Here is a 71,805-nt window from a genome sequence, read left to right on the forward strand (position 1 = left end):
TACTGATGTGAAATTATCTGTACACAGTATGCGAAACAAAGTTTTTCACTTCAAATTGGTCCATGTGACAGCATTTCCCACATTCCCCTGAGATGACTCTTTTTCTGCTCTTCCTCTGGTGATGAGATCTTTAATCCACATCTCCCTTAACTGGAACAATTATCTCTGGGATTCCTTCTGCACAGTTCTCCCTCCCCAATGGGGACATGATCTTCAGCTAACCCAGCTAATTTGCAGCCTAAAGAAAATTCCATTGCAAATTCTGCACGTTCTGTTGTTCCTGCAGTCTGCAATCTAGTGGCTGTAACAGGAATATCTTTATCCATTTTCAGGTTCTCTCATTGCCTCCATGTCTATATTCCCTCATGGATGCTGCCTGACCTGCTGAGTTTCTCCAGCATTTTGTGTGCGTTGCCCAAGATTTTCTGCATCTGCAGAATCTTGTGCCTCTCCTTGCATTGTTCCATCTTTGACCTGTCCCCCCATTGCACAACCCAGTCCACACCCTTTGTCCTGTTCACCTTGTCTTCTTCACACCGCCTTTGGGAAGCACGTACCCTCACTCTTCGGAATCGCTACTCTCCCTCCTTTCTTGCAAAGCTTCAGCTTCCAATAGAAGTTGAATTCCGCTGTCCACTCTGATGTCCTCTGTCAGACTGAAGGTCACTCTATGATGGTGAGGGCTGGGAGTTGTACTTTCAACGTAAGTGTCTGCAGTGGTGGGGTCAGTGAGTGCGAATTTGGTCAACACCAGCAGCTTCTGACCTTTATCACTGCTATGGTTCCATGCCAAAGCCTCAGGGTCAACTCAGGTGGCTAGGGACCAAGCTCGATCATAAACATACCTATTCCTCCGATCAGGGATCACAGAGCTTGGCATGAGCCCTACTACATCCAACAAACTCTTGGCTCTGTTCCAGCTTACTGAATGCTCTGGAAAGTTAATTGCATTAGATGCCTGTTTTCTAAATCACCCCAGATCAGATCCAGACAATTAAAAAGATTTTTACCCATTTATGCTGTGTTTAGCTAGTTACTAGTGGTCAGTGTCCTTAACTCACTGGTAACCAACCACCAGACAAAACATTTCTGAGGTATCTTTATAAAAACTTTCATGTATCGATGAATGAGAATTTTACCTCTGATTTTCTGTAGTGTGAAGCTGTGAAAATTACACATTAGCCCAGAACCTTGAAATTCAATCCTCTATCACATGTTCTTCTTTGCCGAATGATTCTGAATTGCTGTTTCTTACTAGCCAGGTTGCTATAGCATCTGCAGTGCACAGGGTGGCACCAAACATCTGAAGATGCTTAAATGACATCAACTGAATTAGGACCCTGGGGGAACCATGAAAAGTGAGCTGATCCAAGGAACAGGGAGAAGCCTGGAACCTGGGCTATCTAAAGGGATCAGCAATTGTGTGTACATTTGTGAGAGTTGGCTGGAACAGAACTAAGTGAGATTAGCCACAGTGAAGTTAGGAACTGAAGTTCCTTTAGACGTGTAAGAGCATTTTGCAGGTTAGACCTTAAATTCATGCTTCAGCTGTGGTTCTGTATAATTGAGGGACCAGGAAGAAATGGACTTCATGGTAGAAGTAAGATAATTGAAGAAGCAGTGTAAAGTGATTAAGCTGAGGACCCTGTTCTTAGGAGCTCCTGCAGTGATGTCCCGGGACTGGAATGAATTCAACTCCAAAAGCCACAGCCAGCTTCATGACTTCAGCTCTTTTGCTTTGCTGACATTGAGAGAGAGAGAGATGTTGTTCTTATGACACCATGCTGTGAAGATTTCTATCCCTTTCCTGTACTCCGATTCATCGTTATTTGAGATATGATCCACTCTGGTGTCATCTTGTAGGTGGAGTTAGTGCAGAATCTGACTACCTAGTTGTGTGTGTGCACGGAGCAGAGTGAGAGCTGAGGACACAACATAATAAAGTACCGTTGTTGGGAATAAACGTGGCTGAGGTGTTGCTGCCTGTCCTTACTGACTACAGTCTGTTAGACAGGAAGTCGAGGACACATTTGCGGAGAAAAGTGTTGAGTCCCAGGTCTCGGAGTTTGGTGATGAATTTTCTTGGAATTATACAAACGTTGCCAGTGTAATTTCAGTACTGGAGTACCACAGCTGGTTCCATTGTGCAAATCGACATTTCTAATCCGGAACATTTTCTCTTTCTTTAGCTTTTACTACATCCAGTGTTCAGATGTTCCTTGGTAATATATGGAGCAAATTACATTGGCTGCAGACGTGTTCCTGTGATGGATGGGACTTTAGGAGGAAGCTGAGTTGGATCATTCACCTGGCACTGGTGGCCCCTTCAACCTTGTCTGAAGGTCACTGAGGAGGGGTTGTCCTTGGAAGGAACCTTCTTTAGAATTACCCAAGCTCAACTTGTGTAACTTTTTTTAAGGGGAAAAAAACATTTTATTCTACACTTCTCACATAAAATGATCTGACTAAAATTCTAGATACAACTTTAGAAGACAGTACAGAAACATATCATTCAGTCTGAGGAATGATCAATTAAATTGAGCTGAAAGTACATTGCAACAGGTCTTTCTGCTGTTTGGAACAAGACCTTCAATTGCAGTTTTTGTAACTTTTGCCTCTTGTTCAGATGATTCAATCCTTATTTCTTCCTGATGTTTTTTATTCTTTGCTCATCCAGCTTGTGGAGCTCTTCAGTTGTCAGATGCTCAAACTGCTTCTTCAGAGCAATAAAAGCACACTTCGATGAGTGATTTTGATGTTCAACTAAAGGTTCATCTTCAGGTCCCCAACCTTCCAGTTCTTTGTAACAAAAGAAGCACTGAGCAATGTCAGGACCATTCTCGCTTGGGGTGTGAATAAATCCTTCTGCAGCCATATTCTCAGGCGTACACGCACAGTCGGTGATGGAAGGCCAGTTCTTGAAGGTGCCTAGCCACTCTTCAAAGGAGCAGTACTTGCGGTGCAGTTTTCTTGACTGCATCTGATTTCATTACCTCATGGAGACTCCAGGGTTCTCCCTCTCATTCAAATGCCCCTGAGCTGCCTTTGAGACAGGATTGTGACACTGGCTGTAAAGAATACTGGTTCATTAGTAACAAATATAAAATGCTGGAGGAACTCAGCAGGTCAGGAATAAACAGGTGACAGTTTGGGCCAAGACCCTTCATCAGGACTGGAAGGGAAGGGCGAAGAAGTCAGAATAAGAAGGTGGGGTGATAGGAAGGAGCATAAGCTAGAAGGTGATAGGTGAAGCCAGCAGGGTGGGGGAGAGAGGATGAAGTGAGAAGCTGGGAGGTGATAGGTGGAAAAGGCAAAGGGCTGAAGAAGAAGGAATCTGATAGGAGAGGAGAGTGGACCATGGAAAAAAGGGAAGGAAGAGGGGCACTAAGGGGAGGTGATAGAAAGGTGAGGGGAAGAGAAGAGGTAAGAGGGAAGGCGGAGGGGGGACTGGAAGAAGAGTGAAGGCGGAGGGGGAAAATACTGGAAGTTAGAGAAATCGATGTACATGCCAATAGGCTACCCAGACTGAATGTGAGGTGTTGCTCCTCTAACCTGTGAGTAGCCTCATTGTGGCAGTAGAGGAGACCATGGACTGACATGTTGGAATGGGAATGAGGATTGGAATTAAAGTAGTTAGTTACCAGGAAATCATGCCTGTTGTGGACGGAGCAAAGGTGCTTGACAAAGATTTGTCGGGCCTCAGTGATGGTTACCCCAGGAGCACCGGATGCCGCGATCCCTTCACTGATCTCCAACTCTCCTCCTCCACTCTTTCTCTGTCTGCTCTGGTTATTTTTATCTCTAATTGTTGAGGAGACATCAACTGGCTCAATCTCTGCACTCCTCCTTGAAACTTCCTCCATCTGAGTGCATGCCCCTCCACTCTCTGCACCAATCAAAATCTTACTATCACACCCATATGGTAAAGGAAATGCCATTGTTGTCTGACAGACTGACCTCTACCATGCTGAGGCTGGGTGGCAGCTCTCAGACACCTCCTCTTACTTACCCCTTGAAAAAGACCCTATTCAGAACCATCAGGCTACTGTCTCAAACATCATCACCAACCTCATCAACTCTGGAGAACTCCCATTCACTGCCACCAAACTCATAGTTCCCTTATCCCACACTGCTCCCTTCTACCTCCTACCCAAGATCAACAGACCTGACTGTCTGCATAGGCCCTTTGCCTCTGCTTACTCTTGCCCCACTGAAATTATGGTCTGCATACCTCAACTCCATTCCATCTCCTTTGGTTCAGTCCCTTCCCACCTACATACACGACACTTCAAATACTCTCAATTACTTCCACAACTTCCAATTCTCTGGCTCTGATCACCTCATTTTCACCATGGATGCCCAGTGTCTATACACTCCTCTCAAGATGGTCTTAAAGCTCTCTGTCCCTTGCTCGACAACAGATCGAACCAGATCCCAAACCCACCACCACCCTCCTCTGTCTGGCCACACTGCTCCTCGTACTCAACAATTTCTCTTTCAGCTCCTCCCACTTTTTCTGAACTGGAAGTATAGCCATATTGGCCTCAGCTATGCCTTCCTTTTCAGTGGCTACATGGAACATTCCATGTTCCAAGCCTTCCCCCCCAACTCTTTCTGCGCCACATTGACAACTGCGTTGGTGTAGCTTCATGCACCCATGATGAGCTCATCAATTTCATTAACTTTGCTTCCAACTTCCACCCTGTTCATTAATTCTGTCCACTTTTGACACCTCTCTCCCCTTTCTTGATCTCTCTGTCTCTATTAACTCTCACTACTATCTTGATGATAGTTCCTCCCACCTTGTCCCCTTTAAAGATGCTGTTCCCTTTTCTCAGCTCCTTCATCTCCACCATGTCTGTTCCCAGGATGAGGCTTTCCTTTCCAGAACATCTAAGATGTCCTCCTTCGTCCAGGTGGATCGGAGGAGGATATTAGTGGGGATGACAGCAGAGCAGAGGTGGCTGTAGGCTTCTGGGAATACTTCACAAGACACAGGATAGATATGTCCCACAGAAGAAATTCTCAAATGGCAGGGGTAGGCACTGTGGCTAACAAGGGAAGTTAAGAATTGCATTAAAGCCAAGGATAGGCCATATAAGGCACAAAAGTGAGTAGGAAGTTGGATGACTGGGAAGCTTTTAAAATCCAACAAAAGGCAGCTAAAAAAGCTATAAGAAAGGAAAAGATGAAATATGACAGCAAACTAGCTAATAATAGAAAACAGGATATAAAAAGTTTTTTCAGTTATATAAAGAGTAAGAGAGAGGTGAGAGTTGATATTGGACTGCTGGAAAATGATGTTGGTGGGGCAGGAATGGGGGACAAAGAAATGGCAGAATTAATGCGTACTTTGCATTAGTCTTCACTGTGGAAAACACTAGCTGAGTGTCAGAGGTCCGTGAGTGTCAGGAGTGAGTTCCATTGCAATTACAAAGGAAAAATTAAGGTCTTAAGGGGGATAAGTCACCTGGACCAGATGGACTACATCCCCATGGTCTCAGGGGACTGGAAAATTACAAATGTCACCCCACACTTTAAGAAGGGAGCAAGGCAAAAGTAAGGCGATTATAGGCCAGTTAGCCTAACCTCAGTGGTTAGGAAAGTGTTGGAGTCTATCATTAAGGATGAGGTTTCAGGGTACTTGGAGACTAATGATAAAATAAGTCAAAAACAGCATGGTTTCTGTGAAGGGAAATCTTGCCTGACAGATCTGTTAGAGTTCTTCAAGGAAGTAACAAGCAGGGTGGATAAAGGAGAGGTAGTGGATGTCATTTATTTAGATCATCAGAAGGCATTTGATAAGGTGACACACAGGAGGCTGCTTACAAAGTAAAATATTGTGATGTTACAGGAAATATACTGTCAAAGGAAAGAACTTTGAATGGATAACGGAATGGCTTACAGGCAGGAGGCAGTGAGTGGGAATAAATGGAGCCTTTTCTGGTTGGCTGCCAGTGACTAATGGTGTTCCTTAGGGGTCAATGTTAGGACTGCTACTTTTCACATTGTCAGTGATTTAGATAATGGAATTGATGGCTTTGTGACAAAGTTTGCTGATAATACGAAGGTAGATGGAGGGGTGGGTAGTGCTGAGGAAGCAATGCGATTGCAGCAGGACTTAGAAAAATTGGAAGAATGGGCAAAAAAGTGGCAGATGGAATACAATATTGGGAAATGTATGATAATGCATTTTCATAAAAGGAATAATAGTGCAGACTATTAACAAATGGGGAGAAGGTTCAAACATCAGAGGTGCAGCAGGACTTAGTCCTTGTTCAAGACTTCCAGAAGGTTAATTTATAAGGAGGCAAATGCAATGTTGGCATTTATTTCAAGGGAAATAGAATATAAAAACAAGGAGATAATGTTGAGCCTTCATAAGACACTAGTCAGGTTCCATATCTCATAAAGCATTGGAGAGAGTCTAGAGGAGGCTTACAAGAATGATTCTGGGAATGAAAGGGTTAACATATGAGGACCCTTTTGCAGCTTTGGGCCTGCATTCACTGGAAGAATGTGGGGGGATCTCATTGAAACCTACTGAATGTCGAAAGGACTAGATAGGGTGGATGTGGAGAAGGTGTTTCCTGTGTTGGGGGTATCCAGAACTAGAAGGCACAGCCACAAAATTGAGTGGCGACCTTTTAGAACAGAGGTAAGGAGGAATTTTTTCTCCAGAGAGTAGTGAATCTGTGGAGTGCTCTGCCACAGGCTGTTGTGGAAGCCAAGTCCATGGGTATATTTAAGGTGGAAGTTGATCGTTTCCTGATCAGTCAGGGCATCAAAGGATATGGCGAGAAGGCAGGTGTATGGAGTCCGGGATCAGCCATGATGGAATAGTGGAGCAGACTTGATGGGCTGAATGGCCTAATTCTGCTCCTATGTCTTAAGGTCTTCAAAGAATGTGGTTTCCCTTCCCCCATCATTGATGCTGCACTCAGCTGCATTTCCCAGACATCTGCCCTCACTCCACCTCTCCACTGCCTTAACAGGGATAGGGTTCCCTTTGTCTTTACCTATCACCCATGAGCTTTTGCATCCAACACAACATTCTCTTCAATGGCTCCTACCACCTGTGATAGGCAAACCGAGTTTGTGATGGGGTCCAGAATTGACCCCATGAACTGTGCTGCTATTGAGAGAGAGGGGGGAAGCGTCCAGCACAGATGTGTGAGAGAGAGAGAGAGAGAGAGAGAGAGAAGATTTAATGTTATGGTTCCTTAGCTGATTGTTTACCTCTTCTCCAAGGACACTTTTACCTGCTTGTTAAGATTCTGCAGAGACAGCAGGGTGGAGCTGGTTGACGGACAGCTGGTGTCCAGCATGTAGAGATAAAAAGCAGGTCTGCTAAGACACACCTCGGGACACTGAATGAGCTTTGTGCACCCACTTGAAGGTGGGGTTTGGAGGATCGATTCGGGAAAATCGATCAGTGGCTCACAGTGTGTAAAGGTGCGACTGGTGGGGAACTGTTTGTGTGTCCACCCTCGCCTGGGTGACAGGTCCACCACTGAAGAACGGTTGTACGTGGTATGGTCACAGTCGGTGACCACAACAGGAAGACAACGGGAAGATTGATGGCAACGGCATCGCCTCTCATCACCTCTCTCTCTCCAACGATACTCCAACAACTACCTCGACCTGAACTGAACTGAACTCTGTGTAATATCGCAAGACTGTATCCATTCACCCCTAGCTCTGAAAGAGCCTGGTTTTGGTTCCTATCTCCACACTTCTGTATATATCATTGCTAACCTGTTTCATATATTTGCATTTTATAGTACTGTATTGCTTAGTTTACTAATAAACACTATTAGTTTACAGTAATACCATACAGACTCCAAAGTGTTTTCCATTTCTGCTGGTTCTTAACCCAGTCACGGGGTACGTTTCACTCCTGACACAACTTTACCCTCTGCTCCACCCCCCCCCCCCCACACTCTTCGCTTTCTGCAGGGATTGTTGTCTTTGTGATTCCCGTGTTATTCATCCCTCCCATTAATCTCCCTTCCAGCACTTATTCCTACAGGTGGAAGAAGGGTAACACCTGCCCATTCACCTCGTCCCTCACCTGTGTTCAGTCATTGGTAACACTGCATCTGCAAGTCTGTTTGAGTTGCCTGCTGTATCCGGCACTCCCAACCTGACCTCTTCTATCCTGATATAGATTGGTGGACCACTTTATTGACCATATTCACTTTGTCTGCAACAAGTAGGGTTTTCTAGTGGCCAGCCATTTTTAATTCCAATCCCCAATGCCATTTCGACAGTCAGTCCATGGCCTCATCTACTGCCACAATAAGGCTGCTCTCAGGTTGGAGGAACAACACCTCATATTCCATCTGGGTAGCCTCCAATCTGATGGCCTGAACACTGGTTTCTTTAACTTCTGGTACTTTCCCCTCTCCCCCTTCCCACTTCTTCCGTCTCCTACTCTGGCACCCCTCCTACCTCTTCTCTTCTCCTCACCTGTCCATCACCACCACCTGGTGCCTCTTCTTCTTCCCTTTCTCCCATGGTCCTTTCTCCTCACCTATCAGATTCCTTTTTCTTCACCCCTTTACCTTTTCCACCTATCACCTCCCAGCTTCTTACATCATCCTCCCTCCCCCACCCTGCTGGCTTCATCTATCACCTATCTGTACTCCATATTCTTACTCTATTGCTTCCTTTCCAGTCCTGATGGGTGGTCTCAGCAGACATGTCAACCGTTTATTCCTTTCTGTGGATGCTGCCCGACCTGCTGAGTTCCTCCAGCATTACATATGTATTACTCTGGATTTCCTGCATCTGCAGATTCTTGTGTGTTTATGATGTGCTAGTCTGTGGGCAAAAATACCTTGTTAATGAGAGGTCCAAGATGAATGGTCAGACTGGTACAAGCTGACGGGAAGGCAACAGTAGCTCAGATAATTATGCATTACAACAACAGAAGAGCATCTCTGAACGCACATCACATTGAACCCCTTGATGAGCTACTGCAGCGGAAAACCACGGACATACACTCAGGGGCCACTTTATTAGGTACAAGAGGTATCTAATATTTAAGCCACGAGTGTCTGACTTTGCTCTTTGATCTACCCTGCACTTGACGCTGCTCTGTCCTTTAACAACAACGTGTCAGGTTCCCCTTTAATTGTGGGATGAGTTGCACAAATATCGTGGAAAAATAGCACCATTAGCTGGGGTGGTTACAAAGGTCAATAGACATTCAGGGAGTGGTATGGTGGAAGAAACAGCTGAAAGTACATAAACCATACTTAAAGCATTTGATTCACAGCTTTGAATTATCTCAAAGGAGTCTTTGCCTTGTTAAAAATCTGTTATCTCTCAACACAAACTCCTTATGCATTGGAGTTCATTCTCCAATCCTGGGATGTGATTGGTCTGGGGTCTGGGACTAGGCAGGGAGAAGACAAGCCTCATGAGTGCTCAAGAGGGAAGCCAGAGTGTGGCTGACCATCAGGCATCCATTTACACCAATCTCAATTTTCCCTTCCTCACCTTCTTTGTGTTTCCAGCAATAATGGCCATTTTATTTGATCACAATGTGTGTTGGTCCTTGGGTTATTTCTCCATGTGTGGTACATTAAAAATGCAAGCTTTGTAGGAATTTAGCATAATCAAGTCCACCCTTCTGATGTTAAATATTTACCATTTGACAAATTGTGATGTGGGATCACTAATATTTTTCAATGATGATAATCTATATCATATATTTTGTTCTATGCATACTCAATGGTTCCATTTAATATCAGAGAATGTATATGATATATACAGAGATAGAGAGAGGGAGAGGGAGGGAGAGAGAGGGGAGAGAGAGAGAAAGAGAGAGAGGGGAGAGAGAGAGAGAGGGGGAGAGGGAGGGAGAGAGAGAGGGAGAGAGGGAGGGGGAGAGAGAGAAAGAACTTCTGTTGTCCATGATGTTCTGTTTCTTCTGCAATGTCTCAGTTGGCAACACCAGCATGGAACTAGCACATCTTTTCTTCAATAACCAACAGAAGGCAACTAAAAAAGCCCTAAGGAGGGAAAAGGTGAAATATTGTATGAAGGTAAGCTAGCCAATAATATCAAAGAGGATACCAAAAGCTTTTTTTCAGATATATAGAGTAAAAGAGAGGGGGAAGTGGATATCGGACCACTGGAAAATGACACTGGAGAGGTAGTAATGGGGGACAAGGAAATAGCTGATGAACTGAATAAGTATTTTGCATTTGTCTTCACTGTGGAAGACACTAGCAGAATGCCAGAAGTTTGAGAGTGTCAGGAGGCAGAAGCAAGTGTAGTTGCTACTACCAGAGAGAAGTTGCTTAGGAAGCTGAAAGGTCCGAAGTTAGATAAGTCACCGATACCAGACAGATTACACCCCAGGGTTCTGAAGCAGGTGGCTGAGGTGACTACGTAAGCATTAGTAATTACCTTTCAAGAATCACTTGATTCTGGCATGATTCCAGAGGATTGATCATCCACTCTTCAAGAAGGGAGGGAGGCAGAAGAAAGAAAATTATAGACCAGTTAGCCAGACTTCAGTGATTAGGAATACATTGGAGTTGATTGTTAAGGATGAGGTTTTGTGGTACTTGGAAGCACATGATAAAACAGGCCAAAGCATCATGGTTTCCTTATGTGAAAATCATGCCTGACAAACCTGTTGGAATTCTTTGAGGAAATAACAAGCAGGCTAGACAAAGGAAAATTGGTGGATGTTGTGTACTTGAATTTTTAAAAGGCTTTTGGCAAAATGCCAGATGTGAAACTGCTTAGCAAGATAAGAGCCCGTGGTATTACAGGAAAGATACTGATGCACCATCAATAACTCTCGGAGATGGGAGGTGAATGATAGGCTTTTATTAGCTGCAAGAGACCACGATTAGCAGCAAGAGACCACCACACAACATCCTGGAGACTGAGGGAGGAGCAGTGCCTCCAATCGCCTTTATACCGGGGTCTGTGGGAGGAGCCACAGGAGCACTCAGCATAGGGGCGTGTCCAGACAGGTATATGGAGTTCACCACAGATACTAGGATGGATAAAGCTTTGGCTGATTGGCAGGAGGCAAAGAGTGGGAATAAAAGGATCCTTTTCTGATTGACTGCTGGCTCCACAATGTTAGGACTGCTTTTTTTAAGTAATATATCAATGACTTGGATGACAGAATTGATGGTTTTGTAGCCTGGTTTGCAGATGTTGCAAAGATAGGTGGAGGGGCAGGTAGTGTGGAGGAAGCAGGGACTCTGCAGAAGGACTTAGACAGATTAGGAGAATGGGCAAAGAAGTGGCAAGCAGAATACAGTGTTGGGAAGTGCATGGTCAAGCACTTTGGTAGAAGGAATAGACTATTTTCTAAAAGGGGTGAAAATTCAAAAATCCTAGGTGCAAAGGGACTTGGGAGTGCTCATGCAGGATTACCTGTAACTTTCAGGATGAGTTGGTGGTTGATGATAGCAAATGCGATACTGGCGTTCATTTCGAGAGGGCTCAAATATAAAAGCAAGGATATAATGGTGAGCCTTTATAAGGTACTGGTGAGGCCTCACGTGGAGTATTGTGAACAGTCGTGGGCTTCTTATCAAGAGACATTGGAGAGGGTTCAGAGGAGGTTCACAAAAATAATTCGGGGATTGAAAGGCTTGTCATAGGAGGAGTGTTTGATGGCTCTGGGCCTGTTCTCATTGGAATTTAGAAGAATGAGGGCAGATTTCATTGAAACCTACTGAATATTGAAAAGCCTAGACAGAATGGATGTGGAAAGCATGTTTCCGATAGTGGGGAAATCTAGGATCAGAGGGGACAATCTCAGAACAGAGGGACGTCCATTTAGAATAGAGATGAGGAGGAATTTCTTTAGGCAGAGGGTGGTGAATCTGTGGAACTTGTTGCCACAGGTCATTCAGAGTATTAAGGCAGTGGTCGATGGATTCTTGATGTCAAGGTGTGACATGTTACTGGGAGAAGGCAGGAGAATGGTGTTGAGAGGGAAATAGATCAGCCATGATCCAATGGTGGAGCAGATTTGATGGGCTGAATGGCCTAATACTGCTCCAGTGTCTTATGGTCTTATAGCCTTCTCAGAGGCCAAAATAATGAATATAGTGTGGTCTGACAAGTACATTATAAAGCCTCAGCATTACATCCTTGCTTTTATATTCTAGTCCTCTTGAAATGAATGCTAACATTGTATTTGCCTTCCTTACTACTGAAATACCAATGCCCTTGAACAGAAAATCCTACAAAAAGTAGCGGCTATCAGCCCAGTGCATCATGGGTAAAGCCTTCCCCACCTCTGAGCACATCTACATGGAGCGTTGTTGCAGGAAAACAGCTTCCATCAGGGACCCCTGGCTCTCTCTGCTTGCTGCTGCCATCAGGAAGAAGGTACAGGAGCCCCAGGACTCACACCATCAGGTTCAGTAACAGTTATTACCCCTCAACCATCAGGCTTTTGTACCAACTTCACTTACCCCATCAATGAAATGATCCCACAACCTGTGGACTCACATTCAAGGACTCTTCACCTCATGTTCATCTTTTTGTATTTGCACGGTTTGTTGTCTTTTGCACACTGGTTGAACGCCCAAGTTAGTGTGGTCTTTCATTAATTCTATTAAGGATTTATTAAGTATGCCTACAAGAAAATAAATCTCAGGGCTGTATGTGGTGGCAGAGGGTGGTGAATCTGTGGAACTTGTTGCCACAGGTCTTTGAAGTCTGAACTTTGACTCAACCTGCAAGTTAACTCCCAAGTCCCTTTGCACCTCTGATTTTTGGATTTCCCCCCATTTAAACAATAGTCTATGCCTTTCTTTCCTCTACCAAAGTGCATGACCATATACATCCCATTCTGTCTGCCACTCCTTGCCCATTGTCCTAATCTGTCCAAGTCTTCTGCAGACTCCCTGCTTCCTGCCCTTCCACTTAGCTTCATATTGTCCGCAAACTTGGCCACAAAGTCATCAATTCCTTCATCCAAATCATTGACATCTAAGGTGAAAAGAAGCAGCTGTAACACTGACCCCTGTGGAACACCACTAGTTACCAGCAGCCAACTGGAAAAGGCCTCTTTTATTTTCACTCCGCCTCCTGCCAATCAACCAATGCTCTATCCATATTGGTATAATTTCCTGTAATACCAAGGGTTCGTATTTTGTTTAACAACTTCATGTGCAAATGTCAAAGGCCTTCTGCAAATCCAAGTAAACAACACCCACTGACCCTTTGTCTATCCTGCCTGTTATTTCCTCAAAGAATTCCAACTGACCTGTCAGGCAAGAATTCCCATTAAGGAAATTATACAGACATTGGCCTTTTTTATCATGTATCTCAAAGTACCCTGAAGCCTTGTTCTTTTTAAAAAAAAATTTAATTTTATTTTTATTTGGATAAGGTGTTCCTAGATATTACATAAACTTTTTAGCATATTTTTATATATTCCATTTTTTATATATGTATAAATCTATATATATTTATACAGTCTCAAGTACACACTGAGATGGTATTTAAAGAAAAAAATAATTAGGCACTTAAATAGCTATTTATGTGCAATTGTAATTCCACACCATTAAACTAAATAATAATAATTGTTAAAAAGTTAGTAATAATAGTGGTTGAATAACAATTTCCATATATCTCTTCTTGTCCATTTCTTTCTTGTCCAAAATAATGTGTGTAACCCTATGTAAGTTCCATCGTAGGTGTTTGTATCTTAACACATTCATGTCTGCTCCTACCCATAAACATACTTATCCAATTCCTGTGTACTTATTTACTTCAAATGATCATTTTCCCACCCATATCTTTTCCTTTACTTGTGTTAATTTCACGTTTTCCAGAAATAAAACAGTGAATGTTCAAACTAAGGGAGCTGACATTAACACTATTACTATGTTGATGAGAAAAGCAGTATGAACCGTTAGAATTATCTAAAGTCTGCTCGCATTGGGGTTATAAATTCAATCCATTTATTCCAAATTTGATAAAACTTTTCTTCTTGAATTCTCAGGGAGTAGGTCATCTTTTCCATTTTAAATATTTCCAAAATAATTTCATGCCAATCTTCTAAAGTAGGTGATACTGGATTTAGCCACTTTCTGGTGGTTGATTTCTTACTTGCCACTAAAAGGGCCTGCAGCAACTTTATATTCTTCTTCTGTTCTGAAAACAATACATGCCCCAAATAGAGAGTCACAAAGTCCAGAGGTATCTGTATCTTAAATACCTTAACTAATGTTCTGTGAATACCTTTCCAATATAAACTTAATTTAGGGCAATCACAGAAAATATGGAAATGGTTTGCCTCCTTGGAGCCACATCTTCTCCAACGCGTCATGTTTGTGTCTTTATATTTTTCCTGGTATGGGGTCTTGAAGTATCTTATAATATTTTTCCAGCAATGTTCTCTCCAAACCAAAGAGTTAGTTGAAGACCACTGAAAGTTGCATCTTTTCGCCCAAACCTCCTCTAAAAGTACTAACCCCGCTTCTTTTCCCACTTCTCTTTTATATACAATGTGTTTTCATTTTTGACATGAGAGAGGGCATTATATAATCGAGAAATTGATTTACTTGGCATTGAGCTGTAAGCTGAATTCAAAATCTTGAAAATTTCTAATTCTGCTGTTGATAAGTCTGTACATCTACAATTCTGGTTAAAGTAGAGTTGTACTTGAAGGTACCTAACAAAGATCGTTGTGTTCTAGGCCGTGTTTGTCCTGCACGGATTGAAAACTTTGTAATGTACTTTTATGTGTGAATGAGAGGTAGGTTGTAAGACCTTTCTTTATCCATAGTTCAAATCTTTTATCTCCTCTGCTTGGAAAGAATTCGGTATCATAAGCAGACCAACCAAAAAGTTTTAATATGTTGCAAATTCCACATAAATTAATCACCTTCTGTCATACTTTTAATGTGAGATTTATCCAGCTGTTTTTAATCTTTTCCAATTGCACCATCAATCCTTTGTCCGCAATTGAGGCCTGCAGAGGAAAACTGTTAATCAATCCAAATTCTATTTCCTTCCATCTAGCCTTATATTCCTTATTACACCAGGATAACAGAGGGGTTATCAGTGAAACATAAGAATAATTTCTCAAGCAAGGAAGTGCCATACCTCCTCCTTCCTTTCCTAACTGTAAGGTGTTAAATTGGATTCTAGGTTTCTTTCCTTGCCAGGTACAACGGGAAATCCATTTGTCCCCATCCCCAAGTTGATTATCATCCACCTCCACAGGTAAATTCTGTAAAAAGTAAAGTAGCCGAAGGAGAATATTCATTTTTATGATATTTATCCTTGAATTTAAACTTAAAAAGGGGATAAGATTCCATCTATGTATATCTGCTTTTACCTCTGAAACTAATGGCCAATAATTTGCCTGTGACAACATTGTAAGATCTTCTGGCAGGTTTATTCCTAAATATTTTAATAATTTAGCATCCCACTTAAGATCATATGTATCCTGCAATTTTTTGGATGCTGTATAATATAGGGACATAACCTGCGTATTCTTTGCATTAATTTTATAAGTTGATATTTTCCCGAACTCATCCAACAGTGTAAACAATCCTATGAATGATTTTTCTGGTTCACTCAAATAAACTGAAACATCATCTGCGAATAGCGCTACCTTCTGTTCAATCCCTGCCGCCTTGATACCTTTTACAATTTTGCTCTGTCTTATTAGTTGGGCAAGAGGTTCAATATATAGTGCAAAGAGGAGAGGGGAAATTGGGCATCCCTGTCTAGTTCCTCTCTCTAAAATAAAAGAGTAAGGGAGATCCCCATTTATCTTAATTTGAGCTGTCGGGCTGTCATATAAAGTCTGGATTACTTTAATAAACTTTTCTTGAAAGCTGAATCTTCCTAACACTTTAGGATGGGTATAGGTCGGAAGACCCATCTAACTGAATCAAAAGGTTTCTCGGCGTCTAATCCCACTGCCATTATCTCTGTTCCGTTCTTAGTAACCTGTTCTAGTATGTGTAAAGTTTTCCTTATGTTGTCCTGAGTTTGACTTTGCTGAATGAATCCAGTCTGGTCTAAGTCGATGAGACCAGGTAGAAGCTTTTCCAGTCTATGAGCTAATATAGATGTAAATTATTTGTAATCTGAATTAAGGACACTGACTGGCTGATAACTACCGCATTCTAGTTTATCTTTGCCCTCTTTAGGAATAACTGAGATAATTGTCTTTCTCCCAGAAGGTGGAATTTCTCCCCTCTGTAAGATCCAATTAAAGGTGTTAAGTAATAATGGAGCTAACTGTGACTTTAGCGATTTGTACCACTCTGAGGTAAACCCATCAGAGGCTGGAGACCTCCAGGCCTTTAATCTAGAGATGGCAGTGTTCAGTTCTTTGGCAGTTACTGGCTAACAGCGGCGAGTTTGAATCGGAGACACGATGGTGTTGTACCTGATTGAGCACCGCAAGTACTGCTCCTTTGAAGAGTGGCTAGGCACCTTCAAGAACTGGCCTTCCATCACCGACTGTGCGTGTACGCCTGAGAATATGGCTGCAGAAGGATTTATTCACACCCCAAGTGAGAATGGTCCTGACATTGCTCAGTGCTTCTTTTGTTACAAAGAACTGGAAGGTTGGGGACCTGAAGATGAACCTTTAGTTGAACATCAAAATCACTCATCGAAGTGTGCTTTTATTGCACTGAAGAAGCAGTTTGAGCTTCTGACAACTGAAGAGTTCCACAAATTGGACAAGCAAAGAGTAAAAAACATCAAAAAGAAATAAGGATTGAATCATCTGAACAAGAGGCAAAAGTTACAAAAACTGCAATTGAAGGTCTTGTTCCAAACAGCAGAAAGACCTGTTGCAATGTACTTTCAGCTCAATTTAATTGATCATTCCTCAGACTGAATGATATGTTTCTGTATTGTCTTCTAAAGTTGGATCTAGAATTTTAGTCAAATCATTTTATGTGAGAAGTGTAGAATAAAATGGGTTTTTTTTTCCCTAAAAAAAGTTACCCAAGTTGAGCTTGGGTAATTCTAAAGAATTCAGGGAAGTGTCCATATGGGACTCATTGGGGTTGAAAGTACAGCTCTCGATAATATGTTTCAAAACTCTCTTGAATTTTCCCTATTGTACTCTCAACAAGCTTTGTTTTTGGATGCTTTATTTTATGGATTGTATTGCTTGCTTGTTGTTTACATAATTTATATGCTAATAATCTAGCTGATTTACCTCCTACTTCGTAATTCTTTTGTCTCAGGTAAAGAAAATTTCTCTGAGTTTCCAATGTAAAAATTTCATCAATTTCACTTTGCAATTTCTTAATTTCCTGTTTTAAATTAGAATTAATTTTGTTGCTATCTGCAACTTGAAGTTGTTTTAATTTTCCTTGAAGGTTTGCCAGTTTTTGTGCTTTGAATTTTTTCCATATAAATGGTAATGGAAATAATTTTTCCTCTCAGTACAGCTTTCAATGTACCCCATAAGATCACTGGAGATGCTTCTCCGTGTCATTAAGGTCCAGGTATTCTTTAATTTCTCCCCTTATTCTCTCCATTACTTTCTGGTTATTGAGTATATGTGAATTTAACCACTGTAGTGTTTTCCTCATTTTTCTTTCCAGAATTAGACATTGAGACTGGTCTATGGTCCGACAGATCAATTGTTGCAATGTTACATTCTTTTATCCTGAATCTATCTATGTTAAATAGAAAAAATAGTCTATCCTTGAATAAGCTGAATGAGGGAATGAGTAATGTGTATAGTCTTTACTAGTGGAGTGTAATTCCCTCCACACATCTCTTATTCCCAACTCCTCCATCAGTGATTTCACTTTCCTAGTCAGAGGTTTATTCTGAATAACTGTTCCTGAATAATCTACTACAGAGTTTAATCTAATATTAAAATCCCCTCCGCAAATTACTACCCCTTGAGAGCTGGCCATTAGGTCAAAAATGTGTCTATAGAATGACCGTTCACTACTTGGTGGAGCATAAACATTCAGCAATGTTATTTTAGTACCTTCTATTTTTCCTGTAATCTTTACAAATCATCCATCTTTGTCTTTAATCTCTGAAATATGTTCATAGTTAAGAGCACTTGATATTAAAATAGCTACTCCTCTTTTGTGGCTCAGTTTATATGATGAATATAATACATGCTTAATGCCCATTCTTTGTAATTTTGCATGTTCGGTTTGGCTCATGTGAGTTTCCTGAAGAAAAGCTATTTGTGCCCTCTCTTTTATCAATTTAGACATAATCTTATTTCTCTTAATTGGATTCAAAACCCCATTAACATTATAGGAAATTATTTTTACCGGTTCAATTTGCACTTTTCTCTGGTAGAAAAGAAAACACTCTCCTTTTCCGAGCAATCCCTTCTCAACAGTGCACAAAAAACACCAAATCAAACCCTTGGCAGTTTTGGACATAGAACATTTGAAAATTTTCCCCGACTTCCAACAGTGAGGCCTGAGTACCGACCTGCCTCAGTCATAGAGAATTCTCTCCTATGTCTCAATCATATTGCTATCATTCAAGTTATTCAGTCTAGTTTATTTTCAGTTACTAATTTTAATTTTCCCTTTAAGTCCGATTTACTCTTTTCAGTCATTTCTCAATTAATCTGTACTCTCTGTACGTTCGCATCTGAATACTTGCAGCTTTTCCTTGTAGCTTAATAATGGATTCTAACATCTTCCCAACCACTTTGTCAGGCTAACTGGCTCATAATTTCCTTTAATTTGCTTCTCTCTCTTCTTAAAGAGCGGAGTGATATCTGCGATTTTCCAGTTTTCTGGAACTATTCCAAAATCTACTAATTCTTGAAAGTTCATTACTAATGCTTCAACTATTTCTTCAGCTACTTATTTCAGAACCCTGGGGTGTAGTCCATCTGGCCTAGCTGATTTATTTACCTTCAGACCTTTCAGCTTCCCAAGCACCTTCTCATTAACAGCAACTACATTCACTTCTGCCCCCGACACTCTCGAATTTCTGGCATATTGCTGGTGCCTTATGCAATCAAGGCTCACGTCAAAATGTAAGTTCATCCTCTATTTCTTTGTCAACAGGAAGACTGAAGTAGTTTGAAGTGGCAGCTCATTATAACCTTCTGAAAGGAAATCAGGGATGGACACTAAATGGTGGCCTTGCCTCTCATGCTCACATCCCTGGGAATGAACAGAAATAACAGCCTCCCAAAATGACACAATTAAATAAAATTCTAAGTGTAGAGAACATATGAAAACACTTTATTTTTAAGCACCAAAATATACACAACAATCTTTCCTCATAGAACATATGTTATAATGTAAGTTCAGTCAAAGACAGTTGTAGAAAAATATTTTATCGTTTGAATAGACTAACATACTTTTCTTTAATAACTGATTTGGGCTTCCAGCCTCACTATCAGCTGCTCTCTGATGGATCAAGTTTGTATCTCTGATATATTACAGGTTGTCTGTCGCTGAGGCCGTGACACTTGGTCGCTGACTGCACCTTGCCAATGATTTAATTACTTTATCATAGCTGATAGTAAAGCTGAAATTATCTGGCTAAAGGTATCCTGTTCCATGGTGCTAACTGGACAGCACGCTCTGAAACTCCGACAGGAACTGTAATACGGGCTCAGAACAGTTGACCACAAGATTAAGGTCCTGTTCTCTTCACACAGGCTACAAGCAGTTCTGCAACAGATTCTGAGCATTGGATTTCCCCAGCCAGAGTGTACTTTCAAAGGCTCTGTTAATATAATTGTCTGTGGTACACAATGCAGGTGGACAAGTTGCTATATTTGACTTTAGATGCCCACTTCAAGGAACATTTTTGCCCTCTTATCATTTAGTGAAAAAATTACAATTGTAGGCACAGCTCACCGATGTTGTTGCGTATGTGTATGAATCTCATTTACTGTCTCAATAAACACCGCAACAAAACAATTAGAGGCCATTTTTTTGGAAAATAATTATGTTGTTCTATTCTTTTCAGCTGATCTTTGTTACAAGCGATTTATTCTCTGCTCTAACTGCAGCAGCTGATTAGCTATGTCTCTGGGAAGGTCGTTGTTGACTTGTTCTTCAAAATATTTTCTGATCTCTTTTATTTCCTCTTCCCAGAACTCCCTGTCGATACGGAACAGCTCATCCATGTTCATGTTAGCCAGGCCGTCAAGGTTCAGAGCTCCATCCTTGGGAATGAAGCCCAATGGAGAGAACTTAGCGCAGTCCTCCCCCTCGATCCTCCGGAACACCCACTCCAGGACTCGCGAGTTCTCACCGAAGCCCGGCCACAGGTAGTTGTTGTGCTTGTCCTTGCGGAACCAGTTGACGTGGAAGATCTTGGGAAGCCTTGAGCAGGGCCTGTGCTCCATGCTGAGCCAGTGGGACAGGTACTTGCCAAAGTTGTACCCGAAGAAAGGCCTCATGGCAAACGGATCGTGCATGATGACTTTACCTGAGGAAGAACGAGAGAGGAGTGGTGAAGAACTGGTGCCCGGGGAAGTGTGGGGATCACTGTGTCATGCGCCTTCAGTGTGCAAACAAGCTCCTTCACAACACAACCCTCGTGCTGGACTCAGATGGAAAGGCATGGCTTACTGGTTTCTGTTGAGCAAAGCTTCATGTTCGTTGCATGCACCTTGCTGTAGGAATTTCTGAAGTATTAATCATGGGAGGAGTGAATTGGAGTGTTGTTTCCCTTCTCAAAAACCACTGCTGTGATATTCAGAGCTGTAGCTTTCTTGTATGTTGTTGTGCTGTTACCACTGGGTCTATGATACTGCAGGGTCCTGCCTGAGTATTATTGAGCTCGGTGTCCCTATTTCATTATTTTGTTTTACCGACTGGTTCTGCCCTGTCCTGATGTCACAGCCCTCCATGTTGCAATGTTATTTTCCTGTCAGGATCCATGATAAAGGATTCTGTATTGATTGTTGCTGCGCCCTCCATCCTGCTGTAACACATTGCCCGCCCACACGGTTGCAGTAGTCCCTGTCACTGTGTATTGTACCCTGCCTCGCCGCACTCCCTGCCCCAGTTGCTCCCTCGTACACACGGTTGCAGTAGTCCCTGTCACTGTGTATTGTACCCTGCCTCGCCGCACTCCCTGCCCCAGTTGCTCCCTCGTACACACGGTTGCAGTAGTCCCTGTCACTGTGTATTGTACCCTGCCTCGCCGCACTCCCTGCCCCAGTTGCTCCCTCGTACACACGGTTGCAGTAGTCCCTGTCACTGTGTATTGTACCCTGCCTCGCCGCACTCCCTGCCCCAGTTGCTCCCTCGTACACACGGTTGCAGTAGTCCCTGTCACTGTGTATTGTACCCTGCCTCGCCGCACTCCCTGCCCCAGTTGCTCCCTCGTACACACGGTTGCAGTAGTCCCTGTCACTGTGTATTGTACCCTGCCCCGCCGCACTCCCTGCCCCAGTTGCTCCCTCGTACACACGGTTGCAGTAGTCCCTGTCACTGTGTATTGTACCCTGCCTCGCCGCACTCCCTGCCCCAGTTGCTCCCTCGTACACACGGTTGCAGTAGTCCCTGTCACTGTGTATTGTACCCTGCCTCGCCGCACTCCCTGCCCCAGTTGCTCCCTCGTACACACGGTTGCAGTAGTCCCTGTCACTGTGTATTGTACCCTGCCTCGCCGCACTCCCTGCCCCAGTTGCTCCCTCGTACACACGGTTGCAGTAGTCCCTGTCACTGTGTATTGTACCCTGCCTCGCCGCACTCCCTGCCCCAGTTGCTCCCTCGTACACACGGTTGCAGTAGTCCCTGTCACTGTGTATTGTACCCTGCCTCGCCGCACTCCCTGCCCCAGTTGCTCCCTCGTACACACGGTTGCAGTAGTCCCTGTCACTGTGTATTGTACCCTGCCTCGCCGCACTCCCTGCCCCAGTTGCTCCCTCGTACACACGGTTGCAGTAGTCCCTGTCACTGTGTATTGTACCCTGCCTCGCCGCACTCCCTGCCCCAGTTGCTCCCTCGTACACACGGTTGCAGTAGTCCCTGTCACTGTGTATTGTACCCTGCCTCGCCGCACTCCCTGCCCCAGTTGCTCCCTCGTACACACGGTTGCAGTAGTCCCTGTCACTGTGTATTGTACCCTGCCTCGCCGCACTCCCTGCCCCAGTTGCTCCCTCGTACACACGGTTGCAGTAGTCCCTGTCACTGTGTATTGTACCCTGCCTCGCCGCACTCCCTGCCCCAGTTGCTCCCTCGTACACACGGTTGCAGTAGTCCCTGTCACTGTGTATTGTACCCTGCCTCGCCGCACTCCCTGCCCCAGTTGCTCCCTCGTACACACGGTTGCAGTAGTCCCTGTCACTGTGTATTGTACCCTGCCTCGCCGCACTCCCTGCCCCAGTTGCTCCCTCGTACACACGGTTGCAGTAGTCCCTGTCACTGTGTATTGTACCCTGCCTCGCCGCACTCCCTGCCCCAGTTGCTCCCTCGTACACACGGTTGCAGTAGTCCCTGTCACTGTGTATTGTACCCTGCCTCGCCGCACTCCCTGCCCCAGTTGCTCCCTCGTACACACGGTTGCAGTAGTCCCTGTCACTGTGTATTGTACCCTGCCTCGCCGCACTCCCTGCCCCAGTTGCTCCCTCGTACACACGGTTGCAGTAGTCCCTGTCACTGTGTATTGTACCCTGCCTCGCCGCACTCCCTGCCCCAGTTGCTCCCTCGTACACACGGTTGCAGTAGTCCCTGTCACTGTGTATTGTACCCTGCCTCGCCGCACTCCCTGCCCCAGTTGCTCCCTCGTACCTTTGTGTTCAGCTGCAGCTGTAGCCTCTGATCTCATGACCGCCCCGATGAACACTCCGTGCTGCCAGTTGAACGCTTCGTACACCAGAGGGACCCCTGCAATGGGATGAGAGCGTTTTGAGATATGGGTAAATGCCCGTTATATTGTAGAACACAAGTCTGTAGCTGCAGAGGCACTCCCACAAACTGTTATTGCACTGGGTCCCTTTTCCAGACTGACATCAAAAAGTAGAGAGTTTGTGGAAATAAACGTAAAACCTTAGTTAGCCCACACTTGGAGTGCTGTGAACTGCTGGGTTCTGCACAATATGATGTTTACAAAGTGCAGCAGGACTTGCATGAAAGATGCTCCAAGATTTTGCCTATCAGGAAAGAATGTCAGAGACTCCTCATGTTCAAGTTAAACTTATTATCAAAGTACATTTATGTCACCATATATGTTCTGAGATTTATTTACTTGTGGGCAATGACCATAATAGAATCAATGATAGACAACCAGTGTAAAAATACAAAAAAAAATAATACTAAATAAGCAATAAGTATTGTGAACATGAGTCTTTGAAAGTGAGTCCATAGGTTATGGGAACAGTTCAGTGAGGGGGCAAGTGAAGTTGAGTGAAGTTATCTCCTCTGGCTCAAGAGCCTGATGATAGAGGGGTAATAACCATTCCTCGACCTGTTGCTGTGAGTCCTATCCTGTACCTTCTTCAGGATGACAGCAAAGAGAGAAGAGCATCCCCTGGGTGGTGAGTGTCCCTGCCTTCTTGCAGCAACACTTCATGTGGATGTGCTCAGTGGTGGGGAGGGTGATACCCTCGATGGACTGGCCTGTATTCACTGCTTTCTGTAGGATTTGTTTTTCTCGACCAAAGAGATTGAGGCTTGTTCTGCTAGAATTATGGGAGAGTTTGATAGGGTGGGGATAAGCAGTACTGTAGCCACCATCAGTAAATCTGCACTAATTACATCACGCAGTTTAAGGGCAAACCCCTGAGGATTCAGCAAACTCTGTCAGGTGCGTTGCCTGTTGCCTTCCCAAGGGCAGTTAGGCTGAGATCATTTTAATGTACTGTACCCGTTTTATAAATGAAGCTTCACAATGTTCACTGGAAACATCACGTTTAGCCTAAACAAGCTTCAGTGATGAACTGTTGGGGAATGGATGCCGGAGGTGGGGTGGTGCGTACAGCATTGCTCTTTCTTGGACTAAGTCACTGGAGCCTGCAGCCGGTGCAGAGGCTCACCGTAGCAGGTGCAAATTTGGGACATACATGTGCTGACCTGCTGCTGCAGGGGAAACTGGCACCGAATTAGTAGGTCAGGGAAATCGCGGAAATGTTGCCCATTTGAGCCGCACACCGGCACTGGTCCACGCGCTGGAGCAATGCCAACATGCTGAGTGCACGATGGAGGAGAAGGGAGAACACAGATGCTACGTGACTGTGTTGTGCTTTAATCTCCTGCACTGTACATTTGCTTGTTTTAGGACTGCCTGGTTCCAGACACTTCTGCTTGTGAGTGTTCACCTGCACATTGGGCAGTTAATCCTACATGATGCCAGAAACCTATAGGCTATGTAGCTTGTTAGTGCTGTTTTATAGAATAAATTGCCTTACCATTTGGCCTTCGCCCTCCAAATATTATTGCTTCAATAGGAACGCCTTCGGGAGACTCCCAGTTGGGATCTATGATCGGACACTGCCTGGCGGGAGCACAGAACCTGGAGTTGGGGTGTGAACAAGGTTCCCCATCTTGCTCAGTCCACCTTTTGTTCTTCCACGATGTCACTGTGACATTGGGGGGCAGAGTTTCATTGATGCCTTCCCAGTAAACACCGCCATCACTGGTCTCTGCCACATTGGTGAAGATGGTGTTCTTGCAAATGGTCTCCATAGCGTTTGGGTTTGTATTCATCGAAGTCCCAGGGGCGACACCAAAGAAGCCATTTTCCGGGTTGATTGCCCGTAGGTTTCCTAGGGAAAGGAACAAGGAGGCCAGGTTATTAACAGATCCGTCCATATTCACACCATGCACAATGTTCAGAATAAACTGAACACCTTCCCTTAGAATTATTTTGTTTTATCTGCCTTCAGCTATAGAGAAGTGTCAAAGTGAACAAACCTTGCTGATCAAATTTCATCCAGGCAATGTCATCTCCCACACACTCCACTTTCCAGCCGGGCAATGTTGGGTTCATCATGGCCATGTTTGTCTTGCCACAAGCACTGGGGAAAGCTGCAGCTATGTATTTTTTCTGGCCTTTGGGGTTGGTTACTCCCAAAATCTGTGGAGGGAGGAGAGAGGCTGGTGAGAAGCTGAGGGCAGAAACACATTTCTGAGAATCTTCAGCTGCTGAATGACCCTTCACCACGAGCAGCTCCATCTCCTTACCAGCATATGCTCAGCCAGCCAGCCCTCATCCCTGGCAATCCTCGAGGCGATGCGCAGAGCAAAACACTTCTTCCCCAGTAGGGAGTTCCCACCGTAGCCACTTCCAAATGAGATGATTTCCTTGCGCTGAGGGATGTGGGCAACCAGGGTCAGCTCAGGATTACAGGGCCAGTTATTGACCAGCGGCTCTACACACAAGAGGCAGATTGTCACCGGAAGATCAATACATAATCGGACACATCCCCCCAAAACACTCAGACAGCAACAACCCTTTCTTTCAAACAGTAGGATGCACACTCACTCTTCAGCGGTAGGGGACAGCCCACTGAATGGAGACACTTCACAAACTGGCCACTGCCCAGGGACTCCAGCACAGCCGATCCCATACGGGTCATAATCCTCATGCTGACCACAACGTAGGGCGAGTCTGTGAGCTGAACACCGATCTTGGACAGAGGTGACCCCACAGGTCCCATACTGAATGGGATCAGGTACATTGTACGCCCTGAAGAACGAAAGCAATAAAGTCGGTCTTAGACACTGCTGGGGTAGAAAATCACTGACAGATAAATCCTTATTATTGAAATGTTAATTCAGATTTTAGTCACTGCACATATCTACTCTGAAAAATATAGTAGGATTCCTGTGGTTTGTACAATCTGTAAAATTCAGCAGGTTCTACCCTGTGAAATACGGTAGGGTCTCTGATTTGTACAATCTACCCTGTGAAATACGGTAGGGTCTCTGATTTGTACAATCTACACTGTGAAATACGGTAGGGTCTCTGATTTGTACAATTGAAATTGTGAGATACGGTAGGGTCTCCGATTTGTACAATCTACCCTGTGAAATACCGTAGGGTCCCTGATTTGTACAATCTACCCTGTGAAATACAGTAGGGTCTCTGATTTGTACAATCTACCCTGTGAAATACGGTAGGGTTTCTCATTTACACAATTGAAATTGTGAGATACGGTAGGGTCTCCGATTTGTACATTTGAAATTGTGAGATACGGTAGGGCTTCTGATTTGCACCTTCTACTCTGTGAGCATCAGTAGGACTATTAGATTTGTACAAGCAGTGCTATTAGGAAATTTGTTTGTAATATCTGTGTTTGTAAGCTGACGTTGTCACTGCAGGGTTAGGTGTAGGGTGACACAGATCAGAAACCATGTTAGTATCCTGAGTGGTGAGAGATGTGGCCAATGGACACGTAGCTGAGGCTTGGACAGATCCACATGGAAGGTTCAATAACTCTGGCATAATTATTACATTGTGAATGAGCACAACTCACATCAATGTACAGGAGTGGAAGGTTGAATTAATGCCTGTACCTTTCATACACTCTGGGAATCGTGCATTGAAGGCCTTTTCAAACTCCTTCTCTGACAGCCATCGCCCGAGCTGGCTCACTCCGTTCTTTGCTATGGGAATCGCTTCCCTCTGCTCGGGGGTCACAATCACAGTTTTACTCTCCACACGAGCAACGTCCTTGGGATCTGTGCGAGCCAGCCAGCTGTAGGTGGTGAAAGGTGGTGAGAATGAGCAGTGGTGACTCGTCGTTAAGGTCAGTCAATCCTCACAGTTACAGCCTCACCACCACACCACTGTAATGTGTAATCATTCAGAACCAAGGGCGGGCTTCTGCCACCAAAACTCTAAATGCCCAAGCCAGTTCTGTAAGGTGGGAGTTTTGTGTTGAATATAATGCACATGTGTGGGGTAAGGCGCCAAGGGGATGGGACAGTGAACTCTATGCATTGTATTTTCTAACTAATATGGTTGTGCCTGTTGGTATGTGGTGTTCCTGAAAGAGGCCTGGATCCATGTTCTGACTCTGTAATGATCAGCCATGCTGATATTTGCCACTTGCTTTACATCAATGAGTGTTCCTCCCTGTCACTTTGCAAACTAGAAGTTCTCCCTCTGTGCAAAATGTTACAACAAGTGGATCACTGCACATTTGCCATAAAGAGTGTGATGATATTATAGGTATGTGCAGCTAATTAGTTGCCCTAGCAACCTCAATCAAGTCCTGCCAACATGTCGAGGTAGTGGAAATAATGTGCTCACAAAGCATAATTTGTTTGTTACTATTATAGGTCAAGCAACAATTCCTCAAATTTTCACTTTGTTAACCTCTTGTTTTACTTTGTTCTTCACTACTGTACAAATAACTATTTCTTGCTGACCTCAGTATGAGAATTCTTGCTCTGTGTTGGGTGTTGCAGGAACTGGATCCCTGCTCGTTCACCATCAGATAAAGAGGCAGGCCAAGGCCATTTGGCCCCTCGTGCCTACTTTGCTATTCAATGGCTGATCCTCCACTTCCTGCACTGACCTCACATTCCTCATTTCCCCTAAAATCCAGAACTCTATCAAACTTGGTTTGGAACTCACTCAGTGACTGAGCCTCCACTGCCGTCTTAGGCAGAACACTGCCAAGATTCACAACACTCTCGTGAAGATATTCCAGTCTGATTGCCTTATTTTGGAACTGCGACCCTGGTTACAGAATTCACAGCCTGGGAATCCCATCAAGCACGTTAAGAACTTTGCATGGATTATTATTAGTGCAATGTTAATTAGTGCAAGGAAAAATAATTATATAATATTATATAATTGTACGTGCAGTTACTTAGGTGCCCTAGCATCCTCAGCCAAGTCCTGCAAACAAAGGATGGAAATAGAGTGGCTAGTATTCTGAGGATGGGCTGTGCTTTGCACATAACATTTGTGTATCAGGCCTGCTAGTGCTCGTTACTGATGTTCAATAACAAAGGTATATATGATGTACCTAAACTTGCCATGCACAATAAAAATATATGAAGAGAAACTAGGCGAGAGGAAATTACTCACCAGTTCTGGTACTTGTGTAGGCGTTTGATCATTCCCTGCTCCTCCATCAGGGACAGCAGCTGCTTGTTCTCTTCCTCGCTTCCGTCGCAGATGTGGATGCTGGCTGGCTGACACAGCTTCACACTTTCTTCCACAAAGTCTCTCACCGCAGGACTCAACTCATTCAGATCTCCATGCACCACTTTCAGGGTGCGCAGAAGCTGCGACTGGAGCTGGGGGGCCATGTCTTCCCCGATAAGCGTATCGCCAAAAACCTGTAAAACAACTATGTCACTGTCGCATGCAGTTCCTTGATTATAACAGACTGTCTTAAATGTACATTTTCTGAATGTGTCCATTGTTTAAAAACTTTTTTTCAGAATAAGCATAATAATAAAAAATGTCAATAATCTGGCTCTGCTTGTCTGCCTTGTAAGGAAAAAAAATCACAAAACAAAATAAGATACACAGGAGAAACACAACAGAAATAGAAATAAAAAATAACTCCCAGTAATATGCAAAAAAAAACAGCTGCAATAAATTTTAACCTCATGAGTCTGAGCTGGAAAATACATCCTTTCTCAATTGCATCTACTTAAACAAACACTAACCAAGTGATGTTCACTCCCTCTCTTGTTGATCGGTAGCCCGGTCAGTTCTTTAATCTGAATTTAACTTCTTTTCTTTCGAGCAACCTTAACTCTGAAGTTCTTCAGGTGTCTGATGACTTTTCTCTGGACTGCCTGCGACTTTAAATACAGAATTAGCTGGTCCTCTCCACCAACCACTTTGGATAAGGGGCCTGCTTGTGATGTTCGTCACAGATAGAGGACCCACCTCACTGAGCACGCAGTTAATACGTAATCCAGTGACAGAAATTTGTACTTTTAATAAATGTCCTAACAATTAGACATCAATCGATAGAAATGTGCAAGAGCAACACGTCTTCAAATATTTTAATACATAATCCAGCCAATACCCTGTTTCGGCAATCAGTGATCAATATTTGTTAAAATGTATCTTTTTCTATTAGTGTTGAGGTTGGCAAGTTGCTGCATATTCCAGAATAGGACCTTGGACCAGCTCTGATGCAAGTGGATGGTTTGTTTTCTTGTTCTAAAAATTGCTGAATGTGATAATGCGTTGTTCAGTCAGGGACATTGCCTCTGCTGACTGTTCAATCAGCTCTTTGGAAAACCAGGCACACCTCCAGAGCTCAATAGTTGATTGCATGGACACTGTCACTGGCTGCTGATTGGCTAACAGCTGGGGGCTCGACTCAGGTGTGGATTCGGCTCACAGTAATGGTTAGGCTTAGAATGGAATGAGGAAAACAAGAACTCAAATTGGATTCATGTCTTTTAAAATCTTTAAGCAGCCTGTAGTCAATGAGACACTATTAATGTCCAGTCACTTTGTGAAGGAGGAGGCTCCCACAGCCAACTGTCAATATGTATGTGAACAGAAATCTGAAATAAAGACAGGCAATGCTAGAAATGCTCAGCAGGTCAGGGAGTATCTGTGCAAGGAGAAACAGTGTTAGTGTTTTAGATTGAAGATCCTTATCAGAAGAACTTACTGTACTTGAAAAAGAGATGCATCTGTTAATCATAAGCTGGAACAATTTGATTCATACTGGGAAAAATGGTTTAACTACATAATGCCTCATAGGCCTGATTTTATTCTTACAAATCAATGAATCTGTTGTAAAAAAAAATCACTCCTACTTGTACATAGTTCTTTCCTTTTGCTTGTCTTTTCTTTCCACCCTTTTCTATAAGTGTATACCCCAGATAAATTCTTTGTGGAGATTTGTGATATATATGATTATATGATATATATGTACAATGTCTGAAATACATCTTATGGAAATATTTGTTTGATGATGAACTTCAATAAAAAAATAAATTACAAAAAAAAGGAATGTGTCTGAATGGAGGGCAAATATCTGTTCTTTTAGAAAGTACAATGGGATAAATCTTTGAAGAGGATAAATCAGCAGGTGAGAAAGAAAAAGCCGTACCAAGAATGAACCTCCCAGTGTCTATATGCTCATAGGACCATTTCTTTAATATCTTACACAAGTGCACACACGTGTGTGCATTCCACTTCTTCAGTACGAAGCATAAGGTGAATTTCTCTTCTACTTCTGACTCCTCTGGTTCTACTCTCAGAGTCATGATGGCTGCCAAATATGTAATAGTTATTGGTTGTTAAGACTTAGAAGTGTGGCTCGCCCCTTTGTGTGTTGACTGGTCCAGTGTAAGGGCTGGCAGAAAACCGTGTCCTCTGCAGAAACTTCCAAAGGCTGCCTTGCTCTCTCTCTTTCTGAAATACCGCTTTGCAAAAGGCAATCTCCTTTTATAGAATGAGATATCATTGCCTTGCTTAAAGTATCAGTAATCCACCAGTATCCTGGAGAGATATTGAGCTAGCAGAGCCATGGTGGGTCACCCTGTGGAAGTGTCATATTGGAGAAGCACCAAGGAAAGAAAAGGAACATGTTGTGGGAAAAGGGAAAAATCTACAACGCTTGTCTGCTCTTAGGTTAAAGCAGGGTAAGTTTCCCCTCAAGTTTGGTTTTCTGTCAAAATCCTTGAATCTGTTTAAAACTCCTTGTACTCTGATATCTGTTATCTTCATTCCGAACCAATATCATGCATCTCTCAGCCTGATTAATTTCCAGTTGATAAAGTGGAGTTGGCTACGACTGACATTCATTTCTAGGTTTGCATAAAAATTCTTCAGCTGAGTAAGGAATGAGCCTCGTTCATGGAGCTGGAACTGAGATAGAGAACATCAGGGAAGTGATTTAGCAGTGAAGGTACAAATCCAACAAAAGCTCTGCAGTTGAGGTTGGCTCATGGCTTCACGAATGGAAGCGGGCTGAACTCCGGATGAATGTGTTGTTGAGATGGAGGAGCAGGTCTTGGCCAAGAGTGGTGGGGTTTTTATGGGAGCAATTACCACTGGAGCACCTGTGCTCATGGAGAATAATGATATGTACCTTATTGATCCCTCATCGCTTTGTATGTTTTGTCTTTACCTCCATGCAACTTGAGAGTGCCCCTTCTTGTTCTCCCCTCATTCCAACCCTGCCTGTTGTGCTTCTCATTTCAGAAGCAGAGATAGCTGCAGGATACTCAGATGAAGTCAACGATTGGGCTACTACTTGAAGTAGTAACTCCTGGTTATAGATGGATAAAGAACAAGAACATAAGACATTACAGCACAGTAGAGTGACATGGTTTGCAATGATGGTCCAAGTGCAGATGGAAAACACTGAAGCAGATTGAACAGTTCAGTGAATTTTAATGAGAATTGTGCAGAACAAAAAGAAAATATTAAACACTAGGCCAACAGGGTCATTAACTAAAACTCTCAAACTAAAGCTAATGCCAAAACTGCAGCTCGGAGGTAGTAACATAATGCCTCTCATTTATAGTATTAATTTAAACTGTACTGTAGTCTTCTTTCCCGGAATGAGGCCTAAGGTAAGCAGGGGGCATTTTGGTTGCTGTGCTTCAGTCAAGATTTAACAAGACTGAAAAAAAGGAAGGGAGTTAAATATGACCACAAAGAAACCCTCATTGGCTGAAACACTCATATTCACGAATGTGGTTACTGATCCCTTTCAGTTGCTTGCCTCCGTGGGCACCAAGACTCCATGGCTATGACAGGTCCCCCTCCCTAGGCACAGCTCCTGAGGTGCCAGAGACTTGTGCCCAGAGGAAGTCCCGGATGAGAGACTTGTCCAGGGTGTCGTGAGTTGGAACCCAATAACATTCCTCAGGACCATACCCTTCTCAGTCCACAAGGTACTGGACGATGCCCTGCTCCTGGTCAAAAGCCAGGAGGAGGTGCTGCAATGAATAGACAAGGGACCTATCCATCAAGTAGGGAAGGGGGAGGAGGGTGACAGGAGCAAGGACATGGTGTTGGGGGGGGGGGGAGGTGATGTGGAGGAAGTCAGGAAGTCACTGGCTTGATCTGAGTAATGTGGGACGCTGGGTTAATCAGTGGGGGTCCATCTAAGAGATCCACTATGTCGTCCGGTTTGCACTCATCACCACTGAACCAACCTGGCTGGGTTGGAAAGTCAGGTCACATTGGGTAATGAAGTTCCTGCAGTCGTCAAGGTGACCAGGGTATCTGCTGGGTGGAGGAATACCCGGTTCAGGTCTGGAAACTGCCCAGGGAACTGGGGCATTCTTGGCTGAGACTTCTACAGAGGATGTGGGAAGTGCGAATTCTGGGAGAAGGTTGTTGAACACGGCAGTGAGAGCTGTAATGGCTGCCACCCAAATCTGACTATCCGATGAGTTGCTGAACTGTCACTGTGAATGCAGACATCTGTTCTATGACTGAGCTTGTCACTCTATGATTAATTGTTTACCCAGTCTCCTCTGACTTCAGCTTCTCTCTACCCGACCGACAAATGCCAGGGCCATGCTCTCTGCACTGGGTCCACTTTGGTGATTGAGTCTTGCTGACAGGGTGTGAGATGATGGCTCGTGCAGAGGGAGAGACCCTGAAGCAGATTGAACAGTTGACTGAACTTTAATAACAACCATGCACTGGCCCATCTGCCCGTGCCCTTGCAGTATTGGACGAACTGGAACTCCGACATCAGTCTCCTGATCAGGGAAAAGTGGGGGCTGGAATCCCTGAATGCCAGTGGAGGGTGACTGGAAGTTATTGTGGGCAATCTCTGCTCTAACCAATTGTCAGCTCTGAGTCTTGGGTTTGGAAGAGACGAGGCAGAAGACTGTTGTCTCCAGCTCCTGATTCACATTCTCAGCCTGGCCATCAGATTGGGGGTGGGATCCTGGTGTTCCAAAAAGAAAATAGCAAGCCTGGATGTGAGCTGTGGTTCTCGGTCTGACTCAACGTCCAGCATCCTGAACACATACCATGAACGCGGCAGTTTCGGGAATGGGAACTCGTGGCTACTTTGGAGAACCAGTCGACATGTTTGTGTTTGTATCTGACAGAGGCAAGCCAAAGATCAAATCTGCAGAGAGGCTCAGGCAGTAAGCAGAACAGACCAGTAAGGTGTCTTGTCCTGGGCTCAATGGGACAGGCAGTGATTATGTCCTTTACATCCTGGGACATAGGCAACCACCAAAATCATTTCTCTATAAATCCCAGGATCCATTGAATCCTCAGCTGCCCAACCAGATGGGAAGAGTGACTCCACACCAGGGCACACCGTGGAAGGGATGTACAGCCTGTTGGGGTGCGATCCCTCTCCTGGACCTAGATCCGACTGTTGGGTAGCCTCCACCACTGTTTCTATTCCCTAAATCACCGGAGCAGCTATGCACGAGCGAGGAAGGATGGGCTCTGGAGTGGCATTTTCCTCAGTGACATCTGCAGGACACAACATCAGCTATGGTATTCTTACTGCCAAGGCATTAGGTGACGGTGAAATTAAACTGGGTGAAGAAGCCAAATGGGCTTGATGGGAGTTCAGTCGCTTAGTGTCCCAAACGTAGGAGAGGTTCTTGTGATCTCTCCGTACCAGAAAAGGGCACTCTGCCTCCTCCAACCAATGTCACCACACCTCAAGTGCTTCCTTGACACCCAGAGTTTCTCATAGTCACACTCTGTAGGAGTCAAACAAGGTGAAAGAAAAGCACGGGGGTGCAGCTTACTATCTACAGAAGAGCACTGGGAGAGTACAGCTCCAATGCCAACACCTGATGCATCAACCCCGACACTGAATAGTCAGGATGGTTCTGAATGTTGCAGCACAGAGGCAGTGCTGAAGAGTTGCTTCTGTTCTGAGAATGCTTGATCTTTTCTCCTGTCCATAGGAATTCTGCAGCGGTCTTCTTGGTTAGTGCATTTATCAGGGCTGCGATGGAACTAAAGTTTCTGATAAAATGGCAATAAAAATTTTTTATCTATGAAGCACCTCACCTGCTTGACTGTAGATGGTTTGGGCCACTCTGTAACTGCCTGGGTCCATTTGATATTGGAAGGGGGAGAATATACCCCAAGAATGACACCTCGTCTTTGTGGAAATCCCATTTTTCTGGCTTGGCAGAAAGGTTGTTCTCGAGGACCCTCTGGATATGCTGGACATGTTCCCAGTGAGAGCTGGAATAGATGAGAATGTCATTCAAGAACACAAGAACAGGCTGATACAACATGGCCCAGAGCATGTTGTTGACCAGAACCTGAAAAGCAACAGGGGCATTGGCCAGACCAAATGGCATTACAAGGTACTCATAGCGGCCAGTGGAGGTGTTAAACGCATGTCCCTTCCTTGGATACAAGCCAGGCTGTGAGCATTGCATCAATCTGATTTGGAAAATAGAAAATACATCCTTGGAGATGTTCAAACGAGGGTAGCGGTTCTTTCCCATGATGTTGTTGGCGGGCCAATAATCAATGCAGGGACAGAGCTTGCCATTTTTCTTGCTCACAAGAAGAACCCGCTCCTCCTAGCGAGGTTGACGGATGGATAAATCTGAATGCCTGTACTTCCTTGATGTATTCTTCTATGGCTATCGTTTCAGGATGAGAGAGGGAAAAGAGTTGGCCCCGAGGAGCTCTGGTATGAAGTAAGAGGTCAATGGCACATTCATATGGCTGGTATGGAGTTAAGAGGAGGCACCCTGAGGACCCCAGGAGGTCTGTATATTCAGCTGGAATGCCAGAAAGGTCCACATTAGCAGTTGGTACAGAAAGGGATATGCTGACAAGGGCTTGATCTAGACCCAGACTGGCAGACAGGCATGCTGGTCTCTACTCTTGGAGCTCCTTTAGGAACCAATTGATCTGTGGATTGAGACAGCCAGGGAAAGTCAAGCACCAGCAGAAGTTCAGGTGGATCAACAAGACAGACAGAAAGCTATTCGTTGTGGTTGCTTTCCAGCATGGAAAGATGGAGGGGTTCTGTGGAAAGGTGAATCTTGCCATTGCTGAGAGGTCAACTATCCAGAGCCTTGACGTCGATATTCTCTCTGAGTCGGGTCTCTCCATCTTTGTACCAGAGAGATATCCCTAAGGTTCCCAACTGCCCCCAACAATAAATGCCTGAAGCTCCCACGACAAGAAAGCTGGGAGTGTTACACAATTAGGGGAAGGTCTTGGAGGGAGAACTAGCCCATCAGAACTTCCTTTCCTGCTGGTGGGTATCCTCTTTTACCAGCCGCTTCGGAGGTGATGCCTGCAAATGTCCTGGATCGCCATAGTAGAGGCAGGAACCTGTTCTGCTGCACCAACCCTGTTCCTCCTGAGACAGCTGCATGCACCTCCCCTGCATAGACTCCTCCACAGACGGTGAAGACAGGCGATGATCTAAGGAGTAGGAAGCTCGGGGCCTTCTTTCTCTGTGCCGCTCAGTTGTCTGGTTGCCAGCTCGAATGGCCAGCTTTATCAGGTCACCCAGGTTGTCCTGTTCATCACGCACTGCAATCTCATGCTGGACTCCTGTGCTCAGCCCACGCCAGAATTCAGTGATAAGGGATCTCTCATTCCACCACATCTCAACCGCTGGCAGGCAGAACTTTTACTGCGTAGTCCCTCATCGTTCCTTTCCTTTGGTGCAGGTCCAGGAGTCAGTGGGCACCCTCCTGGAAGATCATACACTCACTTGAACTCAGAGACAAATTGCTAGAAAGGTTGGGAGGTTGGGCCGCAGGAGAACCCTGGTCTCGTAAAGCATCGAACAGGCTGTGAGGTGGTCCATCTCACCATGTAAGCCAGTTTACATGCATCATCACCAAACCGACTAGACTGGGCTCGGAAAGTTAGCTAACAGTGGGTAATTAAAACCCTGAAGCTGTCGGGGTCACTGGAGTACCTGCTGGAGGAGGAATACTCGGTTCTGGCCCGGATGTTGTCATGGGAGACAGGGCATCAGTGTCTGAGGCTGATGAGACTGTTAAAGAGGAAGAGGTGGGAGATTCTGTGTGTGGGACTGACCTTGCTGAAGGCTGGTGTATTCAGGCAGTGAGAGTGGTAAAGGCACCCACCTGATCCTGGCTGTTGGTAGTAAGCTGCTGAACCACCACAATGAGAGCAGTGATATCTGCCACCTGATTCCAACAGTCTGTGGTGAATTGCTGAAGTGTTCCTGTGAGGGCTGACACCCTTTCCTTCCTGTTTGGACTGGGCTTGATGCTCTGAGAGTAGTTATTTCACTGTGTGAGACACTTTGGCCGACCCAGTCTCTACTGACTTTGGCTTCTCATCTGTGAACTTCGGTTTGTGCTGGGCTTGTCAATCAGCGAGTAGCTTTAGCACTGTGGGAGCTACCTGTGCTAGCTCAGCCTCTGCTGACTTTAACTTCTCTCCTACCTGACCCATGAATTTCAGGGTCATGGTCAGCTGCTCTCTCTCGGCTGGGTCCATTTTAGTGGTCAAGTCTTCCTGAAAAGGATGTGTGGTTATAGCTAAAGGGCAGGGCAAGAGACACTGAAGCAATGAACAGTTCATTGAATTTTTAAAACTGTGCAGAGCAAAGGAAAAATGTGCTAGACCAACAGGGCCACTAACTAAAACTCTCAAATTGAAACCTAACACTGACTTTGAAGCTTGGGAAGCTCAGCATTGATCAAGACTCAAGAAGCCTGAAATGCAAATAAATGAGTTAATTATAACCACAATTAAACACTAATTGGCAGGTATGTCCTTACTCATTGACTGTCTATTCTATTCCATAGGTGCTGCCTGACCTGCTGAGTTCCTCCAAAATTTTGTGTGTGTTGCTTTGGATTTCCAGCAGCTGTGGATTTTCTCATTTGCGTAATTACTGGTCCTTTTCAGCTGATGGCGCAGGCCTCAAGCTCCAAAGCAACACAGGCCTCAAGCTCCATGGCAACAGGCCTCAAGCTCCAAAGCAACACAGGCCTCAAGCTCCATGGCAACAGGCCTCAAGCTTGCCGCCAACAGATGTTTGCATGCTGCAGTAGAAGTGTAGACAAATGGAATGGTGCTATTAAGATTCTACTGCTAATATGATGCTGGAATTGTCTGTCGGTTTCAGGCCTGCGATGAGGTTTGGGTGAGTAACCTTCACTCGAACAGAGTGGCTCTGCTGGAGGAGGATGGCTCGAGAGCAAGGTGAACAATTTTAGTTGTCGCAGTAGATACTTGAGGATCCAGATAGATTGGTCTCTGAGAGTACTGCCTCATGCACGGACCTAGCAGACGAGGTCTCTCCGCAAATGCCCTGGTCTCCCTCTGACCAGGTCCTTGAGCAAGTCTGCCCGGCCTTTTCACCTTCTGATCTTCCTTGAATGATACCTAAAGCGATGGGTAATTGTGAGGAAAGGATGTACAGTGTTCCCTGTAGTACCAAGCAATACCCTTGCCACTAATCCAAATGATTGGTGGATTAGTGGTAGTATTATTGTCTGAGATGGAAGTGACGGGACCATTATAGACTACAGATCTGGAATCTTGACTGCAGTTTTGGATATTGGAAGACTTCTCATTGCCTGCATGTAGATGGGCTCTAGAGCAGATTGCAACCTACACGAAAGGTTGATGTTGAAGATGAAAGTCTTGAAGAAAGCTATAGTAAAGCAATTCTGTAGGTTTCAGAGAACAGCACTGTTTTCTGGAATATTATCAGTAATATAGTAGCATCGTCCCCAACTTTTTTTCTGTGATGAAATTCTAGTCCAGTATGTTAAATAGAAGTGGCTGAATATTAGTGAAAAAATATAAAATCTGAAGACAAGCACAAGCAAATAAGCAAAAGGAGAAAGTAGGCCATTTGGTCTTTTGTGTTTTTCATTATTCAAAATCATTGTGGCTAGTCTTCTGCCTCAAAACCATTCCCTTATTATCCAGAGATCTATCAAACTGTCTTGAATGTGGTCAGCAACTGAGCTTCCAAGTCGTATTGAGTTAAAAATTCTAACTATTTGCTGCCCTCCAGACACACTGATAAGCTCTATCTCTGCAAACAGTAGCAGAAAGCAAAATACGTAGATTTATTCAAACCAGATATCTTGATTCATGGCAAAGTACAAACGCGGAGTCCTGTTTAACTGGAGGCCCGCACAAGCCTATTTCTTGTTGGGGGTGGGGGGGGTGGTTCTCGTCATTTCAGAATTGAGAGTCTCTCCAGGCCATTCCAATGTAAGGATCTGGATCCTGGAAAAAGAATTCCCTACTGATGCCTATCCCTGCTCAGAATTGAATGTCCATGGTCCTATAATGTACCATTTTTTGGACACAGGTTCAGTTATTTACTGAATTAATGTTTATATTGGTGGCAGAAATCTTTTCTTATTTCAAAACCAAATCTATTTATTTTAAGAGGTAGTGTGTGTCTATTGACAGAGGGAACAACATTTTGTAGATGTATTTTGTTTGCTTTAGCTTCTGAATTGTGAGTGTGAGGTGGCAGTTTACACAGTAAATGACATTTAGTCAATACATTGTTTTCTTTGGAAAGCAACAAATGTTTGGGAGACAAAGTCTGAAACTGGTGAACAGTGAGTCAATGGTTCCAATAAAGGGGCCTTGGGGGGGTTATCTCAACAGAACAGTTGAAACCGTGACCTGATCTTGGATTAAAGTTTGTGAATGGTGAGTTTAAAAGTCAGTGTGGAAGGCAGTAGCCCTGGATTTAGGGGGTGTTTTACACTCAGTGGCCACTTTATTAGGTATGCCTGTACACGTTAATGCAAAATCTAATCAGCCAATCATGTGGCAGCAACTCAGTGCATAAAAGCATGCCTACATGGTCAAGAAAGTCAGTTGTTGTTCAGACCAGACTTCAGAATGAGTAAGAAATGTGAACTGAGTAACTTTGACCGTGGAATGATTGTTGGTGCTAGGCAGGGTGGTTTGAATATCTCAGAAACTGCTGATCTCCTGGGATTTTTGTGCACACCAGTCTTTAGAGATTGGTGCAAAAACAAAATGTACCCAGTGAGCGGCAGTTCTGTGGCCAAAATTCCTTCATAATGAGAGAGGTCAGAGGAGAATGGCTAGACTGGTTCAAGCTGACAGGAAGGCAACAGTAACTCCAATAACCACACATTACAACAGTGGTGTGCAGAATAGCATCTATGAATGTACAACACGTTGAACCTTGAAGTTGAAGGGCTACAGCAGCAGAAGACCAGGAACTCCTGCTCAGTGGCCACCTTACTTGGTATAGGTACCTAATAACGTGTCCACCGAGGGTACCTGCCAAATGGAGGCTGAATGGAATGTTTCCACTTTGTTGGCTGGAAGGTCATGACCCAGGAGCCACAATCCTCCAGCAGAAAAAAAGGACTGAATGACTGAGAGGGGATGAGGTTTTGTTCGTGATAGTTGGTCTTTCTGGAGATCTAAATGTAAGGAGGACAGAAGCAAAACAAAATCTGCTGGAACTGTAAAACGGAGAATGCAGCCACTGACAGAGGTCCAAAAGAAAGAATACTGAGAGAGCAGAGTATTTGTGGGAAGAGAAAGAAATGAGTTGCCATCCAAACTGGTTGGGAATCCAGGAGCAAAAAACTGGAAATCCCACAGCCAATGGCGATCTCTGTCACCCATCTCCTCTCAATCTCTGTCACTTTGCTGTCACCGTCACCCTTGCTTCCCTGCAACTTAAGTATGTCTGCTTTATAAATGTCCTCATTCCAACTGGAGGCCATTGACCATAAGCGTTAACTTTGATTTTTCCTCCAGAGGTGCTGCCTTATTTGCTTAGTGCTTTTTTAGCTTTTATTTCAGATTCTCAGCATCTGCAGATTATTTTCTTTTTAATCATTACAAAATTTCCTTCTACCCTGAATGGCTGGCCAGTCTACAACTAACAGCAAAATGTCTTCATGCTTCTGTCTTGCCAGCAGCTGCCATCTTGCCTTTATTTGACAATTGCCATGTCCTGCTATTCAAACTTGCACAGAATTTAAGGCTGGCTATCTTATATGTTAAGGTTTCCCTTGCAGATCTGATTAGAGAGCACTATACAAACACTGAAGGAGCCTCATTGCTAAATGGATGATTGCCAATATTAAAGGGAAACTTCTGATATCTTGCTAAGTCTGAAAGTTTGCACCAGAGTGCAAAGGGTCAGACATGCTTGCAGAAAAAAGTAAGCTTCAAACGCTGACTGTAAATGGAGGACGAAACACGAAGCAGCCCAACGAGAAGAACCAACAGCCCTGCTCCAGCTGGACACTTCTTCAGGCAAGATTCTGAAGAAGTTCTAAAGGTGTTCATTTTTATTTGGAGATACAGTCCAGTAACAGGCCCTTCCAGCACATGATCCTATGCTACCCTATTGCATCCATGTGACCAGTCAACTCGCTAAACTGTACATCTTTGGAATGCAGGAGGAAAGCAGAGCACCCGCTGGAAACCCATGTGCTGACGGGGATAATGTACAAACTCCCTACCAACAGCGGTAGGAAATGAACCCACTGCTGTCATAGGGTTATGCTGACCACTGCACTTCCATGCCAGCAGTTCAGCTTCTGACTCTCATGAGATGTGTGGCCAACAGCTGAATGAGGAGTCTTTCAATTGATGAGATCACGCTGCCAAAGCATCACCTTCAGCAAGCAGAGCTTCCATCATTTAAAAACAAACCTTGATATATTACAAGAATATTCTCTGCAATGGTAACCTTAATGGTACATGCAAACATCTTAGAAAGCTTGATGTGGTTTCAGATGGTGACAAATATTGGTAGCTTGCGTTGAGGTGTTTGATGTTGCAGTGTTCGACAGGCTTGGCAATGATTTTGCAGATGTTCCATCACCATTTGAGGACACATCCTCAGTGTGCAGTTGTTGGTGTTCCTCTCTGGGAATGAACTTTAACTTGGACACCAGGGAGGTTCTGGCGCAGGCAAACACGAGGCAGGCATGAGACTTTTTAGAAGTGTGGTTCTCTTCTGTTAACTCAGTAAAACAAATATGTTGAAATAGACATTGTCTATGAACCCCTAAGAGCCAAAGAATCACGACACAATAGAATTCAAAGGACAGCTGAAGAGGTAGCCATTGAGGACCGAGGCAAGCAAATGGAGGGGAGGGGCTGTATAAACATGAACACTCCTAGAGAAAACACCATCAACTGCACACTGAGGATATCATCTTGACTGATGATGCAAGCTAAATGCCAAGCTTGGCAAACACACCAACAGGTATTAATTTCATCACTTCACATTTTATAATATTTTAAATTTCCAATTTTTGCATTTAAGGCTCTTCTGCAGAAATATTAAAGGGTGAAACATTAAAGCATAGTACAGGCTCTTTGACCCACAATGTTGTGGCACCTTTTAACCTACTCTTAAGATCAATTTAATCCTTCCCTCCTACATGGCACTTTATTTTCTATCTTTCTGAAGTTTCCAGGTTGCAAATGTCAGACACATAGTGTGTTATCTGTTGTTCCAACAATCAGTTGATTAGTATATCCACTGATTTGTTAATGCTATGCTTGTTACTTAGACTAATTACTCGCATTTGGATGGTTAAAGTTATAGAACCATAGAACACTACAGCACAGTACAGGCCCTTCAGCCCTCCATGTTGTGACGACCCATATAATCCTTAAAAAAAATACTAAACCCACACTATCCCATAACCTTCTATTTTTCTTTCATCCATATTTTCTTTATCACTAGCTTAAAATCAAGTGGACTTCATTTGAAAGTTTGTTCTGGATAACAGACAGAAGACACACTCAATTTTGCTTCATTACTTCTATATTTCATATTTCAGCCCATTAAGTGTATACTGGTTCAGAGAACCCCCATCAACCCTATTTCTCCAGCTCTTTCCTTGTGAACTATTCTCTCTCATGTGGCCAATAGCTTTCTCCCCACCTGCCCCAATTCTCCTATTACCCACATAAATTTATGATAGCTAATGAACCAACATATTTGGGATATAGAAGGAAATCACGGTCCCCACATGTTCGTAGGGAAATTGGGCAAACTACACATAGACAGCAGCAGAGGTCTGGATATTTTTTTTGCTGGAGCTGTATGCGGTACCATTGTAACTACCAATACAATTCCTTTTCTCAGATTTTTCATGCCCATTTCTGGATGCTCTCTATTACCACAGGGATTTCCTTTTTTTTTGTCTGTGTACAATGGGTAGTATCTTGTTAATGTCTAGTGTCCCAAGGATTATCATTAAAATTCAGTCAGGACTACACTGACTGAATCAACAGTTGCAGATGCATGGCAGCAGATCTCAGATTAGGTCACGAATGTATTCTTTCATTCTGCACTGGAGACCTATTCATGAACTATCCTGATATTCAGATTTAGATCTTCATTCAGACTGATCATGATACCATTACGAATGCTAACTGAAGTTTCATTTCACTGTGTGACCGTATACTAATGATCAACTGATATATCAACGGAATGAATATCTACTGGAGAATGAACTTTCTCAAAAAGTTATCTTGTTTAAGTAACAGTAAAACCCTAGTCGATTGATTCTGGGATTAATGAACCACCTGCTCACCAAGAAAATGATCTTATCTGTGGTGTGACATTAGTCAACTGATGGCACCTTCAACTCCATTTAAGTAAAGACTAGAAGGCTGGCATTGCTTAGCAAATGAGCTGGTATATGGCCCTCCTTTACAAAATAAAACATAGACTTGCACAAATGAAGCCTTCCAAATTAAACTGTTCATGATATACAGTGGCATGCAAAAGTTTGGGCACCCCGGTCAAAATTTCTGATACTGTGAATAGCTGAGCGAGTAAAAGATGATCTGATTTCCAAAAGCCGTAAAGTTAAAGATGACACATTTCTTTAATATTTTAAGCAAGATTACTTTTTTATTTCCATCTTTTACAGTTTCAAAATAACAAAGAAGGAAAAGGGTTTGAAGCAAAAGTTTGGGCACCCTGCATGGTCAGTACCTAGTAACACCCCCTTTGTCAAGTATCACAGCTTGTAAATGCTTTTTTGTAGCCAGCTAAGAGTCTTTCAATTCTTGTTTGGGGGATTTTCGCCCATTCTTCCTTGCAAAAGGCTTCTAGTTCTGTGAGATTCTTGAGCCGTCTTGTATGCACTGCTGTCTTGAGGTCCATCCACAGATTTTTGATGTTGTTTCGGTCGGGGGACTTTGAGGGCCATGGTAAAACCTTCAGCTTGCGCCTCTTGAGGTAGTACAATGTGGATTTTGAGGTGTGTTTAGGATCACCATCTTGTTGTAGAAGCCATCCTCTTTTCATCTTCAGCTTTTTTACAGACGGTGTGATGTTTGCTTCCAGAATTTGCTGGTATTTGATTGAATACATTCTTCCCTCTACCAGTGAAATGTTTCCTGTGCCACTGGCTGCAACACAAATCCAAAGCATGATCGATCCACCACTGTGCTTAACAATTGGAGAGGTGTTCTTTTCATGAAATTTTACACCCTTTTTTCTCCAAACATAGGCCAAAAAGTTCTATTTTAACTTCATCAGTCCATAGGACTTGTTTCCAAAATGCGTCAAGCTTGTTTAGATGTTCCTTTGCAAATTTCTGATGCTGAATTTTGTGGTGAGGACGCAGGAAAGGTTTCTTCTGATGATTTTTCCATGAAGGTCATATTTGTGCAGGTGTCACTGCACAGTAGAACAGTACACCACCACCCCAGAGTCTGCTAAATCTTCCTGAAGGTCTTTTGCAATCAAACGGGGGTTTTGATTTGCCTTTCTAGCAATCCTACAAACAATTGTCTCGGAAAGTTTTCTTGGTCTTCCAAACCTCAACTTGACCTCCACCATTCCTGTTAACTACCATTTCTTAATTACATTACGAACTGAGGAAACGACTACCTGAAGACACTCTGCTATCTTCTTACAGCCTTCTCCTGCTTTGTGGGCATCATATATTTTAATTTTCAGAGGAGCCCAAGGCTGCTGATTGTTGGGACAAGGTTTGAGGAGTCAGAGATTTATAAAGCTTTGAAATTTGCATCACCTGGCCTTTCCTAACAATGACTGTGAACAAGCCATAGCCCTAACAAACAAATTAAGGTCTGAGACCTTGGTAAAAGTTATCTGAGAGCTCAAATCTCTTGGGTGCTCAAACTTTTGCATGGTGCTCCTTTCCTATTTTTCACTCTAAAATTGTACAAAACAAAAATAATATACTAATCTTGCTTAAAATGTTGAAAAGAATGTTTCATCTTTAACTTTATGACTTTTGGAGATCAGTTCATCTTCTATTCACTTAACTATTCACAGAAACAGAAATTTTGATTGGAGTGCCGAAATTTTTGCATGCCACTCAAGTCACTCCAGTGTGTCAAGTAATCCTCCAAATGTTTAATTCATTGTTCAAGAAAATGAGAGATAGAAAACTGAAAATGATCAATATATATAGCTTTCTGCATGCTAATTAAGCCAACAAATGTTAAAATAAATTAAACAAGGTACAATTTGTGTGAAGAAGAAAGATAATTTTGTTTAAAAAATGCAGAAACCAGTTTCTACTGCAAAAATGAACAAATTGTTGTGACCAAAGCTGGTAATTTCCAGTTTAATCCAAATAAGACAGGAATAATGAGGATAGTTAATGATTACATTTTAGCAAAACAGAATAGCGAAGTAATGAGAAACAGGTTTATGATGCAGATACGCAGAATAAGGTCAAAATGAATAATTTCACAAACAGCTTGTTTTTGGTAACAAGAACTGGGTGAAAGGTTGAATGTGATCTCAGTACTTCCATGTATACCTGTTTTGTTCTTTTGCAGGTTATGAACATAGCCCAACACAATTTTAAAAGGCTTCTTTGTTATTAGAATGTTCAAAATAAAGCTTTTAAATGGTAGTTATCAATGTAACACACCAAAGTGGTTCCTGGCCTGATGATCTAAAATGCATTGTAGGAATAATACCATTGAAAAGCATTAATCAATCTTGCTTACATATTCTGTGACAAATATATTGTGACTGACATAACATAATCACTTCTACTGCCTTACACTTTCACTGGTGTTTGAAGAACACAGATGCTTTACCCAAATGTCTACTCAACCTGTGATAGCTTGGACAATTTGACCTGGTTAACTTCTGACCATAATCCCATCATAGTTAAGTTTTATTTGTCCTCAGCTGATTCTGAAACATAAATATTTTCATCAAAGGATTTGAAATAAGAATCCTGGCAAAAAGATATACTGATATGCATTTTGTTATAAAACCCACTTGTAGATGCACTCATTTTAAGATGTGTGAGTGGCATTTCAATAAATATTTTAACATAATTATAATTAGGGTAACATAATAATTTTAATTTCATCAGTTAACTTTTTGTTAGTGCAAACATTAGTTATAGAGCCTTACAGAATGGAAGTATGTTCTTCAGTCCAACTGGCCCATGCTGACCAAAATTCCCATCTAAGCTGGCTCCACCATATGGCTCATATCCCTTTAAAAGGGGCCATGCTTATAATTTAGGTTACAAAATGCTTTTTCATACATTTTTTGTGAACATATCAAGTGATACCTACAAATTAGCTTTTTTGCACTGTTCTTACCTTGTAATTCCTATTCTTTAGTTTTATTTTATATAGAGCTACTGTGTAGACCAGGCCCTTCCACCCCACCGAGTCATACCACCCAGCAACCCACTGATTTGACCCGAGCCTAATCACAGGACAATTTACAATGACCAATTAACCTACCCACCGCTATGTCTCTGGGTTGTGGCAGGAAACTGGAGCACCTGGAGGATAAGTCGTGCAATAAAATTGGTGTGTTTGCATGAGTTTGACTACAAAACACAAGTACATACACGTGTACAGGAAAAAATAGAATGGATTAACGGTAATTTGGATTCAGAATTGGCCTGCCCATAAAAGACAGAGGCTAGTGGTTGAAGGATGTATTCTGGCCGGTAGTCCGTGACCAGTGATGTTCTGCAGGGTCCCCTGCTGTCTGTGATATATGTAAATGTCCTGGATGAAAATACAGATGGGTAGGTTAGTATGATTACAGATAGCACACAAACATTGTTGGAATTCTGGACAATATACAAAGTAGTTTAAACATACAGAAAAATATAAATCAGTTACAGTTATGGGCAGAGAAGTAACATATGGAGGTTAAATCAGACAATTGAGTGGTGTTGCAGTTTGGGAGATCAAAGGTAAAGGGAAAGTATACTGTTAATGACAGGACCTTTCAAAGCATTTACATGCACAAAGATCTTGTGCTGCAAGTTCACAGTTCCCTGAAAGTGGCTACATAAGTAGATAGGTTGATAAAGAATGTCTCTAGCATTTATTGGCCAGGGAAATGGGTTTCAGAGTGAGGAAGAAATGTTGCAGCTATGTCAGATCGCACTTGCAGTATTATGTGCAATACTGGTTGATCTAACATAGAAAGGATTGGGAAGCTTTAGAAGGGGTTTACCAGGAGTGATTCAGTTCACTTTACCCATAGTACATAACTTATGCTCCTTACATAAGCCTACAAAGAAATTGCCAACATTATTTCCGATCACACATGGAAGATCTGATGGGAGGGCCTTTCTTACCATCAAACAAGCAAGGCATTCTGCTAAATCACTAGCAGCATGCTTGGTGAAACCAAACCACCAATTCACCACACTCACCTCCTGTGAACACCTCTGGGTCCTTCTCTAGCCACTGAACATCGTTTAGCGAATCCAACCTTGCCATGAGCTTCAGCTTCTCGACGTGGCAAGAAGAGATTCCGAGCAACATAGATATCCTCTTTGAACTGCTTTGGTGCAAGGTTGTCGCTACAACACCACTCAACTAGCTGATATATCTCACTTCTGTTCGCCCTCTCGTCATCATTTGAAATTCTGCCAACAATGGTTGTATCATCAGCAGATTTATAGATGGCATTTGGGCAGTGCCTAGCCACACAGTCAGACAGAGTAGAGCAGTAGACTGAGCACATGTCCCTGAGGTGCGCCAGGACCGATTGTCAGAGAGGTGGAGGTGTTGGTCCCAATCTGCACAGATTGTGGTGTTCAGGTTAGGGAGCTGGAAGATCTGGTTGCAGAGGGAGGTAGAGAGGACCAGGTTCTGGAGATGTTCAATCATAACCATAGGAATGTTTGTGTTAAGTGCTGAAATGTGGTCAATAAACAGCACCTTGATGTGGGTATTTGTCTTGTCCAGGTGATCCAAGGCCGCGTGAAAAGCCAATGAGATTGCGTATGCCATACACCTTTTGTGGAAATAGACAAATTGCAGTGGGCCCAGGCCCTTGCTGAGACAGGATTTAATTCTAGCCATAACCAAGCTCTGAAAACACTTCATCACCATAGATGTGAGTGTTAGTGGATGATAGATACTAAGGCAGATCACCCTGCTCTTCTTGGGCACTGGTATAATTGTTGTCCTTTTGAAGCAGGTGGGAACTTCCTTCTGCAGCAATGGGAGATTGAAAATGTCTTTGGACATTCTTTTCACACTGAGTTAATGTTTCCCTGGCCCCATGAGCACTTTCTTAGTGTAATGCCTGTTTCTTCCTCAGTTTTGTGAACAGACATTCAGGGATGGCTGTGACTTCTGCCCCATCGTCCATTTTGAAAGTCACTGCCTCATTTTGCAACTGAACGGCAGTACACAGGCCTTGTCTATTTGAATATAGAGCCATAAGGAAAGATCTCTCTTCATCTGAATCATGGTCTTCTTTGACCTCCTGAGGCACTGATTTTGAGTAGCACTGACTTTTAAAATGGCCAACTCTATCACATTGGTGGCAGTTAATTTCTTTTGCTGGACGCAGCTCTTTAATGTGGAATGGAGACTTGCCACATCTCCTGCAGTTGGACATTTTACCTGCTCTTGTCTGATTTGTTTGAGATGAGTTCTACTGTTCCCACTTTCTATAGTCTTTCTGATGGCAACTATTTTCTTCTCATGTATTACATTTTGCTTTCCCATGAAATATAATTTGAATTTGTCCCGCACTGTTTTGTACTCCTTTTAGTGAGCATCTGTCAGTCCTAATCCACCCATGATGTTATCTGCTTTGTCCCACATGCGTTTCAGTGTGTTTACTTGATGCTCTTCTGAAGCCTGAGTGAGATTGCTTGCAACCCTAAATCTCTGTGAGTCTGAGCTATCTCTCAAAGTCCCCCGGTTTAGAGAAATAAAATGTGTCAGGGAACTTTATTAGGGAAATAGATGTAGGTACTGCAGATATTTGCTTCATTTTCCTGTTTGTTTGTTTATTTATTATTTTATTTATTCGGACTACGAAAATCTTCTTTTCTCAGCCTGAGAGTTTGACTGACTTCTCTGCTGTGTCTGTGTCTCTCTGCACTCCCCCATGTCTCTGCACTCCCCTGTGTCTCTGTGCACTCCCCCGTGTCTCTGCACTCCCCCATGTCTCTGCACTCCCCTGTGTCTCTGTGCACTCCCCCGTGTCTCTGTGCACTCCCCCGTGTCTCTGCACTCCCCCGTGTCTCTGCACTCCCCCATGTCTCTGCACTCCCCCATGTCTCTGCACTCCCCTGTCTCTGTGCACTCCCCCGTGTCTCTGCACTCCCCCATGTCTCTGCACTCCCCTGTGTCTCTGTGCACTCCCCCGTGTCTCTGTGCACTCCCCCGTGTCTCTGCACTCCCCCGTGTCTCTGCACCCCCGTGTCTCTGCACTCCCCCGTGTCTCTGCACTCCCCCGTGTCTCTGCACTCCCCTGTGTCTCTGTGCACTCCCCCGTGTCTCTGTGCACTCCCCCGTGTCTCTGCACTCCCCCGTGTCTCTGCACCCCCGTGTCTCTGCACTCCCCCGTGTCTCTGCACTCCCCCGTGTCTCTGTGCACTCCCCCGTGTCTCTGCACTCCCCCGTGTCTCTGCACTCCCCCGTGTCTCTGCACTCCCCCGTGTCTCTGTGCACTCCCCCGTGTCTCTGCACTCCCCCGTGTCTCTGCACTCCCCCGTGTCTCTGCACTCCCCCGTGTCTCTGTACTCCCCCGTGTCTCTGCACCCCCCGTGTCTCTGCACTCCCCCGTGTCTCTGTACTCCCCCGTGTCTCTGCACTCCCCCGTGTCTCTGCACTCCCCCGTGTCTCTGCACTCCCCCGTGTCTCTGTACTCCCCCGTGTCTCTGCACTCCCCCGTGTCTCTGCACTCCCCCGTGTCTCTGCACTCCCCCATGTCTCTGCACCCCCCGTGTCTCTGCACCCCCCCGTGTCTCTGCACTCCCCCCCGTGTCTCTCTGCACTCCCCCATGAATCTGCATTCCCCCTCCGTGTCTCTGCACTCCCCCATGTCTCTCTGCACTCCCCCATGTCTCTGCACTCCCCCCCCGTGTCTCTGCACTCCCCCGTGTCTCTGCACCCCCCCATGTCTCTGTACTCCCCCGTGTCTCTGCACTCCCCCATGTCTCTCTGCACTCCCCCATGTCTCTCTGCACTCCCCCGTGTCTCTCTGCACTCCCCCGTGTCTGCACTCCCCCGTGTCTGCACTCCCCCGTGTCTCTGCACCCCCCGTGTCTCTGCACCCCCCCGTGTCTCTGCACCCCCCCGTGTCTCTGCACTCCCCCGTGTCTCTGCACTCCCCCCCCGTGTCTCTGCAATCCCCCGTGTCTCTGCACCCCCCGTGTCTCTGCACCCCCCCGTGTCTCTGCACTCCCCCCCCGTGTCTCTGCACTCCCCCCCGTGTCTCTGCACTCCCCCCCCGTGTCTCTGCACTCCCCCCCCGTGTCTCTGCACCCCCCCGTGTCTCTGCACTCCCCCCCGTGTCTCTGCACTCCCCCCCGTGTCTCTGCACTCCCCCCCGTGTCTCTGCACCCCCCCGTGTCTCTGCACTCCCCCCCGTGTCTCTGCACTCCCCCCCGTGTCTCTGCACTCCCCCCCGTGTCTCTGCACCCCCCCGTGTCTCTGCACTCCCCCCCGTGTCTCTGAACTCCCCTTTGTCTCTGCACTCCCACGTGTCTCTGCACTCCCCCGTGTCTCTCTGCACTCCCCCGTGTCTCTCTGCACTCCCCTCCGTGTCTCTGCACCCCCCCGTGTCTCTGCACCCCCCCGTGTCTCTGCACCTCCCCGTGTCTCTGCATCCCCCGTGTCTCTGCATCCCCCGTGTCTCTGCACCCCCCGTGTCTCTGCACTCCCCCGTGTCTCTCTGCACTCCCCCGTGTCTCTCTGCACTCCCCCGTGTCTCTGCACTCCCCCAGCCAAGTTGCCCACAAACTATTGCAAAGTATCCACTTCTGGGTGTAGCTTGAAGGTATTGCCTGACAATCCTGGCTAGACCTCAGCTCAGCTGTTAGCATCCTGCATAGGCAGTAAAGGTTGATAAGTCTCTGGATATTGTTCATAGATAAATGCTAAAAAAAAATCAAACTGTCAATTCTTTCTTGTTGGGGATCTCACCTGGTCTGTAGCACCAATTCATCGAATATCAACCACCCCTGTCACCATGTTGTGTTTGATATTGAGAGACAGTGCAGAGTACACCCGTATGCCAATCCTGCAGGATATTCATCTGCACTTTATTCATAATGCTGCCTGTATAGTATGTGAACTCCTCCTGTGTGGAAGTGACTAACTGATTGCATAGGATTACCATTATTTACTATCACTGCAGCATGTTGGAAACACACCTATAAACATATGCAAACGCAAAAAAAAAATGCTTGACCTGAGTTTTACCCTCTGGCTATGACTCATTAAAGAATCACCAAGCTTTGTACGTGAACATTATTGCTAATGGACAACGTTTGGCCAATTTCAACCGAGAAGAGTGAAGACAGGATTTGTTAAGTGGAATGTGAATTTTCACAGCACAAACCTTGACTGAATGAATGCAGCCGGAGAATGATAGAGAGCCAAGCTTGATCACCAGGGAACCAGCCCAGGGCTTCTGTGTGGTACATCTTTAATAATTCTGTGTAATACAGAGGAGTACCATACCAGTTGATGTGAACTTATTTTCCTGACTTGTGCTCCTTGTAGTTCTATCCGAATGACAGCAAAATAGTCTGTGATTTTGGCAGGCACACGATAATTTCCTCCAGTCAAGCAAATAGCCACAGATAAATTTAAATGAATGACCGTGTTCCAAGGGTGTGAGGTCTTGGCCTCCCAAAACCCATTGCCATTTGTTCATCCAAAGAAAAATTTCCCCAGAAGCACAACTGTACTTTAGCACTCATGCCTTGGTTAAGGCAGGAGTTAGGTACCGGTGAATTCCTTTTTTTAATCTTCATATGCTGCCATAAGGGATAGAAAACAAATTAACCAGTTTTACTATAAAAGATGCACTTATTTAATCAGTATGATACCTTAAGGGACTCAGAAATTTGCCTGCATTTCGCAAAATCACGGCTAGAATTGGGCATTGTTTCATCAGTAATATTAATGGGAACAGCAGAAAGATTTGGTAGTCGGAAATTCTTGGACATTGAAAACATCTTAAATAGGTTAAGCCAAAGTGAAGTGAATGGAATATTAATGCACATCTAAGCTAGCAGAAATTAAATATATTAGGTGGAATTTTTAAATCCCTTAGTAAGTCCTCAGTTTCTGTAGAGAATCAGAATGATAGCAGTTCGGAAGAATGGAGAAGCAATAGAGATGGGGCAACTTAGATATATTACATTGATGCTTGATTACATTGCAATTGTCAGGTATTTTTGTATTTGATTCTAGCTTTGTAATTACAATTTTTATGTGCATTTGGAAATAATGCAGTCGCGCCTGTATTATTTATACAGTGACACAGTTACTACCCTATTCTATTTCAATTAATCATTATCACCCATCATAAACCATTGCTAAAAATTCAATGCTGTGTGTATACATCAGAATCCATGTTATGCAAGTTTTAGTTGGAACTGATAAATGTATTCTCTCTTTATGTCAGTCTCCACTCGTGACATGCTGCCTGGCGGTGTAGTGGCATCCACACCAGACTTCGAGGCAAGTGGTCCCAGGTTTGAATTCAACTGTCTCCTTGCACGCTTTCTATTTGTGCAAGGTTGACCATCGAGCTAGCAACTCAGCCTCGTTAAAAAAAAGACAAATGTTAAAGAAACGGTAAGGTTGCTGCCCAATGCACCGCGAGGCACGTAGAGGAATAACAACACTCATGACATGGTACGCTGATGTGGAAGGTCAGACTATATGGGATCCACAATGAATTAGCCAATTGGATACAAAATTAACTTGGTGGAATGATATAGAGGGTGGTATTATAAACTGTTGTTTTTCAGATTGAAGGCCTGTGAGGAGGGAGGGGTGTGCTACAGGGATCAGTGCTGGGTTTACTGTTGTTTGTAATATATATTAATGATTTGGATGAAAATTTATGACATGATTAGTAAGTGTAAAGATGACACCAAGTTGGTGGTGTGGGGTTGAAGAGAGTTATTGAAGATTCTACATGACGTAGATTAACTGGGAAAGTAGACAAAGGAATGACAGGTGTCATTTAACTGGGACCCAAGTGGTGAAAAAGGCATTTAGCATGCTTGTCTCCCTTGATCAGGGCATTAAGTACAGAGTCAGTGCATAATGTTGCAGCTGCACATGGTGTTGGTAAGACCATACTTGGGATATTGTCTGCAGTTCTGTTGTCAAGCTACAAAAGGAAGTTATTAAGCTGGAAAAAAATTACTGAGACTGGAGGGCTTGACCTATAAACAGAAACTGGATGGGCTGGAGAATTATTTCTCTGAAGCATTGAATGCTTTAGGTGACCATGTAGAAGTATAAAACCAAGATAAGGGGAATGGTAACAACTTAATCTGGAAGGTATCATTTTAGTGAGAAGGGAAAGATTTAAAAGGGAACATGAGGAGTACATTTGTGGATATATGTAATGAGCTGCCAGAGGAACTGGTAGAGGTGGGTATAATTACTATGTTTTAACAGCATTGGACGGGTACATGGAGAGGAACAGCGGAGAGAGATACAGACCAAACACAGGCAAATAAGATTTGCTTGTGCATGGCCAAGTTGGGCCAAAGGACCTGTTTCCATGCTGTTGAATTCTTAAAACAGCCATAGAAAGAGTGGCAACAAGATAAAAGGTGCCATTTGTTCAGCAAGACCAGACATGGTCAGCTCTGTTATGCTCACAGAAAGGGCTAGCCCTTCTACTTGATTACCTCATCAGCATTTTCAGTCATCTTCTTTGGTGTGTTATTTTACGTTTACTGTGTGTCCAGAGAGCCCAAGACTTTTGCACAGTACTGTATGTGTCAACATGGAGCGAAGAGCGAGTATGTAAAATAATTGGTGAGAGAAAAGGATGTTGGGAATGGGAGAGGTGTGGGACAGCAGGCAGAGGAGTGCCAGGGTTGGGGGTGCAGACACAACTAGGCAAGGTCAGCTGATTCCAAACAATTGGTTTATTGATCATTACAGAATGCCTTTCTGGAACTTCCTGCTCCCTCCCCTCTCCCTTTCCACAACCATGATTTCCCTCTCCCAACCTCCTTCCCACACCCAGTTCACTATAGAGACTCATATCAGAATCAGGTTTATCACCACTCACATATGACGTGAAATGTGTTTTTCTTTGCAGCAGGAGTACGGTGCAATATATAGTATCAGTACAGTACTGTGCAAAAGTCTTAGGCACCCTAGCTATATGTATGAGTTGCCAAGACTTTTGCACAGTACTGTATATGGTTCCAACAGTTGCCACTATTAAACTGAGTTAGCCAAGCTAATCAATAGCTCTGCATATTTACTCTCGATTGCCCTAACGTTGAACTAAGTTTCCTACAAGACATTTTGACAAGCTGAAGAATTGTATCTTCTAATTGCCTTATGACAATTTAGAAATCAGTTCTCGTGTAGCACAACTTCTTTACTGAGAATCAGTTCCCTCAGCTCAATTTGTTTATCCCTCTGTACTAGTGAAGTTATTTGAAACCCATGTATAATCGACGTGGTTCTGTCTTCCAGGGATTTTTATTATACAGACATTGGGAAGACATTTCAGTGTAAACTGTCTTCTCACACCTTCTCCTCAAAGCCCTAGTTTAAGCCATCATTTGGGAAGCTATGCAAATGAGCGACCACATTAATGTTATTGAAGTGAAAATGCTTATCAAACCATCACTCTCCTGTAAAATCATATCAATGCTCATACAGGTAAATGTACTGGTTACCTTCTGTACCCATAAGCAGTACAACTGAACAATTGATTCACCAGTTGCTTGGAATTACAATGCAGTTGCTTGATTATTGCCTTGTTGGAGAAGCCACAAACAGAAGGCCAGTCTGCCCACTCCTGACAGGTTTGGGTACTGCACGCTGTCTCCAAGCCACTTTCACATCAAGCTTTTTCCCTATGTGGAACAGCCTGAGAATTGAAAATTCTGGGCCACTTTGCTTTTCTAACGATGCTGTCAGGAAATGTAGAGGAGGCTTGATCAAAAGCAGAGCAGAGGAGATGATCAAGTTCAAGTTTATTGTCATCTGACTGTCCATTTATACAACTAAATGAAACAATGTTCCTCTGGACCGCGGTGCTCCCACACAACATATGTCACATTCAGCACATAAGCTAAAAATATTATACCATAAATAAGTTAATAAAACATAATTCAAAATGTGTGTAGTAAAGCACAGCACAGGTAAACAGTAATCAGGATAAAGTACATTAAGCAGCTCGCTGTCCTAGTGATGAGACCTCAGTAGTGGCAGAGTATTCAATAGTCTCAGAGCCTGAGGGAAGAAACTATTATCCGCTCTGGCAGTCCTAGTCCTGATGCTCCTGTACCTCCTTCCAGATAGTAGTGGGTCAAGGAAACCATGGATTGAGCATTTTGGATCCTAAACAATGCTTTGGGCCATTCGTTTGCAACACGCCTAGAAAATGTCACAAATAGGAGGGAGGGAGACCCCAATGGTCCTTGGTAACTTTTACTGTCCTCTCTAGGGTCTTGAGGTCTGAAACCTTGCAACTTCTGTACTATGCAGTAATGTAACCAGACAGGACACGCTCGATGGTGCTCCTGTAGCAAGTTATTAGAATGGGGCAGGGAGTCTTGCACACCTCATTCTCCTCAGAAGGTGTCCTGTGCCTTCTTGACTAGTGAGGAGGTATTGTGGGTCCAGGTTAGACCATCCATTACATGCACACCAGGGAACTTTGTGCTCTTTACTTGCTCCACGTTGGAGCCATTGATATACAATGGAGAGTGGTCAACCGGTGCTTATGTGAAATTCACAATCATCTCTTTTGTCTTGTCCACATTGAGGCTCAGGTTGTTGTTCTCACACCAATTGACAAGCCTCTCTGTCTCCTCTCTGTTGCTGATGAGGTTGATCACTGTAGTATCAGTGAACTTGATGATGTGGTTTGAGCTCAGCCTGGCAGTGCACTTATGAGTCAGCAGCAGACTGAGCTCTCAGACATGGAGGACACTAGTGCTCAGTATGATGAAGCTTGAGATGGTGCTGATAACTCGGACTGACTGGGATCGTTCCATTAAGAACTTCAAGATGCACTTACAGAGAGGGTTGTTGAGTCCCAATGAAGGTAATTAGCAGTGAGCAATAACTTTAATAATAAACTACAAATTAAGAGAGAACAGATGCTAAATTTGACATACATCAGGATAACTGAAGGCTAGGGGCAACTGGTTGAGGCTGGCTGATGCGATGAGTGACAAAGATTATGGATGAGAGCAGGGTTTAAATAGGCTGCCGGTGATGGGTTGGAAATGAGTGGCATTCCTGTTAGCTGGGTGGAGTCTGGGAAATGTCTGCATGTGCACGGCTGGCACATGCTTCCTTTAAGCAGTTTCTGATGTGAATGGTGAGAAGGGTAAATTTACTCTCCTATTGTGTGTTGCTACACACAGCTGGCTTGTGGCTCAGAGAGTAATTGCTTAATCATAAGATTGTAGCATTCTGAAAACTTGAATACAGATAACACTTAGGTCAGAATTTCAGAGCGATGTTGTGTGATTGCTGCCTTATTGGATGGGACATAAGCTAAAGTATTATTTGTCCAGTAAGTGGATGAATAAGATGTTTTGAATATATGGTTAGTTTTCCTTGGGATTTGTCCATTATTTTTCCCTCAACTGTCTTCATTATTTCATTGCTGTCTGTGAATCATTGCTGTGTGCAATCTACTGTCTGGGTTCATACATGAAGCAGTGCTTTACCTCAGAAGTACTTCACTGAGTCGGTGTTCTGAAATTATGACAAAGGTACTTCGACCATTTGTGATTTTGTAATTAGTTTGCACAATTTTTTTTTTAAAAGTATGCAGAAACGAAGGTTGGCAGCTAATCTGCATCTCTGTTCCTTCAGTTTATTGACCTTGTACATCTTCTGACTGTGTTGGTCATTGATGCAAATGACACATTTTGCTGTATGTTTCAATGTTTTGATGTTCATGTGCCAAATAAACCTAATCTTTAAAAAAATCTTTCCTAAAAGCAAATCGCTAATCTTACTGCCATCTTATTTTTAGGCACCAACCCATACAAGTGTCCGGACTGTTCTGTGGCTTTTGTTATAAGTGGAGAGGCAGTGTGGCATAGATATCACAAACACACTCATGAGAAGCCGTTCCGATGTTCAGTCTGTGATCATGCTGGTGTGGCAGTATGAGTGGTACAAAGTTAAGTGGGCTTCACATTCCGGCAGATTTTCCAGTTCAAATCACAAGCATGTAAAAAAAAACAGGAAATGAAAAAGAATACTTTTCAGATATAGGATCCTTTTATTTGCTCAGTTTCAGTGGGTTTCTTGGAAAGGAGAGAGCCTGTTTACCCTTAAAGTAGGCGCAACTGTGTGACAGTCTTGCAAAGAAGGTAAGGTTGTCATTAATAGATACTTCCTTCATTTACCTGCAAGTATATTGGACCATCAGATTGAGCCTAATAGTTAACGGGTTCAATTCTCTTAGGCCAAATGCTCAGCCATTCTCACTTCAGAAAATCCAAGTAAAAGCTGATTGTCAGAAGAAACAAAATGGTTTCTTCTCCATTATTACCAGGGTGAGGTCAGGGCTAGAAGTCTTCTGGTCTGAGCATTTGGATTGTAGCCAAAAAATCTCATGGGTGATGCACATCTCTTTTTCTACACAGGTTTATCAAAGTAATGCTCATAACCTTCTGCTTGAGTAGAAAGCATCATTGGCCTTCTTAATACTGCAAAGAGCAGAAAGTTGGGATATAAGACAATGATCACTTTGACTGATGTGAAATGTAGTAAGTTCAAGATTATCAGCATCTTAACCTCCCTACCTGTGCCTCTCATAATTTCTATATTTCTGTCAGTTTGCCCATCAGCCTCTGGTGCTCTGGTGAATACAGTCTATATTTGTCCCAGCTCTCTGTGTAACTAATGCATTCTAATCCAGGCAACATCTTGGTAAACCTTTTCTGCATCCTCTCCAAAGCCTCCAGATCTGTGCCAAGTAGAACAGCACACAATATTCCAAACGTGGCCAGCTCAAGTTTTTTGCAGCTGCCACACAACCTGTCAACTTTTAACCTATTGCCCTGACTGAAGGTAATTTGGGAAACCGGTTTATTATTAGCACATATACTGAGGTACAATGAACAACTTAATCTTACTGTTTATTTTCCTTTTGCATTTGTCCTTCCAAATGTGACACATCACACTTGTCCAGATAAATTCCATTGGCCATTTCTCTATTCAGATTTCCAAGTGATCTATATTCTCCTATGTCATTGACAATCTTCCACAATTCCACCGATTTTCATGTTGTTTGCAGTTATTAATTAGACAACTCACATTTCATCCAAATCACTTTTACCCAATTATGTATCTATACCAGAAACAAAGGAGCTCCCAGCACTGCTCTTTTGGGGTACTTTCAATTTGATTTATGATTGGATTTTGGGTAAATTCTGTAAAAGACTAGCTATCATTAAGACACTTCAAGCCTAAGATATAATGTAGTATTAAGAACATAATCCTCATTAACAGTGTCTAGGAATGGTCCAGGTTAGAATGAAATATATAAACTTTACAATATATGTATTATTATTGGAGACAAAATCATGTTCAGATCTGACTCCTGGTGGTAGGATTCCATCACTCCATGGGACCATCATGATTAATTCCTCTAGAAAATGTAGAAGGTTGAGGGGGGACTTGATAGAGGTATTTAAAATGATGAGGGGGATAGATAGAGTTGACGTAGATAGGCTTTTTCCATTGAGAGTAGGGGAGATTCAAACAAGAGGACATGAGTTGAGACTTGGGGGCAAAAGTTTAAAGGTAACATGAGGAGGAATTTCTTTACTCAGAGAGTGGTAGGTGTGTGGAACGAGCTTCCAGTAGAAGTGGTAGAGGCAGCTTCGATATTGTCATTTAAAGCAAAATTGGATAGGTATATGGACAGGAAAGGAATGGAGGGTTATGGGCTGAGACCGGTGGGACTAAGTGAGAGTAAGCATTCGGCACGGACTAAAAGGGTCGAGATGGCCTGTTTCTGTGCTGTAATTGTTATATGGTTATATATAAAATTAATTAATTAATTTCTCTTTCTCACATTTAAGAATCTATTTTTGGAAAAAAAAATCCAAGAATTTGATCAACACACACAAAATGCTGGTGGAACACAGCAGACCAGGCAGCATCTATAAGGAGAAGCACTGTCGACGTTTCGGGCCGAGACCCTTCATCAGGACATGTTTGAATTTCCAGCATCTGCAGATTTCCTCGTGTTTGCTCCAAGAATTTGATGATTATTTTTAAAGATTTACAATGATCATGTAGTAAAGATAAGAATGACAAATGAAGAAAGTTTGGGGTAACAACATTAAAATAGAGGGAAATGAAGCTTATTATAAGATTACACCTTTTCCTTTCTAGGGGAATATTCTAGGCTTTCCCTTTTAAACAGAATAAATGAACTAGAAAAGAAGTAAGACAAACTAATCCATGAAAATTTCTGTGGGAAAACGAGAATATAAAACTGCTGATTTTCTGAACAGCTATTTGTTAGCTGAATCTCACCAGTCATTGGGATGTGGAGCACAGAAACAAACCCTTCAGCACATCATGTCCATGCTGACCTTTGTGTTTGTCTACATTAACTCCCCTTGCTCATATTACAACTGTGTCTTTGGATGCATCACCACGTAGCTGACTCATCTGGCAACTAAATAGCAAAGTACGGAATCTTTCAAATTTTAATCTTCTAGAACAGCTGAAATCTTGTGAGCCTTATAAGTACAGTGGACTCTGGTTAACTGGGGCAGACACTTATTTGGAACAACTCTTCAAAGATTTATTATCAAAGCAATTAACCATATACAACTCTGAAATTTGTCTTCTCCAGATAGCCACGAAACAAAGAAAGAACTTGAAAGTTGTTCAGAGAGAAACATCAAACCAACCCCCCCCACCGCACATAAAAGAATGGCATCCCGACCATCAACCTCCCCCCACCCACACAAATCGGAACAGGAACATCGACCCCCAAAAAACAAACTTGAAAGAATGGGGGTATGTCTGCATGGCCACTGTGCTGTTCTGGGTGTCAGATGTGAGCCTCCCTGATGACCAGATCTATACCAGGTGCATCGAGATGCAGCTCCTTAGAGACTGTCTTAGGGAATTGGAGCTGCAGCTCGATTACCTTCAGCTTGTTAGGGAAAGTGAGGATGTAATAGACAGGAGTTACAGGGAGGTAGACACCCCAGAGCTATAGGAGACAGATAAATGGGTGACTGCCAAGAGGGAAGGGAAAACATCAGATAGTGGAGAGCACCCATGTGGCCATCCCCTTCAACAAAAAGTATTTCATTTTGAGTACCACTGGGGGTGGGGGACCTACCCGGGGGAAGCAACAGCGGCCATGGCTCAGAAGGGTAGGGAACCAAAGAGGATGGTAGCAGTAATAGGGGACTGTTTATAGTTAGCTGGGTCAGATCGGCAATTCTGTGGACACGAGGAAGAAACTCGGATGGTAGTTTGCCTCCCAGACACCAGGATCCGTAATGCTTCTTAACTCGTCCACAATATCCTGAAAAGGAAAGGTGAGCAGCCAGAAGTCATGGTACATTTGGTACCAACAACATGGGTAGGAAAATGGAGAGGAGGTCCTGAAAACAGAATACAGGAAGTTGAAAAGCAGGACCTAAAAGGAAGTAATCTTCAGACTGCTGCCTGTGCCACACGACAGTGAGGATAGGAATAGATTGAAGTGGAAAATAAATGCATGGCTGAAAAATTGGAGCAAGGGGCAGGGATTCAGATTTCTGGATCACTGGGACTCTTCTGGGACAGACCTGTATAAAAGGAATGGGTTGCACTTGAATCCGAGGGGACCAATATCCTTGCAGGCAGGTTTGCTAAAGCTGTTTGGAATGGCGGGGAATGGGAACCAGTATGATAGAGCTGAGGATGACCCAGCAGGTTTACAAGTCGATGATGAGTGCAATATGAATGTAAGGAAGGACAAGCCAATGACTGGGTACAAATGCAGACAGCGCAAAGAGTTAAGTTGTATCACAAAGGCAAAATTCAAAAGGGCGAAGAATGCAGAACTGAAGGTACTGTATTTAAATGCATGTAGTGTTCAGAATGATGTTAATGAAATTGTGGCACAATTAGAGATTGGTCAACATGAAGTTGTGGGCATCGCTGAGTTGTGGCTGAAAGAAAGTCATAGCTGGGAGCTCAGTATCAAAAGGATATGCTTTACATCAAAAGGACAGGCAGGAAGGCATAGGCGGTGCTGTGGCTCTTTTGGTAAGAGATGGAATTACATCCTGAGAAAAAGATGGGATAGGTTCAGAGAATGTCAAATCTTTGTGGGTGGAGTTAAGAAACTGCAAGGGTTAAAAAAGAAACCATTATGGGAATCATATATAGGCCTCCAAATAGTATCCAATATGTGGGGCTGAGATTGCAGAGGGAGCTGGAAAGGGCACGTAATAAGGGTAATGTCACAATTGTAATGGGGGACTACAAGGGGCAAGGGGATCAGGAAAATCAGTGGTGTCACATCACAAGAGAGAATTTGTTGAATGTTTATGAGATGGCTTTTTAGAGCAGTTTGTGCTTGAGCCTACTCAGGGAAAGCCTATCCTAGGTTGGCTGTTGTGTAATAATCCAGATTTTATTAGGGAGCTTAAGCTAAAGGAACCCTTAGGACAGTGATCATAATATGATTGAATGCATACTGCAGTTTTGAGAGGGAGAAGCACAAGTCAGATATATCAGTATCTCAATGGAATATAGTGAATTACAGAGGCATGAGAGAGGAGCTTGCCCGGGTGGATTGGAGGAGGATATTGGTGGGGATGACGGCAGAGCAGACATGGCTGAAGTTTCTGGGAATAGTTCACAAGGTGCAGGATAGATATGTCCCACATAAGAAGTAGTTCTCAAATGGCAGGACTAGGCAACCATGGCAGACAAGGAAAGTTAAGGCCTGACTGCATAAAAGCCAAAGGAAAGGCATATGAGGTAGCAAAAGTAACCGGAAAGTTGGATGATTTGGAAGTTTTTAAAATCCAACAGAAGGCAACTAAAAACGCCATAAGAAGGGAAAAGTTGAAATATGAGAGCAAATTAGCCAATAACATAAAACTGGATACTGGAAGTCAAGAGCAAAGGGAGGTAGGAGTTGATATTGGACCACTCGAAAGTGATGCTGGTGAAGTAGTAAAGGGGGACAAAGAAATGGCAGATGAACTTAATAAGCACTTTGCATTGGTCTTCACTGTGGAAGACACTAACAATAGGTCAGAGGTATGTGAGTGATAGGGAGCAGGATTCCAGGATAGTTTCAGAGGGCTGGAAAATTGCAAATGTCTCTCCACTCGTTAAGAAGGGAGGAAGGCAGAAGAAAGAAAATTATAGCCAGTTAGCCTAACCTCAGTGGTTGGGAAAGTGTTGGAGTCCATTATTAAGGACAAGGTTTCGGGGTACTTGGAGAATAATGATAAGATAAGTCAAAGTCAACATGGTTTCTGTAAAGGGAGGTCTTGCCTGAAATCTGTTAGAATTCTTCGAGGAAGTAACAAGCAGGCTGGCCACAGGGTTTTCAGAAGGCATTTGATAAGGTGATGCACTTGAGGTTGCTTAACAAGACAAAGTTCTGTGGTGTTACAGGAGAGATACTGGCATGGATAGAGGAATGGCTGACAGGCAGGAGGCAGTGAGAGGGAATAAAGGGGGCGTTTCTGGTTGGCTGCCAGAGACCATTGGTGTTTCTCAGGGGTCGATGTTAGGACCGCTGTGTTTCACATTGTTTGTCAATGATTTAGATAATGGAATTGATGGCTTTATGGCAAAATTTGCAGATGATAAGAAGATAGATGGATGGGCAAGTAGTACTGAGGAAGCATTGCGATTGCAGCAGGCCCAATGCTGTTTCTATGTCCTATGGTCTTATCGTCTCCCCCGCACAAAAAAACTAACAGAACATAATGGAACATCAATCCCCCAACACCCTCCACTCGCACAAAACGTAAAAGAAACTCTTAAAGAACAAAGACAAATTGAGAAAAGAACCACGGTTCCCTTTGTTTATTTGGGATACTAGGCTGCTTAATTGGAGATGGTCAGTCACGTGCACTTGTGTGGATGTTAAACTACACTGTGCTCAGAGCTAACAGCTGCTTGTGCTTGTGTTATGCATTTCGGCTGATGGACGCTAATCCAAAAGTATTGATTTCCGCCTAACACCCCTCATCGTCAGTTGCAGAGATAGCTGGAAAGCCAAAATCTATACCTGCATGCTTGATACATCAGCAAGGTTAACTGTGAGAGGAATGGGCATTATGCAAGGCACAACAGGGAATATCCCAATAACAAAATCATGAAGGTAAAAATCCAAGTGTTGAGGTGACCTTCAACCAGTGGTTTTCAATTGTTACTGGATGGAACAATGGGCTCATGTTTTTTTAATATCAGAGAAGCTAGCTAAGAAGCTGGGTCATGTAGATTTTAAAGCAACAGAGAGTTGGTTGTCTTGGAAATGTAAGCACCACATCAAGTTCAGGAAGCACACTGTAAGTGCAGAAACATGAAAATCTACAAAACTCCCTGACTTACTTCAAAAATTTTGTTCGGATGATATCCATAATGCTGATGAAACAATCTTTTTTTATCGAGCCATGCTCTTTGCTACGAACACACAACATAATGGGTTCAAAATAAGAAATGGATTGCATAATTGTTGTTCAAATATGTCAGGAACTGAGAAAAAGAAATTGTTGCTTATTGGGAAAAGCATTAAACCTTGAAACGTCAGGGGCTAGGAATGGGTGCTTTACTAATTGACCACTATGCCAATGGATACTCGATGAATTCTTCTTCAGTAACCGTTACGAACTAATAGAGTGTTCTAGTACAGCAGAAATTTGGTCGTGTTCTAATTTGTTCTGTATTTCATTTAAGCACATAATTTGTTACTCAGTTAAACTGTAGTTTGTCTTTTTTTTTATAACTTTTAATGATTTCCATGAAACTTCAGATAATTGGGGCAATCACTTAATTGGGTCAAAGTGTACTGGTCCTGACGTGTCACGATTAACCGGAATCGCTATCTATATGGAGAGAATAAAAGGGATTAGTGCAAATGTGTGTTTGATGCTCAGTGCAGAGCTGGTGGGCAGGAGGGTCTGTTTCTGTTCTGTATGACACTGTGATTCAAGATGAAATGTAACTCTTTGTAATTTCTTTGATTAAATTAAAACTCAAAAATCAATCAGCCTCAGCTTTGGGTGAACTTAATGACTGAACGTCAATAGCATTTTGGGATGAAAAATTCTGAAGATTTACAACTGTCTGAGAAATGCCTCCTCATCTCCCTCCTAAATGTCCTTTATTCTGAGGTTATCACAGTCCCCATCTCTTATTTATAGATTCTCCAACTTGAGGAAAAAGCCTGTCCATTCCTTTTCAGAATCTCACATGATCAAAGAGATCACCTTTCAGTATTGTAAATTTAAGTGAATTTAGGGCAAATGTATTTGATCAGTTTTGATAGGACCCCGAGATTAATCCAAAGCAGAAGTTTATTTCTGAGTCCAGGAAAGGTTTAGAAGTCCAGGCACAGTACTGCTGTACATCCATACTATTCCACTTTCCTACGATGGCACCTATTTGTCTCGAAGAACAATAGGTGCATGAATCACTGGAGTGACCTCCCCAGGGCACAAACCTGGGCAGAACGGAGATTCTGGAGATTCTGGGATGCCCAGTCGTTGAGGTCCCGCTCTCTGCGTCACCAGTGTAGTCCAAAGGAAAGCAAAGCAATACATTTGGCTGCAGGAGCTGCCAGAAGGATGTTCAGTGATCCAGCCACCTTAGGGACTCCACTCCAGATACTCCCGTACCCTTCATCTCTTCTGAGGCAACCCACCGGACACTGGGGCTATTTACCCGTAGCTGGCAACCTGGTTCATGAGCATTAGGGCGTGTCTACACACCGTTGGGCCTATGTGCTAAGTGTGCAGGGGTCAGACCTCCTCCCCATCATTTCTAGTTCGGCCCGAGTCTGAAAGGGGTTCTGTTTCTGTGTGTTGCCAGTGAGGAGGCACTACATGAGGCTTGCTTTTGGAGAGGCTGTGTACGGCAGGGAGAGACTTACACATTCAGCTTTCCTTTTCACAAGTCTGCTAGCCAGCGGTGGAAGCTGAAAGCGAGAGCAACAAGCACTACCCACTACACTACCACACTAGATGTGTCACAACAACCATTTGACACCATTTGCTCCCTACTGAAGTGAATATATTTTCCATTATAATCTGACATCTTCCTGTCTATATTCAAGCAGATCGCTGTTTTCCTGAATTTCCAATCGGCTTTACGTCAGCAGCAACTTGAATACTTCACTCTTGGGCATTTAAGTTAAAAATTTTGTATAGCTGAAGGCCTAGTGTCGATGCATATCACACCCCTGGAACCACAATCAAAATAAATCTATGCCTATTGCTGCAAATGTGCATCTCTGCAAAGTTTAAACTTGAGCCTCAGTTGCTTACATAAATAGCCAACGATACCAGCCACATAAGATAAAAGATAATGCAATATACTAAGCCTTGCTAAGTCATCAACAAGATCTCAGCTGGAGGATTGAATTCATGTCTCTGCTCTCTTCTCACTGCTGCCAACAGGAAGAAGGTACAGGGGCCTCAGGACTCTCACCACTGGTTCAGGAGCCATCAACCACCAGGCTCTTGAATCAAAGAGGATAACCCCATCATTGAAATGTCCCCAAACCAATGGACTCACTTTCAAGGACTCTTCATCTCATGTTCCTGGTATAATTATTGTTAATTATTATTATTATTATTATTATTTCTTCTCTTTGTATTTGCCCAGTTTGTTGTCTTCTGCAGTCTGGTTGAACACCCTAGTTGGGCGATCGACTCTGTTATGGTTATTATTCCATAGATTTATTGAATATGCTCACAAGAAAATGAATCTCAGTTGTATATGGTAACATATATGTACTTCGATAATAAATTTACTTTGAACTAGTGAGAATGTTACAGCTTTGGTGTTAGAAGAATGGAGCCATGGTAAAAATGTAGTGGGTGGAAAAGATGGGACTGCTCTTCCTATCTGAAGGAAGGTTAAGGGGAGATTCAGTAAGAGGTAGTGAAAACTGGAGTAAATAAAAGACTTTTGTTCAATGGCAGAAACATTGTAACAAGATGAAACAGATTTAAAAATAATTAGTTTGTGATGAATGAACATCAGATTTAAAAAGTGAATGGTGCTAATCAGAAAAAAATTAGGTTTAAGCAGAGGGTCTATCGGGGAAGTGGGTCAGCGTTAGAACGGGGAGCTGAGGCTTTGGCTCAAGTGGCTATGGCAAGGAGAAGCAGAGGCTAGGGTAAGCTTCTGGTAAATTTCTTTCTTTCTTGCTGGACACGTTTCCACCAATGCGCGTAGGTGTTACTAACCAATCCTTTCCGTTCATACAAGGCACCGGTTAGTAAGTGGCAATGGTAAACTGACAGGTTGTGGGAAGCTTTAATGTTAATATGGTGGTATTTAGGAAGAGACTTTTGCAAGACATTGTTTTTAAAGGAAGAGAAAACATCCTTGAACTGAAGCAAAACCAAAATCTAAAACATTCAAATACTTTGTGTAATAGTCAATTTTCTGCAGTGCATAGCTCTGCCCTATATCCAGTTATTGTTTGATGCTGTCTGTAATAAATATTCTGCTGCGTTGGTGTCTGAATCACTTTGTTTTTTTTATTTGCAAACTTAGTTCATTAGCCAGCTCTGCTAATGGCCACGGGACCCAGCGGTAAGAAAGCCACCTTTCATAATCAAGCATTATTTCTGGATAATCTCTTTGAATCGTTCCAAACCTTAATCACCACGGTATCCATAATAAGGTGCCTTAGTCACTATTTCTCAACACTAGTTTAAACTTAAGCTTAAACACAGAAACTGCATAATCAATTCTTAACAGCAATTACACAGCATTCAGCAAATCCCAGATGTGCCCCCACAAATAGAACCCCCTCACCAGGCTCATAGGCAAACTTGCTCACCCAGCAGTGAGAAAGCCCCCTTTCATAAACAATATATGATAAGGGTCAGTATGATTTGGGGTTCAGCCAAACAGGAATTTTGTGATGTTGCAATTAAAGAAACCTCAATTTGAGCTAATGCTATGTAAATACTACCCGTACACAATTGTCGGTCGGAAGGAAATAAATATCATACACCACATAAGATTGTAAAGAAAGTATATTTACAAATTTAAGCTTTATGGAACAGTTTTAGGGAAAAAAATAGAAAATGACCCACTTCAGTTAACCCACATAAAGTTGGAGCTCATCTTGAAGTTGTCCTTTTTATTTACGCACTGGACCCACAGTCTGTGAGAAAGCACACACCACGTTCCAAACTTTGCTCGAAATCCATCTTGAACAAACGGGCTCCCTCTCAGGAGTATTGGCCCTTCCTCCTTGGAGCCATTTATCTGCACAAAACAAGGACACTCCTTCCCATGGCATTTTCAGCCACCTTCCCTCTTGTCCTCTCCACAGCTCCCACCAGTGTCTGTCACAAGTCTGTCTGCACCCAACTTTCTCTACAACCTTCTTCCAATTCCACCCTTCTGACTGGCTGACACAACATTCCTAAGTTCCAACATTCCCCTTATCCTTAGCTGAAAGCAAGACATTCTACCAGCAGGACACACTGCTTTTGCAGAAGCTACTAAGATGAAATACCTACGGCATAACAGTCGTAATCTTAATCAAGGCTTTACACAAGTGTGGCATAACCAGTTTCATAGAACTGCAACATTACCTCGCAGCTCTTGAACTAAATCCCACTAACCCCACCCTGACTAATGAATCCAACATACCATTTGCCTTCTTCTCATCCTGTCAACTTATGCAGTAACTTTGAGAGACATGGACATGGATCCCAAGGTCTGTCTGATCCTCTACGCTGCTAAGAATCCTATAATTAACCTTGCACTCTGCCTTCATGTTCAAAAGTTTCAAAGGTACAATTTAATGTCAGAGAAATCTATGCAATATACATCCTGAAATTCTTTTCTTCGCAAACATCCACAAAAACAGAGGGGAGTGCCCCAAAGAATTAATGACAGTTAAATGTTGGAACCCCAACGTCTGCCCCTGCTCCCCTCCCTCCCGCATATAAACAGCAGCAAGTAACGATCCCCCCTCCCCCCACCGGCCAAAAAAAGCATCGGCACCCCACACCGAGCACTCAAGCATGAGCAAAAGCAACAGCAAAGTCAGAGATTTGCAGTACCCCAAAGACTACTCCTTCTCCCGTTATTCGATGTACCACAGGTTTTTCTCTCCCTAATAAGAGACAAAGAGATATCTCCGTTTCACAGTGAGAGGGGAGGCATAACAAACGATTCGCTGATTTATAATTTTAAACGTCTGTTGCGTCACTTTTTCTGAGCTCTGTGCCCAAAGATCTCAGGTCTCTGGGCACACAGCCAGAGATCTTCCAGCTCCTTTGACAGACCGGTCTGGGACACTGACCTTCAATCCGCTCGCCTCCAGAACCCCGAGATCCTAGGCCTCCAAAGGCAAGCTGAACTCTTAGGCCGTGACCTTGGCATGTTGGATAATGGCCAGTTGTAAAACCTGAGAGTGGGTCCCATTCCCCCCAAAAAATGAAGTCAGCGTGTAACTCCAGGTCAGGGTCTTCAAAAGAACCCTGATAGGGAAAAATAGAGCTTTTAAAGATAAAACTGCTTCTGAAGATGCAAGCAAAGGAGTCGCTGTTTAGCGCCGTTCAGTCTTGCAAAGTGTATCACTTCACACTTTTCCGGATTGAACTCCATTTGCTACGTCTCAGGCCAGCACTCCACAATTTAGGACACCTTCTACACTAATCACAGCAACCCAACCTTTATGTCATCTGCAAACTTTCTAACTCACACTTTCACTTCCTCATCTAAGTCATTTATAAATTCATGAAGAGCTGGTGTCCCAAAACAGTGTTCCCCGTAGCGAACTACTAGTCATGGAATAAAAGTAATTCTTTATCTAAAATGCTAAATGGAGTGACAGCGGAAATGAAAGAAGTTACCTGTGTGACTCAAAAAGAATCAAGAATAACAAGATGATGCTGGACTCCAGAAACTCTCAATGAAGCAAAGTGGAGTACATCTTGTTAAAGACTGGAGCCAAAGTGGTAGCTTGAATAGACTCAATTACAGATAAATTGGTCGTCAGAGAAAATCAAGATTTCCTTTTCTCTGAGGTATGTGCTCACAGAATTTCAGCTCCACCGTAAGTTATCTTAATCCTTTTAAAATATCCTTTCCACATTGTACTGGCTGAACGATCCAAATATTTGTGAATTTAGGAGTCTCCACATGTTCCTTATCAAGTAAATCCTGTAAATAAGCATCTATTTGCACCCTGCTCCTCTCTGCAACTAACTTTGTCACCTTCATACTTAACTTCCACATTTGATCAGCTTCCAACTCCTTTATCTCATCAAATTCTACTCACTCTGATGTTCGGTATTCCATGTCAGTTTCTGCTCTGTCAGGGCTTCAGTTCTATAATGCTCATCCTTGAATTCAAAGGTACATTTAATGTCAGAGAAATGTATACAATATACATCCTGAAATGCTTTTTCTTTGCAAACATCCACAGAAACAGAGGGGTGCCCCAAAGAATGAATGAAAGTTAAATGTTAGAACCCCAAAGCCCCCCCCACTCCCCCCACCCAAGCATAAACAACAGCAAAGCGACAATCCTCCCTCCCCCACCAGCAAAAAAAGCATTGACACCCCCAAGTGTGCAGCAAAGCATCAGTAAAGACACAGACTTGCAGTACCCCAAAGATTACTCGTTCACCCGGTAATTCAACATTCCACAGGCTCTCTCTCTAATAAGAAAAAAAGAGGTGTCCCCGTTTCACAGCGAGAGGGGAGACAAAATAAACAACTCACTGATTTATGATGTTAAACGTCTGTTGCATTGAATTCTTCCGAGCTCTGTGCCCAAAGGGCTCAGGTCTCTGGGCACAGAACCAGCAGCCAGCTCGCTTTCGATCTTCCGTGTACTCCCACAACACATCAGGCAGTGGCACCACCCTCGAGTCCAGTCGCCTCCAGAGCCATGAAATCCCAGAATCCCGAAGGTGCACTAGTATTCCAGGTCGCATCCTTGATGTGTTACGCCTGTGCCCAACTCTGAGGGGGCCGAAGGGTCCCAAAGAAGCCCCCTCCTTTTTGAGAATCACAAGATCACTATTAATTCAGGTCAGGAGACCCAGGAAATGAGAGAGAGAGAGAGACGTTTGGAATGTCCTGGCCCCTCAGCGATACAAAGACGGGAAACGGCCATTGTCTCTTGGAGACGGAATTGTGTATTGAGTACTGTGCTATTTATTTGAAGCCCTCAGGGAATGACCAAAAGTGGGCTGGTTGAGGGGAGGCATCCCTCCACCCTGATTGACATCTGAGACCCTGTGAGTCAGGATAAAAGAGGGTCTGGGGAACAGCCCCTTCAGACGCACCAGAAGAAACGCTGGGATTCCCGTAATAGCGTAATAGCGACAGCCGGTGGAAAGCCCACATGCGTTCTTTTGTATTTGGTGGGCCTTACCACGGAAGAACAGCTTTAGCTAAAACAAAGGAGAAATCAGCCCCAACGACTCTCGAAGGATTGACATCATAAAAGGAATGGGCAAGTTTTAAACTCTCTCTCTTGACTCCAACCAAAGGCTGCAGCCTGCATGAACTTGAGTGACTTTTATATTTCCATCGGACAATACATTATCCCCTAGGCAACGACAGAGCTATTTCTTAGTGATTATTATTATACCCGCGCTTTTAGATTTAGTATAGACGACATATATTATCTGTACGTTTGCATTGACATTATTTTTGTGTATTTTTATCAATAAATACTGTTAAAAATAGTACCATCAGACTTCAATGGACCTCTCTATCTTTGCTGGTAAGTGACCCAGTTACAGGGTACGTAACAGTTGTATCAAAAAATAGCTGGTTGTGAGACCCCAGGAACAGGTCCCATTCCCACAAAGAACTGAAGTCAGCGTGTAACTCCAGGTCAGGGTCTTCAGTAGAACCCTGAAAGGGAAAAATAGAGATATTAAAGATGGAAGTAGAGCTGTTTCTGAAGATGCGAGCAGAGGAGTCGCTGTTAGGCACCATCTGAGCTCCACTCCTTATCCCACTTATCTCTATAGTCTCTTGGACATCATGTCAAGGTCACAGGACTTAGAAAAAGAGGGATTTTTCTCCAGGTATGATGAACTTTTGGAAATTTTTTAATAGTTTCCCCATTCACTCCGATCCCTGACCAGACAGCTGTGAAATTCAAGTTAAAGTGGGAAATATCTCTTTCACAGAGTATTCGCTGAAAGTTTTCATTCTACAATTTTCAGTTTGCTGAATTCCTCAAGATCAGAATGCCGAGAAGCTTGGAGGAAATTAAAGTGGTTTCCTGAAGTTCTTAATCCTGGTAGTAACATTAGTGAATCGGGAGGTGTCAGAAAAGCATTCCACAGACGGAGCATGCTGGAGCCTCTCTCTGGCTATCCATCCCATAGGGTGATGATGGTTCCTTTCAGCAGAAAGGAACAGCGTGTGCGTGAATGGATTTTAGGTGAGTAGGGGGTTGCACAGTCCAGACCCATCCTCTCGACATCCCCTCCCGGATCCAGCCGGATCCAGCTTGGTGGGGTCCAAGATGGCTGGGGGAAGTTCTGTTGCAGTGAACGGCCAGACCAAGCTTCGATGCAAGGGATGCCCTTTCCGTGCTTCACGGCACATGGTTGCCAGATGGCTGTTGACCCTACAAGAGGGTTCATCCCCCCTTTGACTGGTCTTGTTTTTTGTCTTGCAGCATGTCTAGCCACCCTTCTCACCAGGAAAGCCCGGTGGGGGAGCCGGTTTAGTCACCGACCTCCCGACCATGCGCAGGTAGTCCTGCCTTACGTGGTACCAGTAGCACTCAGACAAGTGACCTGATTGCTGGAGCCGCAGAGCACTGCTGGTGGGCAGAGGGGTGCGTAGGGTGCCGGACAAGCAAGCTCCTTTGCTCCAGAAGGGAATGAGCTCTGTCAGTGCTGCTTCAATTGTACTCATCCAGACAAGAGGAGAGAAATCCGTCATCATCCGGACCTGTTTTTGGAATGTCCTTGATGTTAAGGTTAGCACACTACTTTGAAGCCTCTACACCTGCTTGGTATATTCTGCACAGTGCACCTGAACTGAAGCAAGCACCAAAACGTCGAGAGAACTCAGAACAATACAGCACAGTACAGACCTTTTGGCCATGGTGTTTTACCAACCTTTTAACCTGCTAGAAGATCAATCGAATCGTTCCCTCCTACCAAGCCTCCATTTTTCTATCATCCATGCTCCTGTCACTTCTGGTCAAGATGGCACCAGAACACGATGATTCCAGAGAGCAAATTTTTAAAATTATTTCAGTCTTTCTGTGCCTTCCGC

At 43.6% G+C, this 71,805-nt stretch overlaps 2 protein-coding genes and 2 long non-coding RNA genes across 6 annotated transcripts; 2 read left to right on the forward strand and 2 right to left on the reverse strand.

Annotated features, from left to right (window-relative positions):
- Positions 1–2,973: 2,973 nt before the first annotated feature.
- Positions 2,974–15,135, reverse strand: LOC132398892 (uncharacterized). Its single transcript, XR_009513833.1, has 3 exons — positions 14,888–15,135; positions 10,423–10,474; positions 2,974–3,068 (listed from the first exon to the last, which is right to left on the reverse strand). It is a non-coding gene; the product is annotated as an uncharacterized LOC132398892 (long non-coding RNA).
- Positions 15,136–16,342: 1,207 nt separating this feature from the next.
- On the forward strand, positions 16,343–16,816 carry LOC132398891 (baculoviral IAP repeat-containing protein 5-like). The gene has a single exon (XM_059978723.1). The coding sequence runs from the start codon at positions 16,397–16,399 to the stop codon at positions 16,739–16,741; it is 345 nt and encodes a 114-aa protein (XP_059834706.1). The 5' UTR covers positions 16,343–16,396; the 3' UTR covers positions 16,742–16,816.
- A 2,380-nt stretch (positions 16,817–19,196) lies between these two features.
- LOC132399709 (phosphoenolpyruvate carboxykinase, cytosolic [GTP]-like) lies at positions 19,197–28,726 on the reverse strand. The gene is made up of 9 exons (XM_059980388.1): positions 28,572–28,726; positions 27,982–28,235; positions 26,457–26,638; positions 25,423–25,626; positions 25,122–25,309; positions 24,852–25,014; positions 24,347–24,703; positions 22,731–22,826; positions 19,197–20,418 (listed from the first exon to the last, which is right to left on the reverse strand). Exons 2-9 carry the CDS (start codon positions 28,203–28,205, stop codon positions 19,964–19,966), a joined length of 1,869 nt encoding a protein of 622 aa, XP_059836371.1. The 5' UTR covers positions 28,206–28,235; positions 28,572–28,726; the 3' UTR covers positions 19,197–19,963.
- Positions 28,727–31,410: 2,684 nt separating this feature from the next.
- Positions 31,411–59,325, forward strand: LOC132399710 (uncharacterized). 3 transcript variants are annotated; one of them, XR_009514044.1, is made up of 4 exons: positions 31,411–31,454; positions 36,639–36,979; positions 51,749–57,068; positions 58,389–59,325. It is a non-coding gene; the product is annotated as an uncharacterized LOC132399710 (long non-coding RNA). The 3 variants fall into 3 exon arrangements; XR_009514045.1 differs by having other exon boundaries at positions 51,749–51,981; positions 56,327–59,325; XR_009514043.1 differs by having other exon boundaries at positions 51,749–59,325.
- Positions 59,326–71,805: the final 12,480 nt, after the last annotated feature.

This window comes from Hypanus sabinus, chromosome 9 (assembly GCF_030144855.1).
Source record: "Hypanus sabinus isolate sHypSab1 chromosome 9, sHypSab1.hap1, whole genome shotgun sequence".
NCBI lineage: Eukaryota > Metazoa > Chordata > Chondrichthyes > Myliobatiformes > Dasyatidae > Hypanus > Hypanus sabinus.

Coding starts and splice junctions, on each gene's coding strand:
- LOC132398891 (XM_059978723.1), top strand. CDS start 16,397: ATGGTGTTGTACCTGATTGAGCACCGCAAGTACTGCTCCTTTGAAGAG.
- LOC132399709 (XM_059980388.1), bottom strand. CDS start 28,205: ATGGCCCCCCAGCTCCAGTCGCAGCTTCTGCGCACCCTGAAAGTGGTG. Junction 26,639..27,981: donor CTACACAAGTACCAGAACTG/GTGAGTAATTTC, acceptor CACCACCTACAG/CTGGCTGGCTCGCACAGATC. Junction 25,310..25,422: donor CTGTCCCCTACCGCTGAAGA/GTGAGTGTGCAT, acceptor TCTTGTGTGTAG/AGCCGCTGGTCAATAACTGG.